At 39.0% G+C, this 72089-nt stretch overlaps 3 protein-coding genes across 5 annotated transcripts; 1 reads left to right on the top strand and 2 right to left on the bottom strand.

Moving 5' to 3' along the window:
- Positions 1 to 48534: 48534 nt before the first annotated feature.
- HNRNPH2 (heterogeneous nuclear ribonucleoprotein H2) lies at positions 48535 to 54578 on the bottom strand. Its single transcript, XM_037131014.2, has 2 exons — positions 54458 to 54578; positions 48535 to 50738 (listed from the first exon to the last, which is right to left on the bottom strand). The coding sequence occupies exon 2, from the start codon at positions 50684 to 50686 to the stop codon at positions 49337 to 49339; it is 1350 nt and encodes a 449-aa protein (XP_036986909.1). The 5' UTR covers positions 50687 to 50738; positions 54458 to 54578; the 3' UTR covers positions 48535 to 49336.
- A 147-nt stretch (positions 54579 to 54725) lies between these two features.
- GLA (galactosidase alpha) lies at positions 54726 to 65043 on the top strand. 3 transcript variants are annotated; one of them, XM_037131018.2, is made up of 7 exons: positions 54728 to 55045; positions 59549 to 59723; positions 60727 to 60904; positions 61655 to 61746; positions 63697 to 63858; positions 64020 to 64217; positions 64579 to 65043. In XM_037131018.2, exons 1-7 carry the CDS (start codon positions 54834 to 54836, stop codon positions 64861 to 64863), a joined length of 1302 nt encoding a protein of 433 aa, XP_036986913.1. In that variant the 5' UTR covers positions 54728 to 54833; the 3' UTR covers positions 64864 to 65043. The 3 variants fall into 3 exon arrangements, with proteins under 3 accessions (XP_036986914.1, XP_053513500.1, XP_036986913.1); XM_037131019.2 differs by lacking the exon at positions 61655 to 61746 and having other exon boundaries at positions 54726 to 55045; positions 60727 to 60960; XM_053657525.1 differs by lacking the exon at positions 64020 to 64217 and having other exon boundaries at positions 54727 to 55045.
- Positions 65044 to 66158: 1115 nt separating this feature from the next.
- Positions 66159 to 69556, bottom strand: RPL36A (ribosomal protein L36a). Its single transcript, XM_037131027.2, is given in 5 exon segments — positions 66159 to 66235; positions 66541 to 66663; positions 68648 to 68715; positions 68935 to 69040; positions 69446 to 69556. Coding segments are annotated over 5 exon segments (429 nt in total). The 3' UTR covers positions 66159 to 66214.
- Between the last annotated feature and the right edge of the window lie 2533 nt (positions 69557 to 72089).

The raw sequence follows: 72089 nt of genomic DNA, 5'->3' as shown, positions 1-72089 counted from the left end.
TGGTTATTATTTCTTCATATAGGTTCTTTATTCCTTGCTCATTCTCTTCTCCTTCTGATATTCCCATGATGTGGATGTTGTTATGCTTCATTTTATCTCAAATGTTTCTGAAGCACTCTTTATTCTTTTTAATTATTGTTATTTTTTTTGCTTCTATGCATGGGTGTTTTTGGCTTTTTTAACTTTGTCCTTTTTTTAAATTTAATTTTGTTCAAGTACAGTTTTCTGCCTTTTACTCCCATCCCAGCCCAACACTCCCCATGCACCCCACCTCCCTCCCATTCCCACCCCCCTTAGTTGTTGTCCATGTGTCCTTTATACTAGTTCTTGTAAATCCTTCCCTTTTTCCCCATGAAATTCCCTCCCCTCTCCGTTCTGGTCACTGTCCCTCTGTTCTCTATTTCAGCGTCTTTAGTTATATTTTGCTTGCTTGTTTGTTTTGTTGTTAACTTCCTGTTAAAGGTGAGATCATATGGTATTTGTCTTTCACTGCCTGGCTTATTTCACTCAGCATAATACTTTCCAGTTCCATCCATGCTGTTGCAAAGGGTAGGAGCTCCTTCTTTCTTTCTGCTGCATATAATTCCATTGTGTATATGTACCATAATTTTTTTGATCTATTCATTTACTGACAGGCACCTAGGTTGCTTCCAGCTCTTGGCTATTGTAAATTGTGGTGCTATGAACATTGGGGTACATAGGTTCTTTTGGATTGGTGTTTTATGGTTCTTAGGATATAATCCCAGCAGTGGAATTGCTGGATCAAAAGGCATATTCATTTTTATTTTTCTGAGAAAATTCCATACTGTTTTCCATAATGGTTGTACCAGTCTGCAATCCCACCAACAGTGAACTAGGGTCCCCTTTTCTCCACAACCTCTCCAACACTTGTTTGTTGCTTTGTTCATGATGGCCATCCTCACGGGTGTAAAGTGGTATCTCATTGTGATTTTAATTTGCATCTCTCTGATAGCTAGTGACATTGAGCATTTTTTCATGTGTCTCTGGATCTTCTATATGTTCTCCTTAGGGAAATGTCTGTTCAAGTCCTTTGCCCACTTTTTAATTGGGTTGCTTGTCTCCTTGGAGTGGAGTTGTGTAAGTTCTTTGTATATTTTGGAGATTAAACCTTTGTCTGAGGTATCGTTGGCAACTGTGTTTTTCCATCTGGTTCATTCTCTTTTCATTTTGATGCTGTTTCCTTTTTCCTTTAGCCATTCAGAAGCTTTTTATTTTGATGAGATCCCATAAGTTTATTCTTTTCTTTATGTCTCTTGCTCTAGGGGACATACTGGTAAAAATATAGCTGCATGGAATATCTGAGATTTTTCTGTCAATGTTTTCCTGTAGGCCTTTTATGGTGTCATTACTAATACTTACGTCTTTTATTCACGTTGAATTTATTTTTGTGTATGGTTTAAGTTGGTGATTGAGTTTCTTTTTTTTTTTTTTGCATGTAGCTATTCAGATCTCCCAACACCATTTGTTGAAGATGCTATCTTTACTCCATTTTACTCTTCTGCCCCCTTTGTCAAATATTAAGTGACCATATAGACTTGGGTTTACTTCTGGGATCTCTGTTCTGTTTCATTGGTCCATGTGCCCGTTTTTATGCCAGTACCAGCCTGTTTTGATTACAATGGCCTTATAATACAGTTTGGTATCAGGTATTGTGATCCCTCCTACTCTGTTCTTCTTTTTCAAAATTTCAGCAGCTATTACAGTAATTTATGGTACCGTACAAATTTTTGAAGTGTCTGTTCTATGTCTGTGAAGTATACCATTGGTACTTTAATAGATATTGCATTGAATCTGTAATTTTCTTTGGGTAGTATGGACATTTTGATGATGTTAAGTCCTCTAATCCACAAACATGGTATATGTTTCCATTTGTTTATGTCTTCCTTGATTTCTTTCTTCATTGTTGTGTAGTTTTCTGCATACAGGTCTTTTACCTCCTTGGTTAGGTTTATTCCTAGGTATTTTATTTTTCTTTTTGCTATATCAAATGGGATTTTTTTTCTTGATTTCTACTTCTGCGGTTTCATTGTTGGTATACAAAAATGCCTTTGATTTCTGGATATTGACTTTCTATCCTGCTATTTTGCCAAATTCATTTATTAGGATGAGTAGTTTTTTGGTAGAGTCTATAGGATTTTCCATGTACACTATCATGTCATCTGCAAACAGTGACAGTTTTGTTTCCTCCTTTCCTATTTGGATACCTTTTATTTCCTTTTCCTGCCTGATCACTGTGGCTAAAACTTCCAAAACTATATTGAATAGAAGTGGTGAAAGTGGATATCCTTGTCTTGTTCCTGATCTTAGTGGAAAAGATTTTAGTTTTTGCCCATTGTGTATGATGTTGGCTTAGGTCTCTCATATATGGCCTTTATTATATTGAGGAATGCTCCCTCTATTCCCACTTTGCTGAGTGTTTTTTATCATAAATAGGTGCTGTACCTTATCAGTTGCTTTTTCCGCATCTATTGATATGATCATGTGATTTTTGTCTTTGCTTTTGTTTATGTGATGTATTACATTTACTGATTTGTGAATATTGAACCATCCTTACAGCACTGGGATGAATCCCACTTGGTCATGGTGTATGATCTTTTTAATGTATTGTTGTATGAGGTTTGCCAATATTTTGTAGAGGATTTCAGAGTCTATGTTCATCAGCGATATTGGCCTGAAGTTTTCTTTCTTTGTTGTATTTTTATCTGATTTTGCAATTAGGATGATGCTGGCTTCATAAAATGAGTTTGGGAGTCTTCCTTTATTTTGGATTTTTTGGAATAGCCTGTGAAGAATAGGAGTTAGCTTTTCCTTAAATGCTTTGTAAAATTCTCCTGTGAAACCATTTGGTCCAGGGTTTTTGTGCTTTGGGAGATTTTTAATTACTGCTTCAATTTCATTTGCTGTTATTGGTCTACTCCGGCTTTCTGCTTCTTCATTGAATTTTGGAAGATTATATGTTTCTAGAAATTTGTCCATTTCACCTAAGTTTTCAAATTTTTGGCATACAGTTTTTCATAGTAATTTCTTACAATTCTTTCTATTTTTGTGGGCTCAGTTGTAATCTCTCTTCTTTCATTTCTGATTGTGCTTATTTGGGTTCCTTTTCTTGATGAGCCTGCTTAAAGGCTTGTCTATTTTGTTTATCTTTTAAAAAAAAAACAGTTCCTGGATTTATTGATTTTTAGAATTGTACTTTTAGTCTGTATGTCATTTAATTCTGCTCTGATCTTGGTTGTTTCCTTCCTTCTACTTGCTCTGGGCTGTCTTTGTTGTTGTTCCTCAAGTTCTTGCAGGCGTATGGTTAGGTTGTGTGTTTGAAATGTTTCTATCTTCTTTAGGTAGGCCTGTATTGCTATGAAATTCCCTCTCAAGACTGCCTTTACTGTGTCCCATAAGTTTTGGGTTGTTGTGAGTTTGTTTTCATTTGTTTCCAGAAACTTTTTGATTTCTCCTCTAATTTCATTCTTGACCCATTAGTTGTTTAATAGCATGCTATTCAATCTCCATGATTTTGAATGTTTTGGGTCTTTTCTCTTGGGGTTGGTTTCCAGTTTCAGTCCCTTGTGGTCAGAGAAAATGCGCAGGATGATTTCAATTTTCTTAAATTTGTTGAGGCTTGTTTTGTGTCCTATCATGTGGTCTATCTTTGAAAATGTTCCATGTGCATTTGAAAATAATGTGTATTTAGCTTCTTTGGGATGAAGCGTTCTATATATATCAGTTAAGTCCTTTTCATGTAGGACATTGTTCAATTCAACAATATCCTTGTTGATATTTTGTTTGGAAGATGTGTCCATTTTTGACAGTAGAGTATTAAAATCCCCTACTATATTTTTGTTGCTGTTAACATCTTTCTCGAAGTCCTCTAAGATTTTCTTTACATATTTGGGTGCTCCTATGTTGGGTGCATATATATTCAAAATGTTTATGACTTCTTGGTGGATTCTTCCCTTGAGTATTATGAAGTGACCTTCTGGTTCTCTTTTTATGGACCTTTTTTTGAAATCTATTTTGTCTGATACTAGTATTGCTACCCTGACTTTTTTTTTCCCTGGCCATTTGCTTGGAAAATTTGCTTCCAGCCCCTCACTTTTTGTCTGTGTAGGTTTTTTGTCCTGAGGTGAGTCTTTTGTAGGCAGCAAATGTGTGGACCATGCTTTCTTATCCATTCAGCTATTCTATGTCTTTTGATTGGAGCATTTAATCCATTTATGTTTAAGGATATTATTGATAGGTACTTATTCATTGTCATGTTTGTACCTATGTTCCTCTGTCTCTCTTCAGTCCTTTCCTTAAAGCAGTCCTTTTAGCATCTCTTGAAGAGCTGGTTTGGTGGAGGCGATTCTTTTAGACTTCTTTTGTCTTGGAAGCTCTTTTTTTGGCCTTCTATCTTGATTGAGAGCCTTGCTGGGTAAAGTAGCTTTGGTTGCAGGCCTCTGGTTCTCATTACTTGGAATATTTCTTGCCATTCTCTTCTGGCTTGGAGTGTTTCCATTGAGAAGTCAGCAGCTAACCTTATTGGGGCTCCCTTACACATTACTTCCTTTTTCTCCCTTGCTGCCTTTAAGATTCTCTCTTTGTCTTGAAATTTTGCTATTTTTACTTTTTCTTCTTAATCACTGTTTCCATACTGTGCCTCATCTAACCTACTGTTTATTTCTTCCCATGTATTATTTATTTCAAGTATTGCATTCTTTATTTTTGATTGTTCCTTTCTTATGGTTTCTATGTCTCTTTCATGCTATTGAGTATCCTTATAAGCATTACTCTAAACTCTGTATCTCATAAATTGCTTACCTCTATTTCATTTAGTTCTTCTTCTGGAGAAGTTTTTTGTTCTTTATTTTGGAGATTGTTTCTTTGTCATTCCATTTTGGCTGCCTCTTTGTGTTTTTTTGTTGTTTTTTTTTGTATGTATTGTATTAGGTAGATCCGCACAGACTCTGGTTCAGGCCTAAGTCGGACATTGCCTGTGACTGGCCCTGGGCCACCTGCTTAAAGCTATCAGTGTTCCACAGCTTGTGGCTCCCTCTGCTGGTCCTGGGTGTGTGCAGAAAGAATGAAGCTGCAGAGCAAGTCTGGCTTTTACCAGTACTGGATTTGGGGAGAGTCAGCTGACGCCTCCAAGCTTTCAGATATCCCCCTCTACCTGCAGGTTTTCTGTTTGTTATACTTAATCACTGAAAGTGCCCCATCTGTACTTGTCAGCAGCCAGCCTTAAACTTCTCAGGGTGAGGTGAGAGGGAGTGTTGTGGGTGGGGTATCGTTTCCCCTCAGGCTACTGACGCTTGGAGGGGAGTGCTCTGCCTGAGAAAGATGGCTTCTACAGTATGTGCAAAGGGATCTTGCTGGCTGAAACTTCAGCTCTCTCCCCAGTAACACATCTTAGACTCTCCTCATGTGGCTCTAGTCTGCTCTGCCTTCCCACTGTTGGAGCCCAGAATAAGTCACTACAAACAAAAGTTTATGGCATGTTCCTTTATGAGGCTCTCTGTGTCTCTGTCTGTCTGTCCATGGCAGACAGAAAACCTGCTGCTTTTCATAGCAGGTTGTTATTTGGGTTACTTTCCCAGTTTTGGTGCTTCAGCCTGGGGAGACTAACCTGGGGTTTAGACCCCACACTTCTCAGGGGGAACCCCCCAGCCCCTGAAACACCCCTCCAGATTTTCAGCTACCACCCACTGGAGCCCAGCCAGCCCTTTTGTGCCTCTTTACTCTCTAACAGTCTTGTGATGATGTGGTTTCTCCTGTAAGTCCTTAGTTAAAAGGCTCTCTTCAGCGAGTGTTCAATTGGTTATTCATAATGATTTTTCTATAATTTAGTTGTAATGTCATTTTTATCCTGGGAGATCAGTGTAGCTTCCACCTACTCCACCGCCATCTTGGATCTCTCAAGGCACCTCTCGTTATGCTTATTTTCAAAATCGACATAGCTGTTTTTGAATCTTAATACTTCCATATAAATATTAGAATATGTCAATAAAACTGATAGGATTTTTAAATATTAAGGCATTTATGTATTCCTACATCGATCATGATATATTTTTTAAAGATTTTAATTATTTATTTTTAGAGAGAGAAGAAAGGAGGGAGAAAGAGACAGAGAGAAATATCAATGTGTGGTTGGCTCTCATGTGGCTCCCACTGGGGGCCTGGCCTGCAACCCAGGCATGTGCCCTGACTGGGAATCAAACTGGTGACCTTCTGATTCACAGACAAGCCCTCAATCCACTGAGCCACACCAGCCAGGGCTCTAACATAAGATATTAAAAATAACAATTTATACATGTTCCTTGATGTCCCTTCCTCTATTTTCCCCCATTATCCCTCTCTCTCCTCCCCTCTGTTTACTGTCAGTTTGTTCTTTATTTCAATGTCTCTGGTTATATTTTGCCTGCTTATTTGTTTTTCAATTAGGTTCCACTTACAGGTGAGATCACATGGTATTTGTCTTTCATTGCCTGGCTTATTTCACTAAGAATAATGCTCTCCATGGACAAAGGCAAAGGTGGTATGTTCAAGGGTGGGAGGTGGGGATGAGTGGGGCAAGGGGTCATGGTGAGGGGCAAATGGAGACAACTATACTTGAACAACAATAAAAATCATTGTAAAAATCTAGGACAAAAAATAATAAATTCAAACCCATTGAAAAAGTCTTATTATATGGCAAATAAAGAAACAAAATGAAACAACAAAAATACCAGTTTTATTGAGAGATCATTCACATACTAAATAATTTACCTATTTAAACTGTACAATTAAAATTGTAAATTTTAGTATATTTAGAGTGTTGTGCAACCAACATGACAATTAACTTTAAAATATCTTCGTCACACTTCAATGAATCCCTGTATCCATAAGCTATCACTCTCCATCTCTCCTCCATTGCCGCTTAGCCTTTGCCAACCATGATACTACTTTCTGTCTGTAGATTTGACTATTCTGGACATATCATATAATATTAAAATTTAAGGCCATGAATTTCCCTTAAAATATCTCTTTAATGAAACCTATAAATTTTAGTCTTCAGTATTTTCATTATTATTCAGTTTTCAATATTTTAACATTTCCATTATGCGTTTTCTAACTCATGAATTATTTGGAAGCATATTTTAAAATATCCAAACACATGAGTTTTTAAAAATGTTTTCTTTGCCCTGGTTAGTGTGGCTTAGTGGATTGAGCACACACCTGCGAACCGAGGGGTTGCCGGTTCATTCCCAGTCAGAGTGCATACCTGGGTTGTGGGCCAGGTCCTCAGTGGGGGGGTATCTCAAGAGGAAACCACACATTGATGTTTCTCTCTCTCTCTTCCTCCTTCCTTTCCACTCTCTCTAAAAATAAATAAATAAAAATATTTAAAAAATAAAATAAATGTTATCTTGTCACTATTGATTTCTAATTGCATTTTGGTCAGATGAAGTGATCTCTATGATACGAATTCTAAGAAATTTGTTGAGACTTGTTTTTTGGTCAAGCACATGATCAATTATTGTAAATGTCCTATGTATGCTTGAGTAGAAAGTGTATTCTTCTATTAGTAGGTGCAGGATTCTGTTTATGCCCATTAAATCAACTTGTTGATTCTATTGTTTGCTATTTTAAATCTTTAACATTTTTTGTTCATGTCCTTTAAATACTTTAGAGAAGGGTGATGGATCCTACACGTGATTGTTGATTTGTTTATTTCATTTAATAGTTCCATAACAGTTTTCTTTATGTATTTCGAGAATACTTTATTAAGTGCCCATATATTTATTTTTGGTGAATTTAACTTTTTGTTACATTAAAACTTTCATTTTAAAATAACTGTAGCCTGTGAACCAGAGGATCGCGGTTCGATTCCCAGTCAGGGCACATGCTTGGGTTGCAGGCAGGTTCCCTGCAGGTCAGTTCCCTGCAGGGGATGCACTAGAGGCAACCATACATTGATGTTTCTCTCCCTCTCTCCTTCCCCTCTAAAGATAAATAAATAAAATCTTTAAAAAAAATAAAATAACTGTAGGTTTACAGAGATTGTAAGGATAGTTCAAAGAGATTTTCTGTACCCTTCTTCCTGTTTCCCAAAGTGACTACATCTTACAAAACTACAGGGTGGTATCAAAATTAGAAAATTGACATTTATACAATGTGTATGTATGGTTCTGTATCATTTCATCATGCCATTGAAATTAATATATGGAACTATTCCATCACTGGAAACACCTCCTTTTGCTACCTCTTTCTAGCCACACACTCTCTTCACTCCACCATTCTTAACTTTTCCCTACAGCTATTTTCCATCTCTATAATTTTTTTAAATTTATTTAGTTATTTTCAATTTTTTATTTTTATTTATTTATTTTTAGATTTTATTTAGTTATTTTTCAAGTACAGTTTTTTGTCTATTTCTCCCATCCCAGCCCCCCCACCCCGTGCTCCCAACCTCCCTCCCATTTCCTCCCCCACTAGTCCTCATCCCTGTGTCTTTCATACTTGTTCCTCAAAATCCATCCCCCTTTTCCCCCTTAAATTCCCTTCCCTCTCCCCTCTGGTCACTGTCCCCTTGTTCTCTTTTTCAGTGTCTTTGTTTTTATTCTGCTTGCTTGTTTGTTTTGTTGTTTAGCTTCCTGTTAAAGGTGAGATCATATGATACTTGTCTTTCAACGACTGGCCTATTTCACTCAGCATAATGCTTTCCAGTTCCATCCATGTTGTTGCAAAGGGTAGTAGTTCCTTCGTTCTTTCTGCTGAATAGAATTCCATTGTGTATATGTACCACAATTTTTTTTAATTTTTTTAAATTAATTTATTTTTTATTGATTGTGCCATTACAGTTGTTCTATTCCCCCCTTCATTCCCCTCCACCCTACTCCCCCGTCACCACCATCACCCCCCCTTTAGTTTATGACCATGTATCTCAAGTTCTATAGATTCTATATTTCCCATACTATTCTTGCCCCCCCATCTATTTTCCATCTACTGTCTATGCTACTTATTTTCTGTACCTTCTCCCCCGTTCTCCTTCTCCCACTCCCCTGTTGCTAACCCTCCTTGAGATATTCATTTCTATGTTTCCACTCCTGATCTAGCTGTCCTTTTAGTTTGATTTTGTTTTAGGTGTGGTTCTTAATAACTGTGAGTTTGCTGTCCTTTCACTGTTCATCTTTTTTATCTTCTTTTTCTTAGGTAAGTCCCTTTAACATTTCATATAATAAGGGCTTGGTGATGATGAACTCCTTGAATTTGATCTTATCTGAGAAGCACTTGATCTGCCCTTCCATTCTAAATGAAAGCTTTGCTGGATAGAGCAATCTTGGATGTAGGTCTTTGGATTTCATGACTTGGAATACTTATTTCCAGCCCCTTCTTGTCTGTAAGATCTCTTTTGAGAAATCCGCTGACAGTCTGATGGGAACTCCTTTGTAGGTGACTGTCTCCTTATCTCTTGCTGCTTCTAGGATTCTCTCCTTCATTTCAATCTTGGCTAATGTAATGATGATGTGCCTTGGTGTGTTCCTTCTTGGGTCCAACTTCTTTGGGACTCTCTGAGCTTCCTGGATTTCCTGGAAGTCTATTGCTTTTGCCAGATTGGGGAAATTCTCCTTTATTATTTGTTCAAATAAGTTTTCCAATTGTGGCTGTTCCTCTTCCCCTTCTGGTACCCCTATAATTCGGATGTTGGAGCGTTTAAAGATGTCCTGGATGTTCCTAAGCCTCTCCTCATTTTTTTGAATTCTTGTTTCTTCATCCTTTTCTGTTTGGTCCTTTTTTTCTTCCTCCTGGTCCACTCCCTTGATTTGAGTCCCAGTTTCCTTTCCATTACTATTGTTTTCCGGTGCATTTCCCTTCATTTCAATTAGTTTAGCCTTCATATGTTCCTCTAATTTGTGACTAAAATCAACCAGTTCTATGAGCATCCTGATCATCAGTGTTTTGAACTGTGTATCTGAAAGTTTGTCTATTTCTTCAATGCTTAGAGTTATGGGCTCTGGGGCTTTGAGTTCTTGAACCATAATGTTTTGCTTTGTTCGTGCCTGTTACATATGAGGAGCGGAGCCTTAGGTGTTCACCAGGGCAGGGCCACCCAGTTCTCTGGTTTGCAATGCTGTATGTGGGGGCAGGGTCAGAGAGGGACAATAGTGGTCCCCTCTGCTGCTTCCCACCGCTGGGACCTGTGCGGTCCATCTCACCGCTTGCTCCTTCGCTGGTTTATCTGCATACAAATGTGTGACCACAATCGGCCTGCCAACTTGCGCCCTCAGTGGGTCCACCCGCTGCTACTCCACACCTGGGATCCGCCCACTGCTTCCTGCATGCCTGGGTCACACGCCCAGGTTGGTCCAGTGGATCTTTCCTGCCTGACCACACTCTGCTGCTGGTTCTGCCCCTCTTACCTGTTTGGCTGAATGGTTCGTTGTTGTCAAACTTCCATATAGTTCAATTTTCTGTGGTTTGGCTGCGCTTTTGTTGCTAAAACTTTGTTGTTTTTAAGCTTGGTTGTGCGAGAAGGTATAGTGTTTCCACCTATGCTTCCATCTTGGTGGAAGTCCTCTCATTTTTTTAAATATATTTTATGAAAAAAAATTCCCATGCAGTTTAATTTTAATATAATTGGCTATGACCAGTCTATGCATAAACCAATAAGACTGGACACAGTTCACATTATTTACAGATCACTTAACATAGCTGTATCTGAAGTACAGCCCCCTTTGTGTGTTCCATGGCATTTTCCTATTTAGCCAAGTCACATACGTGTATGATAAATATTTGTAATAAATATAAAACAACTTTGCTGTAACTTTGAATATATATATATATATATTATGGATTATGCTGTTACAGTTGTTTCAATTTTCCCCCTTTGCCCCCCTCCACCAGATACCCTCATTCCCTCCAGCAATTCTTGCTCCTTTAGTTCATGTCCATGGGTCATGCATATAAGTTCTTTGACTACTCCATTTCCTATACTGTTCTTAACATCCCCCTGTCTATTCTGTACTGACCAATTTGTACTTCTTAATCCCTGCACCATTTCTCCCATTTTTCCCTTCCCCCTCCCAGCTGATCACCTTCCAAATGATCTCCATATCTATGGTTCTGTTTCTGTTCTGCTTGTTTTATTAGTTTGTTTTTTAGATAGTTAATATTTGTGATAGTTGATAGTTGTGAATTTGTTGCCATTTTAGTGTTCATAGTTTTGATCTTCTTCCCTTTCTTATATAATTCCCTTAAAATTTCATAAAATAATGGCTTGGTGATGATGAACTCCTTTAGTTTTTCCTTCTCTGGGAAGCGCTTTATCTGCCCTTCTATTGTAAATGATAGCCTTGTTGAATACAGTAATCTAGGTTGTAGGCCCTTGCTTTTAATAACTTGGAACATTTCTTGGCAGTTCCTTCTGGCTTGCAAAGTTTATTTTGAGAAATCAGCTGAGAATCTTATGGAAACTCCCTTGTAGGAGGAGTTCCCATAAGAATTTTACTTTTCTCTGCTTTTCTCTTGCTGCTTTTAAGATTCTCTTTTTATCTTTAACTTTTGGCATTGTAATTATGATGTGTCTTGGTATGGTCCTCTTCGGGTCTAATATGTTTGGGATTCTCTGTGCTTCATGGCCTTGTATGTCTATTTCCTTCTCCAGATTAGGGAAATTTTCTTTCAATGTTTTTTTAAATTAGTATTCTAATTCTTCTTTTTCCTCTTCTCCTTCTGGCACCCCTATGATTCAGATGTTGGTATGTTTGGGGATGTCCCAGAGGATCTTTATTCTATCCTCATTTTTTAAAATTCTTTTTCCTTCTTATTGTTCTGATTGAATGCTTTCTTCTTCCTTATGTTCCAAGTCATTGATTTGATTCTCAGCTTCATTCCCTCCACTGTTGGTTCCCTGAAGATTTTCTTTATTTCACTTAATGTAACCTTCATTTCTGCCTGGGTCTTTTTTATGCTGTTGAAGTACACAATGAGTTTCTTGAGCATTCTAACAACCAGTGTTCTGAACTCTGCATCTGATAGGTTGCTTATCTACATTTGGTTTAGTTCCTTTTCTGAAGCTTTGTTCTGTGTTGGAGACTCTTCTGTGTGGTTTCAGAGACTGTAGCCTTGTGTGAGTAGGCCTTGAAAGAGGCCAGTAAATCTTTACTGGAAAGCCAGGAAAATGAGTGGTAGGCATAACCCAATACTAACACTGAGAGTTCCTGTGGGAAATTAGGCCTGAAATATACACTGTATCCTTTGAAGCTTGCTCTGCTTTGCAATATCCCTGTGGATATAAACCAGATGATTAAGTTCAAAGCATAAGGAGTGATCTCCTTGGGTCATGAAATATACCTTTACAACCATCTGGCATCAGCATGTGTCATGGACCCTGACCCAAGATGATCTCTGGTTTCTTCAATTGTTATCTGTAGATAATATTTGTTTTCCTTTCACATACCAAGCCAAATAAAACCCATTTCAGAGAAGGGTTTGGGGCATTCTCCACTAAAGGGAATTGCTGTCTCCTTTCCCTCCAGAAAACAGACTGTGTTTGGGACATCTTATTTTCATCTGTGACTGAGAGAAACTCTGCTGGCCAGAACTCCCCTCATCTGACCAGCATCCCCTTCAGTTCTGTTCTTTCATTTGGGCCATGTTTTTTGTCTCTTCATTTTGGCAGCCTCCCTGTGTTTTTTTCTACATATTAGGCAGAGCTCCTTTGACTCCCTGTTCTAGTAGCATGGTCTACTGTAGAAAAGCACACCTGTAAGTTGTATAAAATAAAAATAAAATAAAAGATATCCATATTGGAAAAGAAGGCACATTTGGTAATTGCCAGAGTGGGGCAACTCGTGTCACTGCCCTGTGGCTCTGTGTGTGAGAGGGCTCAGAGAGGGGACAGTGTGACTGCCCAGCCTCTGGAGTTTTTCTCAGGATAAAGCTGTCTCCCAGCACTTGTCTTATTACTAGTCACTTCAATTTCTTCCCATATGCCACTGGTTCTCTTCCAGCGAATGACCTGATGCTGAATCCCAGAGGGGTGGACCCTTTACAAGGAGTCTACTGAGAATCCTGCAATTTTCTCTGCCACCCCAACCCCCACTGGTTTTTACAGCCAGAAGTTATGGGAACGTATCTTCCTGGCACTGGACCCCTGTGCTTGGTGGTCTGGTCTGGGGTCGGGATCCCTTGCTCCTGAGATATCCCTCCCAATATTCATCCACCACACATGGTTGTGGGGCCACCTGATTCATATCCCTGCAACTCTCAACCTCTCGGCATCTTTCCACTTGTCTCTGCTCCTCCTACCTGTCTGAATGAATGTGACCTCTTTAAAACCTTGGTTATTGAACTTCCATACAGTTTGATTTTCTGACAAATCCGGGTGACATTTGTTTTGTAGTCTAATTGTAATTTTTGCTATAGTTATGTGAGGAAGCAAAGAGTGTTTACTTATGTCTCCATATTAACCAAAAGTTCTCATTTCTGTTTCATTGATTTACATGTCTATTTTTTCACTAAAACCACATTCTTTTTTTTTTAGCAGGTTTTTAAAAAAGATTTATTTATTTATTTATTTTTTAGAGAGGAAGGGAAGGAGAGAAATATCAATGTATGGTTGCTTCTCATGAGTCCCCCACTGGGAACTGGCCTGCAACCCAGGCATGTTCCCTGACTGGGAGTCGAACCTCAATCATGTGGTTCGCAGGCCTGCGCTCAATCCACTGAGCTACACCAGCCAGGGCTAAAACCACATTCTTTTGATAACTACACTTTATACCAAGTCTCAAAATCAGGTAGCATGAGTCCTGCAATTTTATTTTTCTCAAAGTTGCTTCAGCTATTGCATGTTCATTGTTTTCCCATGTGAATTTTAAAATCAGCTAACATTTCTAAACCAAGAAAAGGCCAGCTGGGATTTTTCACCCAACAAATTCTGATGTCATAATTTTATTAAAGTTTAGTTAAAACTATTTTCTAATTTCCATTTTCATTCCTTCTTTAATCCATAAGTTATATATAAGTTTCTTAATTTTGAAACTATAGCAATTTTCAATTTATCTTAGTTAATTTTTAGCATAATTGCATAATAGAGAACATATCCCATATTATTTTAGTCTTTACAGTGTGTTAAGACTTGCTTTATGACCTTTGTATAATATAATTTTGTAGATATTCCATTTGTACCTAAAAAGAAAGTATATTCTGCAGTTTTAGTGTAGAGGCCTATATTTGTTGACTCTGTTAAAACTATTAATTGTAAAATACAGAAAACTGTACTTGAACAATAATTAAATAAAAATATTGTTAATCAAATATTTAATATTCTCACTCATTTTTATCTTTATTATTTTATCAATACTGAGAGAGGTCTGTAATAGTTCTTATTATACAATAAATTGCTATATAGCAATGATAATGAACAAGCTGCAACCACATGCAACCACATGGTTGAATCACACAAATGTAATATTGAGTGAAATGAGGCAGACACAAAATACCACATAGTAAATTATTCCATTGAGATAAAGTTCAAAGGCAGGCAAAACTATGTTTTTAGAAGTCCAAATAATGGCTACTCTCGGTAGAGGAAGAGGGTTTAGTGACTGGGAAGGTGAGGACACCAATGGGGTTTCTGGAGTGTTGATAATGTTCTCTTTCCTGATCTGGGTTCTGGTCACACAAATTATGTTCATTCTGTGAAAACTTATCAAGGTGTATATTTATAGTTTTTGCAACTTTCTGTCATATATCCAAAGGCTCATTACTTTAAAAAAGTCAACCTCACTAGTGACCAAGAATCTGCAAATTCAAATGACAGTGAAATATTATATTTTCTAACCAGAATTATAATTCTCCTTATTTGTTTAGAGGTAAAAAATGGATAGTCCTTTGCATGATTGTCAGGTGTGTAAACTAATATAACTTTTTGAACCACAGTATGAAGGCATGTATTGCAAAATTTTAAAAATGTATATGCCTTTGAACACGAACTTAATTTCTGGGAAAGCAACATAAGGAAACAATAAGAGAAATGCAAAAGATGTGTCTACAAGTATTCTCATTGCAGTGTTGTTTTTAATTATTTGATTCTAAACTATTTAAATATCCAATAAGGAATGAGTTAAAGAAATCTTGATACTTTTATATAATAGGCTATGGTGCAGCCTTTAAAAACTATAACAGAACTAAGTGCTTTGCATGAGTAATACATATGCTATACATTTTTAAAAATAGGTAACAAGGCTATATGTATATTATGATTTATTTTTTATTCAAATATATATAGACATACAAGGCCTGTCCAGAAGAAGTCCAGCTTTTGTTAATATAAAGAGAACAGTTTGCATGACATCAGTGTAACCTGGCAGCCAAGGAGAGTGGACTGGAATGTACATGTGTGAACTATGATTACTTCATTGTACTAGTTAGTGGGGCATGGCAGATGCCATTGAGTGAGTATGTGTACTGTGTGTCTGCCACATTCAAAAGGTCTGAGTGAGTAAAGCAATGAATCTGCATCCAATTTTGCTAATGCAAAACATTAGCAAACATTCCTCCACAGAAACTATTTGGATGATTCAGGAGGCCTCACTTATGGGCAACTGATGCGTGGCAGCTTCATCATGACAATGAGCCCATTTATGAATTACATCTCACGCAGAGTTTTTTGGTGAAACATCAAATCATCCAGGTGACTCAGTCCCCCTACAACCCAGATTTCACACCCTGCAACTTCTTTTACCAAAATTAAAATCACTTTTGAAAGGTAAGAGATTTCAAGCAGTCAATGAGATTCAGGAAAATACAACTGGGCAGCTGATAGCAATTGGGAGATCTGTGTGAGGTCCCAAGGTGTCTACTGTGAAGGAGACTGCTGTGATGTTATTGTCCTATGCACAATGTTTCCTGTATTTTCTTCAATAAATGCCTCTATTTTTCATAGTGTGTGGCTGGATACTTTCTGGAAAGACCTCCTATATACAAATATATCAGGAAAAACTCTAAATGGATATGTATATAATAAAATATCAACAGTGGCACTCTCTGAGTAGTAGGGATTAAATTGCATGGTGTTTCCTCCTACTCCCTTTTATTTTCCAATTTTATTCTGTATAAGTTTGTATAGTAAAAAAAGTCCACTATGACAGTGAACTTTTTTATTTCTCTTTGTTGTCACATTTTTCCTGTTATATTTTGAAACTGTATTATTAGATGCATACAAAATTGGAATTATTTTATCTTCCTGGTGAATTGACCCTTTTATCATTACTCAATAATGTCCCTTTTTTCTTTGCTAATGCACCTTGCTTTAAAATCTATTTTTTATTTGATATTGCTATAGCTATATCAGATTTCTTTCATTAATATTTGCATGGTATCTCTTTTCTATTCTTTTATTTTCAGCCTTGTGTGGCCTTTTATTGAAGGTGGGTCTCTTGTAAGCAGCATATAGTTATTTAATCCAGTCTGATAATTTTCTGCCTTTTAACTGGAGTGTTTAATTGTTTATCTATAATGTAATCACTAGCATATTTGGTCTTAAATCAATCATCTTACTATTTGCTTTCTATTTGTTCTGCTTATTTTGTATTGCGTTTTTCTCCTTTCTCTTGCCTTTTTCGGGTTGCTGTATAATTTTATTTTTAGAAATTTATTTTCCTCTCCATTATCTTATTAATTATATATTCTATTACTTTCTTCTTAAAATATTGTTCTGTTCATTTTTTCAGAATATTATTTATTTATTTATTAGAGAAAGAGTGGGAGAAAGAGAGGGAGAGAAACATCAGTGCGTGGCTGCCTCTTGTGTACCCCCTGTTGGGGACCTGGTCTACAACCCAGGCATGTTTCCTGACTGGGAATCAAACCAGCGATCCTTTGGTTCTCAGGCTGCAACTCAATCCACTGAGCCACACCAGCCAGGACAACTCTATTACTATTCTTATAGTGGTTATTTTCGAGGTTATAAAATACACCCTAGACATTATTAAAGTATACTTTAATATAAATAATTTTACCACCCTAGCCAACATAGAGTGCTCCTAAATAAATATTAGATCCCTTGCCCATGTTGCCCACTCCCATCTAATTCCAAAGCTTGTGATTTCTTCTACATAGCATTGCCTTGAAAACTTAGTGACATCAGCCCTGTACCTCAGCTCTTTAGCATAGGAAAGGGTTTTTATCTTTCTTTCCTCATTTCATACAGGCACGTTGATGAACTAGCATGTATGTGTGTGTCTATCAGACATTTCTGAATATATGTGCACCATTCCAAGCAAATGTAACACAGTAAGATCCTGATTACTAAAAGTCCATCATGTAAAAGAGGAAGCAGTGTGGTAAAACTGGGAAGTTATGCATATCAAAGCTAGGGTAAGAATCAAGGCTGGAACAGCATGGATGGAACTGGAAAGCATTATGCTAAGCAAAATAAGCCCGGTGGTGAAAAACAAATACCATATGATCTCACCTCTAACAGGAAGCTAAACAACAAAACAAACAAACAAGCAAAATATAACCAAAGACACTAAAAGTGAGAACAGGCTGACAGTGACCAGAGGGGAGAGGGGAGGAAATTTCAGGGGAAAGGGGGTAGGGTTTACAGGAACAAATATAAAGGACACATGGACAAAAACTGGGGGGGGGGGGGGAAATGGGAGGGAGATAGGGAGGGATGGGTGGGTGGGCTGGGATGGGAGTAAAAGACAGAAAACTGTACTTGAACAACAATCAAAATAAAATAGAAAATAAAAATAAATAAAGACACACACCCTTATCTAAAAGAAAAAAAAAGAATCAAGGCTGGAAGAAACTCAGAAACATTTTTACCTTCTCTTGACTTATCTTCATTACCATAGGTATAATTTGATATTCTTGGATCTACCACTAGATGTCAGCAAATCCTAGATAGGGATGAGCTGTTCAGGTTGTGAAAATGTGTGTGTTTATTCCCATTCTTTCTGTTTTAACGCATTTTCCAAACGTTCTGCAAAGAACATGTATTATTTAAATTCTAGGAAAAAAATTAACGTTACCCATAGCAGACACTTAGTGATGAGCAACATTCCTCTGTTATGCAAAAAAATATTACAGTTACCATTGCCAAGATATCACTGGGTCTCTTAACTTATAACCCCAGTATCCTTCCCAAACGCAAGGGTGATTCTCACTCCATGAGATTCAGTTTCCACATGTTTAAAATGAAGATAACTATTCTCCCTTAAAGAGTTGATCTAAGTATGTAATGCCACCATGTACCTGCAAGTTCTGAGCTTTGTACAAATTAATCCCCACCCAATTAAAGAGGCATACAGGGAGCACAAGAGTACCTTAAGAGATAAAACCATGGTGTAGGCTACCCAGAACACAGAGTACTTGGGAGGCAGGGCTGGAAATGTAGTCTGGATCCATAGGACAGGGAATGCAAGCTGGGGAAAGGAGTCCGCAGTTCTCTTGGTAAGGAGTGGGTTGCCCCTAAGGGTGTTTGTTCCTATGGTGATATCAGAGCCAGCTTCCAGGGAAACTGCTCTAGGAAGTTTTTGCATAAAGTGGCCTGGAGAGAACCAGGTAGAATGCTTTAGAATCCATTACAGGGAAATGATACTTGGGGGCTTCAAGCCAGATCTCTCCCTAGGAGGCACTCTCTACAGTATAAACAGGTTAGCAGACCTTGGTGAAGAGAGAGGGAGGGGAAGATAAAGTGTATGTAGAACTGAATTAATATCCTTCTGACCTTTAATATAAAAGCATTTTAAAGCACAATTTTTATCATCCTATATACACTATTTAATAAGAAAATTGGAAAAATTGTATTTCTTTTAAAAATACAGTATCTTTATTTTTTTATTTTTTAAATTTATTTAATTATTGTTCAGGTACAGTATTCTGTTTTTTACTCCCATCCCAGCCCATCTCTCCAATGCTCCCCACCTCCCTCCCATTTCCACCCTTGTTAGTTTTTGTCCATGTGTCCTTTATACTAGGTCCTATAAATCCTTCCCATTTTTCCCCTGAAATTCTCTCCCCTCTCCCCTCAGGTCACTGGCAGCCTCTTCTCTATTCCAGTGTTTTTGTTTTTATTTTGCTTGCTTGTTTGTTTTGTTGTTTAGGTTCCTGTTAAAGGTGAGATCATATGGTATTTGGCTTTTAACACCTGGCTTATTTCACTCAGCATAATACTTTCCAGTTCCATCCATGCTGTTGCAAAGGGTAGGAGCTCCTTCTTTCTGCTGCATAGAATTCCATTGTGTATATGTACCATAATTTTTTTATCCATTCATTTATTGATGGGCACCTAGGTGGGATTCATCCCAGGGATGCGAGGATGGCTCAATATTCGCAAATCAGTAAATGTAATACATCATATCAACAAAAGCAAAGACAAAAACCACACGATCATATCAATAGATGTGGAAAAAGCTTTTGATAAGGTACAGCACCCATTTATGATAAAAACACTCAGCAAAGTGGGAATAGAGGGAGCATTCCTCAACATAATAAAGGCCATATATGAGAGATCTACAGCCAACCTCATACTCAATGGGCAAAAACTAAAATCTTTTACACTAAGATCAGGAACAAGACAAGGATGTCCACTTTCACCATTTGTATTCAATATAGTATTGGAAGTTTTAGCTGCAGTGATCAGACAAGAAAAGGAAATAAAAGGCATCCAAATCGGAAAGGAGGAAACAAAACTGTCACTGTTTGCAGATGACATGATAGTGTACATGGAAAATCCTATAGACTCTACCCAAAAACTGCTCAACCTAATAAATAAACTTGGCAGAACAGCAGGTTACAAAGTCAATATTTGGAAATTGGAGGGAGGGGGGAGACAGGGCGGGGGGTGGGATGGGAGAAATAGATTAAAAAATGTACTTGAAAAGTAACTAAATAAAATTTATTATAAAAAATAACTCTCGTGCAAAAATATAAAATAAATATAATTAAAAAGATGAGCCAGTAGCAGCAATTGAAGTCATTCACATTTGTTTCACTGAGGAGACAGACTGCTAAGGATTTGATTAACTCAAAAGGCATATTTATAGTTATTCCAAAGAGAAACATTGTGGAATAAAGATAACTTTATATAAAAAAAAAGACAAGAAATCAAAGGCATTTTTGTATACCAACAATGAAACAGCAGAAGCAGAAATCAAGAAAAAAATCTCATTTGATATAGCAAAAAGAAAAATAAAATATCTAGGAATAAACCCAATAAAAATACAGTATCTTTTATTAAAAAGAGAAGAAAATGGAGACAGATGCTTCTGTTGGTCAGAATCAGAGTTGCAGTACTGAAAGTCTCAGGATAAGAGGCTTTTTGGAGAGGAAGAGGGAAGGAGGCAGGGACTTGGACTTGACTGTGGCCTGGTCTTTCTAGAATTTGCCATCAAATAGCAGCAATCTCTGTGAATGTAGGACCTTCCCTGGTCCGTAAGCTCTAAAACTCAGCCTTCTGCCTGAGCTGAGGAGAGAGCTGCATATGTGAGTATGTGATTCTTTGGAGTGAAGAAGTTTGAAACATAAGAACACACACATACAAATACACTGTCAAATTAGTTGCTTTAATCTACTCTTTTCCCAACAAACCATTATACTATGAACATATTTCTAAAAAATAATAAATGTGTACATAATTTTGTCACTTGGGTTACATTTTTCTCTTTATGAGGTTTTTCTTAACAAATATTCTGATTATAAAATTTCAAGCAAGACAAAAATATGTAAGTGTAAAGTAAAATTATTCTGTATAACCCATCTGCCTGGCCTTCACCCCCTGACCCAAAGATAGTCACTGGAAATAGATAGATGCTTGTTCTCCAGGTATGTTTCTCTCTCTGTAATTTATTAATGCATAATTACATAGAAACAAAATACATAAAATATAATAAATTACACATGTCCTTCAAAATTCTAATCATGTTATGCATATTCTTCTGCAACTTGCCTATTTCCCTTAATAATATATATCTGGTTTCCACTAGCAATTAATTAGCTAGTGTTTATTGGGCACAAATATTGCTCCTTAAGTGGTTTTTCTGTTGACATTATCAACCCATCTACCTGTCCAACATATCACAAATATGAACCTTATAGAGTTCACTTTTTTCCTGCCATACACAGAGTTTTAAATTTTAGTAGTAGTAATGAAAAGTATACAGTCTTGTAAATATTAAATCAGGTAACAAAGTTTGTATTAAAATAAATAATAAATTACACCCATTGTTATTTTAAAGACAAGCAAGAAATATCAAGTGCTGCTGAGGATGTGGAGAAATTGGAACTGTTTGCATTTGCTGATGGAACTGTAAAATGTTCCACACATTGTAGAAAAAAGTAGAGAGGATCTTCAAAATCAAACATATAATTACCATATGATTCAGCAATCCCACTTTTGAGTATATGGCCAAAAGAAGAACAACAGGGACTCAAACAGATATTTGTGCACCAAAGTTCATAGCAGTGTTATACACATAAACAAGACTCTCTCTCCCTGACCAAACTTTTTAAAAGCTTCATTGTTGTTCAAGTACAGTTGTCTCTATTTTCCCCCTACTCCAGCCAGCCCCATCTCCCTCACTTTATCCCACACCCCCTTTGTTTTTTTCCATCTGTCCTTTACAGTCGTTCCTGAAAACCCTTCCCCCTTTTCTCTCCATTATCCTCTCCCACCTTCTCCCTGATTATTCTCAGTTTGTTCTTAATTTCAATGTCTCTGGTTATATTTTTCTTGTTTGTTGTGTTAATTAGGTTCCACATATAGGTGAGATCATGTGGTATTTGTCTTTCACCACCTGGTTTATTTCACTTAGTATAATGCTCTCCAGTTCCATCCATGTTGGGAAAGGTAAAAGTTCCTTCTTTCTTTCTGCTGCATAGTATTCCATTGTGTAAATGTACCATAGTTTCTTGATCCATTCATTTACTGGTGGGCACTTAGCTTGCTTCCAGCACTTGGGTATTGCAAATTGTGTGGCTATGAACACTCAGATGCATGAGTTATTTTGGATTGGTATTTCAGGTTTCTTAGGGTATAATCCTAGAAGTGGAATTGCTGGGTCAAAAGGCAGATCCATTTTTAGTTTCCTGAGAAAATTCCATACTCTTTTCCATAGTGGTTATACCAGTCTGCAATCCCACCAACAGTGTACTAGCGTTCTTTTTTCTCTGCAAACTCTTCAACACTTGTTGTTTGTTGGTTTGCCTATGATGGCCATTCTGACCAGTGTGAAATGGTATCTCACTGAGGTTTTAATTTGCATCTCTCTGAGGGCAAGTGATGCTGAGCATCTTTTCATATGTCTCTAGGCTCTCTGTATGTCCTCCTTGAAGAAGTGTCTCTTAAACTCCTTTGCTCATTTTTTTAATTGGCTTGTTTGTCTTCCTGGAGTGGAGTCATGTGATTTCATTATATATTTTGGAGATCAAACCCTTGTCAGAGGTATCATCGACAAATATGTTTTCCCATACATTTGGTTCTTTTTTCATTTTAATGTAGTTTTCTTTAGCCATGCAGATGCTGTTTATTTTTATGAGATCCCATTTGTTTATTCTTTCCTTTATGTCCCTTCATCTAGGGGACATATTGGTAAAAATATTGCTGCATGGAATACCTGATATTTTTCTGCTTTTGTTCTCCTCTATGATTTTTATAGTGCCATGACTTATATTTAAGTCTTTTATCCACCTTGAATTTATTTTTGTGTATGGTGTAAGTTGGTGATCCAGTTTCACATTTTTGTATGGAGCTGTCCAGATCTCCCAACACCATTTGTTAAAGAGGCTATTTTTACTCTATTTTATGCTTCTGCCCCTTTGATGCATAGTAATTGACCATAGACACTTGGGTTTATTTCTGAGTTCTCTATTATGATCCATTGGTTTCTGTGTCTCTTCTTATGCCACCTCCAGGCTATTTTTATTATATTGGTTTCTTAATACATTGATACCAGGTATTGTGATCTCTCCTACTTTGTTCTTATTTCTCAAAACTGCTGCAGCTATTCAGGGTCATTTATGGTTCCATATACATTTTTGAAATGTGTGTTCTATACCTGTGAAATATGTCATTGGTACTTTAACAGGGATGCACTGAATGTATAAATTGCTTTGGGTAATATGGACACTTTGGTGATATTAATTATTCCAACTCATCAGCATGGCACATGCTTCCACTTGTTTGTGTCTTTAATTTCTTTCTTTAGTGTTGTATAGTTTTCTGAGTACAGGTCTTTTACCTCCTTGATTAGGTTTATTGCTAGGTACTTTATTTTTCTTGTTGCTATAAAAGATAGGATTTTCCCCCTGATTTCTGTTTCTGATATTTCATTGTTGGTGCACAAAAATGCCTTTGATTTCTGAATACTGACTTTGTATCCTGCTGTTTTGCCAAATTCACTTATTAGGTTGAGTAGTTTTTTTCGTGGCATCTATAGGATTTTCTATGTAGACTATCCTGTCGTCTGCAAACAATGACAGTTTTGCTTCCTCCTTTCTCGTGTGGATGCCTTTTATTTATTTTTCTTGTCTGATTGCTCTGGCTAGAACATCCAATACTATGTTGAATAGAAGTGGTGAAAGTGGACAACTTTGTCTTGTTCCTGATAGTTTTAGTTTTTGCCCATTGAGTGTGATATTGGCTATAAGTCTCTGAAATATGGCCTTTATTATGTTGAGGAATGTTCCCTCTCACTTTGCTGAGTGTTTTTATCAATGGGTGCTGTACCTTATCAAGTGCTTTTCCCCTATCTATGGATATGATCATGTCATTTTCGTCATTCCATTAGTTTATGTGATGTATTATGTTTATTGACTTGTGAATATTGTACCATCTTTGCATTCCTGAAATGAATCCTACTTGGTCATGGTGTGCAATCTTTTTAGTGTATTGCTGGATGCGGTTTGCCAGTACTTTGTTGAGGGTTTTAGCATCTATGCTCATGAGCGATATTGGCCTGAAGTTTTCTTTCTTTGTTATGTCCTTATCTGGTTTGGGGATTAGTATGATGCTGGCTTCATGAAAAGAGTTTGGGAGCCTTTCATCTTCTTGGAGTTTTTTAAACAATCTGTGAAGGATAGGGGTTAGCTCTTCCTTAAATGTTTTGTAAAATTCTTCTGTGAAACCATCTAGTTTAGGGCTTTGTGTGATGGAAGTTTTTTTTATTACTGCTTCGATTTCATCTGCTGTTATTGGTCTGTTCAGGCTTTCTTCTTCTTCATTCAGTTTTGGAAAGCTATATTTTTCTAGAGACTTGCCCATTTCACCTAGGTTTTCTAATTCTTGGCATATAGTTTTTTGTAGTGATTTCTTACAATCTTTTGCATTTCTGTGGTATCAGTAGTAATCTCTCCTCTTTCATTTCTGGTTGTGTGTATTTGGGTCCTCTCTCTTTTTTTCTTGACAAGTCTACTTAAAGGCTTCTCAATTTTGTTTACCTTTTTGAAGAACCATCTCCTGGATTTACCAATCCTTTGGATTTTTCTTTTAGTCTCTGTGTCATTTAATTCTGGTCTGATGTTGTTTCCTTTTACTCAATCTGGGCTTTGTTGTTCTTCTTCCTCGAGTTCCTGTAGGTGTAGGGTTATGTTGTTTATTTGAAATGTTTCTATCTTTTTTAGGTAAGCCTGTATCGCAATATTGAACTTCCCTCTCAGTACTACCTTCTCTGTGTCCCATAAGTTTTGGATTGTTGCGAGTTCATTTTCACTTGTTTCCAGAAACTTTTCGATTTCTTCCTTGATCTCATATTTCACCCATTCATTGTTCAACAACATGCTATTCAATCTCCATGATTTTGATTGTTTTTCAATTTTTCTTTGAGGGTGGTTTCTAGTTTCAGTCCCATGTGGTCAGAAAAAATGTTTGATATTGTTTCAATTTTCTTGAATTTGTCAAGGCTTGTTTTATACGGTTTATCTTTGAAAATGTTCCATGTGCACTTGACAAAAATGTGTATTTTGTTTTGGAGGGATGAAAGTTTCTATATATCACTTAGGTCCATTTGATCTAGGACATTGTTCAATGCCACAACATTTTTGTTGATATTTTGTTTGGAAGATCTATTCATTTTTGACAGTAGGGTGTTAAAATTCTCTACTATACTTGTGTTGCTGTCAATATCTTTCTTGAAGTACTCTAAGATTTTTCTTATCTGTTTGGGTGCTCCTATGTTGGGTGAATACATATTTATAATGTTTATGTGTTCTTGATGAATTCTTCTCTTAAGTATTATGAAGTGTCCTTCTGGGTCTCTTTTTATGGGACTTGGTTTAAAGTCTACTTTGTCTGATATGAGTATTGCTACCTTGGCTTTTTTCCTGTTCATTTATTTGGAATATTTTTTTCCCAACCCTTCATGTTCAGTCCATGTAGGTTTTTTTGTTCTCAGGTGTGTCTCCTGTACACAGTATATGTGTGGGTCATGATTTCTATCCATTCAGCTATTCTATGTCTTTTGATCAGAGCATTTAATCCACTTATGTTTAAGGTTATTATTGATAGGTACTTATTCATTGCCATTTCACTTCCTTCATACCTGTGTCCCTCTCTCTCACACTCTTTTTCTTCCTTTTCTTAAAACATTCCCTTTAGCATATCTTGCAGAGCCGGTTTGCTGGAGGTATATTCTTTGAGTCTTCTTTTGTCTAGGAATCTCCTTATTTCACCTAACATTTTAATTGAGAGCCCTGCTGGGCAGAGTAGTCTTGGTTGTAGGCCTTCGTTTTTCATTATTTGGAATAGTACATGCCGATCCCTTCTGTCTTATAGTGTTTCCACTGAAAAGTTGACTGCTAGCTTTATCAGGGCTAGCTTGTATGTTACTCCCTGTTTCTTCATTGCTGACTTTAAGATTCTCTCTTTGTCTTGGAATTTAGCCATTTTAATTATGATGTGTCTTGAAGTTGGCCTCTTTGGGTTCCTCTTAATTGGGACTCTGTGTTTTCTGGATTTGTATGACTTTTTCTCTTATCAAATTAGAAAAGTTTTCCATTATTACTTTTTCAAACAGGGTTTCTATCCCTTTTTCTACTCCTTCTGGTATATCTATTATATGAATATTATTGTGTTTCATATTGTCTTGCAGTCTCCTTAACATCTCTTGATTCTTTCTGAGTCTTTTTTTGCTTTCTTGGAGTTTTTTCCTATCTTGTCATCTAGCTGGCTATTTCAATCCTCTGCTTCATCTAGCCTGCTTTTGATGCCTTCTATTGTATTCTTTAATCAGAAATTGTATTATTCATTTCCTCTTGGTTCTTGTTGATAGTTTATATTTCCTTTTTCTTGTTGATATAGTTTTCAGTGAGTTCATCATAGTTTCCATGTAGTTTTTGGTAACTCTTAGTGAACTCATTGAGCTCCCTGATAACCATTGCTTCAAACTCAATATCTGATAGTAGACTTGCCTCTATTTTCTTTAGCATTCTTTCTGAGGCGTCTCCCTTTCCTTTTGTTCAGAGTTTGTTTCTTTTTCTTGACATTGTTTGTGAGACTCTTCTTGTTAACCTCTACTTTTTAAATTCATCTGTTCTGACTCTTTGAGTTTGTGGTGTGAACTTCTATGGTAGGAGACCTGTGAGATTCAGTGTTGCAGTCTCCTTGATATCCTGACCTTGGTGCTTTTGGGATGCTATTTATCTTGGCACTCTGGATGTCTTTGGGTTTTTATTGTTGTTGGGTCTTTCTGTGGTGGGGCCCTCCCTCCAGCTGGTTGACTGAGGGCCACTCCACTCACCACATCTTGTATGCTCTTGTCCAGGTACAGACAGGTTGTGCCAAATCTGGTTCTTATGTGTGTCTGAAGTTATAGGGCTTCCCTCTCTCATTATTGTTCAGTTGTTTGCTCTGGGCAATATTGCCACAGTTCAATTGTAATTCCAGATTGGTCCTGGGAGGAGGTTAGTGTGGCTTCCACTCACTCCTCCACCAGCTTCTTTTATTATCTGTTGGTGGTTCCTTTTTTGGTGGGTTCTGTCTTCCAGCAGGTATATTGTTGTTAACAGCTCCCACCTACATTTGTATGTGGTCAGCTGCAAGGGGAAGGCAAAATGGACTCAGACAGTAGGAGAGTATTCTATGGGACTTAAAGTACCAACATGTAGAGAAGAGATAGGAGAACCTTTGGATAAGTAGAGTGTTAACTGTGATATTTCACCTACCTAGCCACTTTTTATAAAAGGTGGAAAAGAGATAAGACTCTTATTAGAGGGGGAAAGCATTGTGAGCTGAATCTAGAAAACAGAGTGCTTGTGGGAGGTCAGATTATGAAATGCAGTGAGAGTAAAGGATAGAAAATAGACATAGTGTCTGAGAGAATAGAGTTAACCACAATAGTAATAAAGCTCTGGAAGATGGTGAAATGGGCTAAGATTCAGGAGGGGTGCTGTGTAGTATGTACAATTATATGGAACAACAATTATTTATAATAATACTGGAGCAGCAATAATATGACAAGAACTATATTATCTGAACAAGAAGAATAGGAAGTACACAACCTAGAGTAGTGTGCTATTGGAACAGAAGTAGAGTGAAAGAAGACTTAAAATACACTATGAAACAGAGAACAAGGAAAACAAGTCAAACAATGCAATTAAGCAAATAAAGAAAAATAAATAGAAAGAAGAGAAATAAAAAACTAATAAAATAAAAGAAGTAAAATAATGACAAATAATAATAATACAAATAAACAATAATATACAAGTTCTCTGGAATAGCAAAGTGAAATTTGTCTCAATTTCTCGGTTGTTGAGGTTAGCCTTGTGTTCCCTCTTTTGGTCTGTCTCTGGACTTTTCACAGCTCCAGATCTTATTATCTCACTTAGGGGAGGAAAAATAGGTGGGGAATAGCCTCCTGCTGATTTTAAACCTGCCAAGTGAGTTCTGTTGGTCTTCTCGTATGCAACAGGCTGAGGAAGGTTGGGCTTCACTTCTCTCCCTTTCTGTGTTTTTTCAAGCATGGGGGCCAAGTCTGGGCCACTATCTTCACAGTTGCCCAGCCTCCAGCCAAGGTCCTCTGCGTGCTGCCAGGCCCCCACTGTCCATCTGCACCAGCCAGTACCTTTAATCTACCAGTTGTTCCACCCATAAGCTTCACTAATTAGGGGCAACTCACACACTTCCTTCTCCCTTTTTGCTGTCCTAGGTGCTGGGCACTCTGAAATTCTCATCAGGGTAGTTCAGCTCCCCCACTGAGTTAAATCTTTCTGGGAGCTGCTAACTCCCTGAGCCCTGTTGCTCTCCTCTTCGGGGCACCTCCTCCTTCCTCTTAGCATGCCAGCTGAGCCATGGTAGCGGGTGGTGGCCACTGTGTCAGAGTTCCTAAAATAGCGACTGAGCGCCTTTTAAAAAAAATTAAAAAGACAACCAACTGTATGGGAAAACATATTTGCCAATGATACCTCAGACAAAGGTTTAATCTCCAAAATATACAAAGAACTTACACGACTCCACTCTAGGAAGACATCGAACCCAATTAAAAAATGGGAAAAGGACTTGAACAGACACTTCTCTAAAGAGGACATACAGAATATCCAGAGACACATGAAGAGATGCTCAATATCGTTAGCTATCAGAGAGATGCAAATTAAAACCACAATGAGATACCACTTTACACCAGTCAGGATGGCTATAATAGACAAAGCAACAAACAACAAATGTTGGAGAAAGTGTGGGGAAAAGGGGACCTTAGTTCACTGTTGGTGGGATTGCAGACTGGTACAACCATTATGGAAAACAGTATGGAATTTTCTCAGAAAAATAAAAATTGACCTGCCTTTTGACCCAGCAATTCCACTGCTAGGATTACACCCCAAGAATCCTAAAACATCAATTTCAAAGAACCTATGCACCACAATGTTCATAGCAGCACAATTTACAATAGCCAAGAGTTGGAAGCAACCTAGGTGCCCATCAGTAAATGAATGGATCAAAAAATTGTGGTACATATACACCATGGAATTCTATGCAGCAGAGAGAAAGAAGGAGCTACTACCTTTTGCAACAACATGGATGGAACTGGAAAGCATTATGCTGAGTGAAATAGGCCAGGCATTGAAGGACAAATACCATATGATCTCACCTTTGACAGGAAGCTAAAGAATAAAACAAACAAGCAAACAGAATAAAAACAAAGACACTGAAATAGAGAACAAGTGGGCAGCGACCAGAGGGGAGAGGGAAGGGAACTTAAGGGGAAAAAGGGGGAGGGATTTTGAGGAACAAGTATGAAAGACACAGAGATGAGGACTGGGGGGGGGGGGTAATGGGAGGGAGGGGGGAGACCGGGCGGGGGGGGGTGGGGTGGGATGGGAGAAATAGATTAAAAAAATGTACTTGAAAAGTAACTAAATAAAATAAAAAATAAAATAAAAATTAAATCCTCCTGTTTAAGCCTGCCACTCTTAACAATCTCCTGGCTTCTCACACAGCAAAACTTTTCAACCAGACCAGAGTGTATCCAGGTCAGGGTCTATCATGACCCAACTCTTCTCCCTTCTCCAGGCTTCATCCAGCTCCCTAATTTTTCTGGTAATGACCCAGCCAGCATCCACAGTCCCAGCGGCTGAGCACTGCCCCTGTGTATCTCCCACTTCGTCTTTATTCCCCCCAGGAACATCAAGCATCCAGGTTCATCCTGGTGCCTCTCTGTCCTCCCTGTTTGATGGGGAGGAAAGTGTTGATTTGGCTCTTATCCATGGATCCTGTGGCAGGCACCAGGCCAGGGGCCACAGCAGCCCTGGTCCCCGTGCTGGTCCCAGGGACCTCACTGTCCCAACACAATCTCCTTACCATCTGTTTTTCAATGTCTTTTACAGTTTGACCTCCAACCTTCATATAAGCTGGGATTCTGTTGTCTGTTCACTCTATTTCTGAGAAGATCGGCTTGGTGTTCCATCTGTGTGTGTGCAGGGGGAAGTGGGTTCCATTCCCACCTACCTCGCCACCATCTTGTACCTATCTCCTCCTCAACCAAACTTTATTCAAGCACCTCTAAACCCCATTCTCAACTAGGCCTTGAACTTTGGACTATTGTGTTCATATTTGTATAGAGCAGTTTTAGAAAAAAAATGTGCTAAGTCAATTTAGCAAAAATCCCCACCTCAATGTTTGTCTAATCAACCCAGCCTGCCTTTAGCAAGGATCCTAGTCTGCGTAGTTTAACCAAAATGCCCCCTCCATTACCTCTGATGTTTCTTTTCCCCATTTTTCATCCACTGTCTTCTACCCTGTGCCCTGGCTATAAATCCCCAAAGAGAATTTATGGTTGTGTTCATAACTGACTCCAGTTCTGTACCAAGGTCTCATCTCCTATCACAAAAGATTATGAATAAAATGTGTTTTTTTTTAAATATTGGTCTATTTCAGTTGTCCCAATTTTCCTCCATTGCTCTCTTATGCCCTGCCCACCCACCCCCTAATATGTTTTTAATACTTAAACTACTCTATAGCACTATTTTTTAAACAATAGCCCAAAGATTGAAACAACCCAAATGCCCATCAATAGATGAATGGGTAAGCAAAATATGGAATATTTGTACAATAGGATATTATTCAGCCTTAAAAAGAAATTCTGATATATGCTACAATAGGATGAACCTTGAAAACATTATGCCAAGTGAAGAAAGCCAGACAAAAAGGGACAAATACTGAATGATTTCACTTATATGAGGTACCTCAAGTAATGAAATTCATAGAGACAGAAAGTAGCATAGTGGCTGTCAGGCTGGGAGGCAGGTGGAACAGGAAATAATTGGTTAATGGGTGAGGAGCACTATGAAAGGAGTTCTGGAGATGGTTGTATAACAATATGAAAGTACTTAACACCACTAAATTACACACTTTAAAAAGATTTAAATGATCAATGTTATGTTATATATATTTTAGAAACAAAAAAAGGGGGAGGAAGGGAAGGAGACTGAGAGGTTGAGAGAGAGAGAGACCCATTGTAACAGAAATTGAGCAGTACCCTGAGGAACATCAAGTGCCAGCCCCTAAGGAGATTAGAGCACTCAAAGCCCTGAAGGCTTAAGAACTCAAAGATCAAAGCTTTAGGGTAATTACAGCTTTCACCATTTATGTCTTTGAACTACTGTTATGTTCCCAAGTGCTAGAACACCAGGAAGCATGGCTCCTCAGGGGCATTTTGGAGATTCCCTATCACAACATAATTTGGCCAGCTCTCTATATCGCTTTCTGGGGATGTTTTCATATATCATGAGACTTAACCTCAGATAATTTGCAAATATTTACTCTTGCCATTTCAGACAAGATTTGCTTATTTTTTTTTTGGCCTTGCAGCATTTTAAGTTTTTCAGTAATATTATAATTTAAAAGTAATACAACTCATCATTTAAAAAACAATACCTTGGTCAGCATTGATTACCCAAGAAGATTAAAGCATTCAGAGCCCTGGTGGCTTTAGGACACAATGGTAAAACTCTAGAGTAATACCAGTTTTCACTACAGAGCAGGCATTTCCGGATTTACTTAACCATCTCCAAACTTCCTATAGCCTAGTCTGAATTAACAATTTTATGAAATAAGTAAATTGAATAGCTGTTAAGACCATGAGAGATCTTAGTAGTCTGGTGCTTAATTCCTCACTCACAGGGCTTCCCAGGGTGGGAGACACAACAAAATCACAATGCCACATGGACCAGTGAGTGGTTCCCTCACATTTTAGGGAAGTGACATATGTCACTCACTGCCTGAGTCTATGGGCCAGATCATGGGTCTGGATATAATGTCCACTGTGTCGCCTTTGTATTGACCCAAGGTCATGTACATCCACCAACCCTCTTAGTACAGTGTGATTCACTGGGTAGTCTGTAAAATATAAATGCTGCCTTTGTTTGTTTTTATTATCAACATTGGTAGTTCGCAAACTGTGGTCAACAGCATCAGCATTACCTGGGAACTTGTGAGAAGTGCATATCCCTGGGTCTCACCCAAATGCAGCCAAGCAATTAGTGTTTACATGCCCTACATATGATACAGGATAAAGTTTGAAACCTTCTGCTCTAATCCAGAAATAATTGATGGACTTGTGTATATTATCACTTCTGTGATCCTCAGTCTGCTCAGTGGATATGACAAATTCCCCCACTTCCCCACAGTTGGTGTAAGGAATAAATGGGATTTTTTTGCAAGTGGTATTTCTTAATAGCTCTGTGTAGCAAGATGAATCATTTCCTGGAGCTGGGAAAAGAATAGAAAATCCTTATGCCATTTCCTTTTTTTTTTTTAGTAATATGCTAAAACTGTTCTAAAAATAAAGTCTTTTACAAATGCACTTTCTTATCCTTATTTTATCTTCTAGGTGACTGTAATAGAAAATATTGTGAGAATCTATTTTAAAATGCCTGGCACACAATAAGAATTCAACAAATGTTAGTCTTGACCTACCTTGATTTATCTCTCACATAAAAGTAATGACTTTGACACAAACTATATGAAACATAGGTATCATACACAGCACCTGGAAATGTAAGCAAGAAATAAAATATACATATATTTGCCTAATCTATGAAACTTTGGTGCTGTGTCTTTATTGCATTGATGAATCCTGAAAAAACAAATACCCTCACCATTTCCTTTTGTTCCAGGAGCTTATTTTGTCCTATTAGTTCAGCTCAATTTTGACACGTAGAAGGAATCATTCCTGCCTGATTGTTATGGTAGAGAGTTACCAATGTTCAGTCAAGACATTGGTCAGGGAGAGTAGCAATAACCTGAGCCTCAGGGTTAATGCAAACTTTGCCCTATTGCCTGAACCACTGTCTGTAACGTACCAACCAATCAGTACGTGGGAATGAATGAATGAACAAATGAATGAGTGAGTGAATGAAGAATTTTATAAGTGCTTTATAAATTTTATACATTAACTCCTCATCAGATATATCAGCAAATATGTTCTCCCATTCCATGTATTGTCTGTTTACTTTGCTGATGTTTTCTTTTGCTGTGCAAAAACTTTTTAGTTTGATGTAAACCCATTTGTTTATTTTTTCTTTTGTTTCCCTCACCTGAGGAGATATATCAGATAAAATGTTACTACAAGAAATGTCTGAGATTTTACTGCCTATGTTTTCGTTCAGGATTTTTATGGTTTCAACTCTAATATTCAGGTCTCTATTCCAGAGGTCCCCGATCTCCAGGTTGCAGATCAGTATGAGTCTGGGTGTATTAAGAACTGAGCCACACAGCAGGATGTGAGTTTGAATGTAATGCCCTTGAATCATCCTGAAACCATCAGCCCCACCCCAGTTTGTGGAAAAATTGTCTTCCATGAAACAGGTCCCTGGTGCCAAAAAGGTTGGGGACCTCTGCTCTACTCCATTTTGAGTTAAAAAAAATTGTCAAGACAGTTCTCAGTAAAAGACATACAAATAACACTTCATTATATGAAAAAATATTCAACCTTGCTCATAATATGAGGGATATAAATTAAAACAAAAATAAAATAAGCCAGGTGTTGAAAGACAAATACCATATGATCTCACCTTTAACAGGAAGCTAAACAACAAAACAAACAAGCAAGCAAAATAAAAATAAAGACACTGAAATAGAGAACAGGGGGACAGCGACCAGAGGGGAGAGGGGAGGGAATTTAAAGGGAAAAAAGGGGAGGAATTTAGAGGAACTAGTATAAAGGACACAGGGACAATAACTAAGGGGGGTGGAAATGGGAGGGAGGTGGGGAGCACGGGGCGGGGTGGGCTGGGATGGGAGAAATAGACAGAAAACTGTACTTGAAAAATAATTAAATTTAAAAAACTAAAATAAGATACAATTTCTTACTTATCAGTTGCAAAAATTCAAAGGTTTAACCACATATTCTTTTGAGGAGGCTGTAAATAGGCACTATCATGATTTGATGGTGGAAATAGTACCACCCCAATGGAATTGAATTGGTCAAATCTGGCAAAATTACATAAGTATTTACTCTTTGACCCAATAATCTCACTTCTAGGAATCTATCCCAAGCATACACTGGCAAAAATACAATAAGACACGTGCACTAGAGTAATCATTGCAGTTCTATGTGTAATAGCTGAAGGTTAACAAAAAATCCACATGTCCATCAATAAAGGACTGGTTGAATCAACTGCAATACATTCACATAATGTAATATCATGCAGCTAAATAATAGTAAGGAATATATATTCTATATTATTACTTTGGAGTGTTCTTCTGGTATATTGTTAAGATGAAAAAAGCAAGGTGGAGGAAAGTATGTATAATATACTACCATTTATCTAAAAAGGGAGAGAGGGACAGATTAGTATGTAGATGATAGACAGATATAGATAGATTCCTTATATTAAATCAAAGTAATGGGCAGACTCCCTATCCACTTCCACTTTTCATTGCTCCCAACTGGGACCCCAGAAGTTCAGGCTGTGAAATCAGCAGTAGTCAGCCCAACTTTGTAAAGACCCACATGTAACCCAGCCATCTACCTTCTCCACTGAAGCCACTACTAACGATTTTAAGAAGAGTGTCAATTCAGCTGAAGAGGCAGTAAAGAAAGAACCTAAGAGGAGATTCACAAATTGTAGCCAAACTTATTCCTGCAAAAGGCGAAACTAAACAAAAACAAAAGACAACAAGAAAGGATAAACTTTCATGAAAAAAATGTGCAAACATAAGGGAAAGGAGGGACAAAAAGGAAATCCACTGGAGTGGCTAATCAAGATACTAAAGACTGTAGGAGAGGAGAGATTCTGATGTAGCAGGACAGAAAGAAGTCAAGTCTGACCAGCATAAGTATACAGTTATTATCAGCATAACCAGTATTTTCCTCCTACTACAGTAAGAGTGGTTTTATCAGATATTTAAAAAATACAAATTTTTAGTAGTTTTGAGAACAAGTTTTTAAAAAATAGCTTAAGTATAAATGCTTTGTTTAGGAGGTGAAATCATGTATTGACTGTTTATTTTTCTGTAAAGTCAGAAATTAGTGGAATGATGAATTAAAGGAAGCTTTGACCACTGCCTTGTATTACCATCTTAGCCATCCACAGACAAGAGACAAAGGTAATTTTTCAATCATATTATATGAAGCACAATTAAAGGGTAATTTAGAGTCACAATCACACAGTTTACATGTCATAAATATTTCAAATTACTTATTCATTGTTTATTATTTGTTTTATTAATCATACCAGAAAGAAAGAAAGTTATCAAAGACCATTGGGATGGTACCCAAAACACTCAGTAACCAACTTGAAAAGTGTCACAAAAACAACTTGAATAGCATTAAGAATAATAACTGCAATGTACTAATGAATTGAAACATACCAAATATGTTTAAAATCTATGAGTCCATAATGACACAAAAATACTTCATTGGTTACCTTTGGAGGATGATTCTAAGGGAATCCAAACTGCCCCTCAGAGTGATGAAATAGTTTTTGAGAGAAATTTTCCCTTTATAGAAATATTACAACTAATAAATTAAGAAAAAATTACAGAATTAGAATATCACCATCTTATAAACCCTTGATAAAATAACGAAGTACTGATTATCAATGGACACTAATGTAACAAAAAAAAAGAGAGATTCAGGCAGATATTCTGTACCTCTTGATGGAAATATGCACCACACTTATTAAATATTCCTGCCAAAAAATAAATCCTGAGTCAGATCAAGGCCCTAGATCTACCAGTTTGCAGGAAATAGGGAGCACAAAAGAATATATTAACTGACAATACAAGCATTAGACCAGCAAAACCCAGAATATGAGAAACTTCACAGGATAAACAAATTGTTTTCTTGAAAAAATTAATTGAAATAATAGTTTTAAAACAAAATAGAGGGACAGGGAATCAATGAATTGATACTTAAGAGACATCAGTGAAATACAATGTATGGATGGTATTTTAATGCTGTTTCAAACAAACTAAAAGAAAAACTAGGCAATCAGGAACATTGGAACATGAAATGGAAATCTTATAATGAGCTGACAGTCTGATGGGAACTCCTTTGTAGATGACTATCCCCTTATCTCTTGCTGCTTCTAGGATTCTCTCCTTCATTTTAAACTTGGCTAATGTAATTATGATGTGCCTTGGTGTGTTCCTTCTTGGGTTCAACTTCTTTGGTACTCTCTGAGCTTCCTGGATTTCCTGGAAGTCTATGTCCTTTGCCAGATTGGGGAAATTCTCCTTTATTATTTGTTCAAATAAGTTTTCCAATTGTGGCTGTTCCTCTTCCCCTTCTGGTACCCCTATAATTTGGATGTTGGAGTGTTCAAAGATGTCCTGGAGGTTCCTAAGTCTCTCCTCATTTTTTTGAATTCTTGCTTCTTGACTCTTTTCTGTTTGGCCATTATTTGCTTTCTTCTGGTCCACTCCATTGATTTGAGTCCCAGTCTCCTTTCCATTACTATTGCTTTCCTGTGCATTACCATTCATTTCAATTAGTTTAGCCTTCATATGTTCCTCTAATTTGTGGCTAAAATCAACCAGTTCTGTGAGCATCCTGATCACCAGTGTTTTGAACTGTGCATCTGAAAGTTTTGCTATTTCTTCATCACTTAGAGTTATGGGCTCTGGGGCTTTGAGATCTTCTTGAGTCATTTTTGGTCTGTTCTTGCCCATTGAGTATGAGGAGCGGAGCCTTAGGAGCGGGGCGGGGCCACCAGGGTGGGGTTGCTGGGTTGTGACGCTGTATGTGGGGGTGGGGTCAGAGTGAGGAAATGGCGGCCCTCTCTGCTGTCTCCTGCTGCTGGGGCCCACTGGGACCCATCTCACTGCCCACTCCCTCGCTGGTCTATCTGCTCAGGAATGAGCCACCACAGTCAACGTGCAGCCCTGAGCCCTCGCCAGATCCACGGGTCACTCACTGTGTTGCTCACTGGGTCTGCCCTTTACAACCCCATGCCTGGGATCTGCATGCCTGAGTCTGTCTGACCGAGTTTTCCTGTGCAACCCCGCTCCGCCAGCTGCTGGTTTCGCCCCTCTTACTGGTCCGGCTAAAGCATTCGTTTTTATCAGACTTCCGAAAAGTTCAATTTTCTGTGTTCTGTTTGTATTTTCTGTTGCTAATATTTTGTTGTCTCTAAACTTGGTTGTGTGAGAAAGCACGTCGTCTCCACCTATGCCTCCATCTTGGCAGAAGTCCCTGCCATGTCTTATTATGCCCCCAAAAGGCAAGATACAGGATATTTGTCTGTGCTAAACCTATCACTATAGAATCTGGGCAAAGTCAAGATGTCTTTTCTGTCTTAATTATATAACAGGAAGGTAACAACTAGCTGTCTCAAAAAGACCAGCTTGAAATGTTGTGAAAGTCAATGAAAAAGCCCTCTCCATTATTATTTGTTAAGAAAGAGACTGTAAGGCCAAGGATGGGTTTAAGAGTGATACTGCAAGTATAAGTCTTCCTTTTAGTTGTACTACTACTAATAAGATGGGTTATTTACTGCCCCATGCATCAGGGACAGAATGTCACCTGAGATTCATAGGTCTCAGGTCTGCAACCCTATAGGGAAATAAGAGAGCCATCCAAAATTAAGTGGTTTCTCTGTGGAAGGCAAAGTGCTTTACCTGTATTCTTTCATTAAATTCTTAAAACAAGTCTAGGAAGTGGGGATTTATACACCCATGTTCTGAATAAGAAAACTGAGGATTACAGCAGTTAAGTCACTTCCATAGGGTCAAACAGCTAGTAAGTGGTATAGCAGGGATTCAAAGGCAAGTCTGTCTGCTCCAAAGATACCAGCTCTTAGAGAAATACCTACAACAAAAGTGAAGGCCCAAGTATTACATGTCTAATGCAAGTGCAAGGGTTAAGGAAGAAATGTTTACTCCTCAGAGCCATCCTTTAACAACAGACTTGAAAAAATCGTCTTCTGCACTTTCCATTTTAGGGGAATGAGAACATTTGATTGGAGAGATTTAGGGTAGAGTCAGCATCAGTGCCTGGACATTCCATCAACTCTCTCCCAAAAGAACACAAGAAATAAAAAGAGAGGGATGGGGAGAAGGAGAAAAGATAGGAAAAGGTGAAATGAAGGACAAAAGAGACTGATAAACTAGTTGCACCTTCTTTTAACCTTTTAATTGAGGTGTAACATTTATGCAGTAAGTGCACAGATCTGGAATGTATAGACCAATGAACTTTACATACTGGCGATGGTTTAATTAGCTGTAAGAGTGAGTAGGTTGACCAGAGTAAAATAGAATGACTACAAAACAATCATGATGGGCCATTTGAGGTTATTAATAGTTAATTTATCGTGAACCAAGTTTTACTTCTTCTAAGCGCTTTTCTAAGTATTCAAGTATTTTATATTAATCCTCAAAGTAGCCCCAAAGGTAGGTACTATATGCCTCCCTTTTCACAGATTATGAAATCGAGGGACTGCAAAACAATGTCACATGTTTAAGGTTAAAGAGCCAGGGTTGGAATCAGGTATCAAACCCAGATACTCTGTCTCCAAGGCCCATGATCTTAACCACTACACTGAGATATGTCACCAAAATAGGTCCTGATCACACTTTAGCATTACTCATATAGATCTACACACACTTAACAGTGCACTGTATTATACAGATGTGCACATGTCAAGATACAACTAAGCAATTTGTTAATGATTTTATGTATTTATTTTTAGACAGAGGGGAAGGGAGGGAGAAAGAGAGGGAGAGGCACATCAATGTGTGTTTGCCTCTCATGCACCCCCTACTTGAGACTTGGCCTGTAACCCAGGAATGTGCCTTGACTGGGAATCAAACCAGTGACCCTTTATTTGGTTCATAGGACAGCACTCAATCCACTGAGACACACCAGTCAGGGCCAATTTTTTTCTGATAGACACAAGCTCAGTTACCAGGACATAAGGACAGTGAACTGTGTATTCCTTTGCCCCCGTGCCATCTTGTAAGAAGCTCAAGAAGGCTGGCAAAGACCATGGAACTGTTGGCCTTTCTGGGCCTGACTAGGGAGGCTCTGTCCAAACAGGCTTGCAGCATACTGAGCCATGAATCTTTCATAGAGAGAATCTCCATGGACTTGTGAATGGATTTTATTCTCGACTGTCTCCTCAGTTAATTTTCCAGAAATTCTGTAGCTGTGATTCAGCATTCTCAAGTCAGCCACTAGACAACAGTGATTTCCAGAAAGGAGAGAGTTTTTTTGAGACTTGGTTACACTTAGGAATATGGAGGTTATCTTGGCCTAATTACCCCTTTTTTCTGCTTTGCTGTATTTTCCAGTTTTCTACAGAGAGTATATGTAACTTTTATTTTTGTGGAGGAAAATAATTTACTTTCCCTAAATAAAAAGCCAGGATAGGCAGAGGACAGGGAGCTAAGATTCAGTGCTTTTGAATCTATTATAGTTAAATATGTGTTTACTCTGTGATCCAACAATTCCATTTTTAGGTATATACCCAAGAGAAATAAAAGCCTATATGTGTACAAAGACTTGTACATAAATATTCATAGCAACTGTATTCATAGGTGCCCCAAATTATAGATAACATTAATGTGTATAAACAAATGAGTGGATAAGCAAACTGTGATATATCATACAATGAAATATGATTTAGCAATAAAAATAAGATGCAAAATAATTATGCTGACTGAATGAAGCCAAAGCAAAAAAATAGTACATACTATATTCTTTCATTTGTATAACAATCTAGGAAATGCAAATTAATGCATATTTATAGTAATCATATTAGTGGTTACCTTGGGGGGTGGGGATTAAGTAATAAGGGGCCTGAGGTAAAGTTTTGAGGTGAGAGAAATGCTCTATATCTTGATCTGGCTATGCAGGTGGATGTTTTTTAAAATGTCTCTCTGAGTGGAGGTAGAAGAAGGTATAGGAGGAATACATGGTGATAGAAGGAGACTTAACTTGGGATAGTAAACACACAATACAATATAAAGCTGATGTATTATAGAACTGTACACCTGAAACCTATATAATTTTATTAACCAATGTCACCCCCAATAAATTCAATTAATAATTAAAATATATAAATAAATACCTGTCTGGACCACTAATGACACTCCTGCTATAATGCTGGCATTTTTGTGCCCTTCTCAGACAAACTGCTTCAAATAGGTGCCTATACTCTATTTCTACCATTTTAACTTCCCCTCTCCCAACTAACCACACTGCAATTCAGATTTGGGCTCTGTCACTCCATGAAAATAGATCTAGCTAAGGTCACCAATGACCCCCATATTTGTAGGTACAACACATATTTTTCCAGTCTACAGTTATTTGACACTCAACACCAATGGACACTGTTGACAGTCCACTCTCTACTTCTTGAAACAATCTCTTCCTTTGCCTTCGATGACATGAGTCATTCTAACATTCTTTTAAACCTCCCAGGCTGCTCTTCCCCTGCCTCCTTTTCAGGCTGGTCCTCTTCTACATCACATTAAATCCTGAAGTTTCTTAAGGTTACTTCCTGTGTTCTCCTACATTCTCCCTCTGATACTTTTCTGACCTGGACAACATCATCCCCATACATGGCTTCAATAACCACCTATGGGCATAGAGCTAACAATTCATATATCCAAGCTAGAATCCTCTTCCACGCTGCAGATCCATCCATTGAACTGTCTATATGGTTTCCCTGGTGTTCTCAAAGGCATCTCCAATACAACATGTCTAAGACCATCTCACAATTTTCATCCTTAAACTTGGTATTTCATGTCTCTGACTGACACCCCCAAACATCCAGTTGTAAGGCCAGAAAATGAGAAGTCATCCTTGAACACTCATTCTTCCTCACTCCCAATTCTAATCCATTTCTAATTCTTGTGGATTTTACTTCCTATGTAACTCTGAAATACACCAATTCTCTCCATATAAAACACCACTAGCCTAGTCCAATCTGCCACCACTTCTACTGTAGGTTGTTGCAAAGATTCATAATAGGGCTCCCCAATACAGTCTGACCCCTTCCTAGTTCTATGTCCACACTGTAGCCAGGGTGGTATTTTCAAAAAACAAATCCAATCCCTTACCACCACTACCACTACCCACACATACACACATGGCCGCCAGTGGCTCTTAGAATATAGACAAAACAGCTTAAGCTGGCTTCTGTTGACAGTCACTGTCATGACAGTCTACATATCCTTACCCCAATATAACAGCACACCCTCAACTCCCACCACATTGCTCTCTCACTGCCTTTTGAACTCCAGCAGTACTGGCATTCTCTCAGCCCTTTTTACTCACTATGCTATCTCTGAACACATAGCCTTAAGCCTTTTCCCCCAGGCTCCATCTCCTACCTAACAAGCCTAATTTTTCTTACCTCTCAGCTTAATAATCACCTTCTCAGAGCAGAATTCCTGACCACCTTGACTAGTCAAATCCCCCATTTTCATAGGTTTTTATAGAACTGTGAACCTCTTCTTCCTAGTACTTGTTCTTATTGCAAGTGCACACTTGTATGGCTATTTGCTTGCTATTTGGCTCCCCCACTAGAGTATGAGCTCCATGAAGACTGAGACCTTATAGATGGTTTTTCCTCACATCTATTTCCTCAGCACCCAGGGCAGTGCTTGGCAATAAGTAGGCCCTCAGTAAGCATTGTGTAAACGAATGAATGAATGAGTAGTCATTTTTCAGTGATCTCGTAAAAAAAGAATTGCCACCCCCAGCAGGCCAGCCTAACGTGAACTACCATAAGCACTGTCTGAAAGTGCCTTCTGTCAAGGAGAAATAGAGACAGACAATAGTTAAAAGCAGTTAAGACAGATGCTATTCAGTACTATTACTATAGGGGAAAAGATACTTCAGCGTAAAACTGGGCTCAACTTGAAATACAAAAGAGACAAGTTAGGTTTTATAACCAAGGAACAGTGTGAGGGGGTCAGTGGAAGGAAAATTACTAAGAGGACACATCAAGAATGGGGTATTCTTAACAGGATTCTTGGTAAAGGCAGGCCAAGGTGATCAACCATCAAGTGTAGGAGATGACTCAGAAAAATGATTGCTAAAGTTGGGCTGGGCACATGGACAACAGGGCCTAAGGATGAGGCCTAATTGAAAAGGGATCTTACCAATGGAACAGAACAGAGAGCCCAGAAATCAACCCAACTCTCTACAGTCAATTAATATTTGACAAAGGGGGCAGTAACATAAAATGGAGTAAAGACAGCCTCTTCAACAAATGGTGTTGGGAGAACTGGACAGCTACGTGCAAAAAAATGAAACTTGAGCACCAACTTACACCATACACCAAAATAAATTCAAGGTGGATAAAAGACTTTAATACAAGCCGTGACACCATTAAAGTCCCAGAGGAGAACATTGGCAGGAAAATCTCAGATATTTCACGAAGCAACGTTTTTACAGATATGTCCCCTAGAGCAAGGAATACGAAGGAAAGAATAAACAAATGGGATCTCATCAAAATAAAAAGCTTCTGTGTGGCTAAAGAAAACAGTATTAAAATAAAAAGACAACCAACTGTATGGGAAAACATATTTGCCAATGATACCTCAGAGAAAGATTTAATCTTCAAAATATACAAAGAACTCACACGACTTCAATCTAAAAAGACAACTAACCCAATTAAAAAATGGGAAAAGGACTTGAACAGACAATTCTCCAAGGAGGACATACAGAGGATCCAGAGACACATGAAGAGATGATCAATATCAGATGCAAATTAAAACCACAAGGAGATACCACTTTACACCGGTCAGGATGGCTATCATAAACAAAGCAATGAACAACAAATGTTGGAGAGGGTATGGGGAAAAAGGGTCCCTAGTTCACTGTTGATGGGATTGCAGTCTGGTACAACCATTATGGAAAACAGTATGGAATTTTTCTAAGAAAACTAAAAATGGACCTGCCTTTTGACCCAGCAATTCCACTGCTAGGATTATATCCTAAGAACCCTAAACACCAATCCAAAAGAACCTATGCACCGCAATATTCATAGTAGAACAATTTACAATAGCCAAGAGTTTGAAGCAACCTAGGTGCCCATCGGTAAATGAATGGATCAAAAAATTATGGTACGTATACACAATGAAATTCTATGCAGCAGAAAGAAAGAAAGAGCTCCTACCGTTTGTAACAGAATGGATGGAACTGGAAAGCATTATGATGAGTGAAATAAGCCAGGTGTTGAAAGACAAATACCATATGATCTCACCTTTAACAGGAAGCTAAACAACAAGACAAACAAGCAAGCAAAATAAAAACAAAGACACTGAAATAGAGAACGGGGGACAGTGACCAGAGGGGAGAGAGGAGGGAATTTCAGGGGAAAAAGGGGTGGGATTTAGAGGAACTAGTATAAAGGACACATGGACAAACAGCTAAGGGGGTTGGAAATGGGAGGTGGGGAGCACAGGGTGGGTGGGCCGGGATGGGTGTAAAAGACAGAAAACTGTACTTGAAAAATAATTAAATAAAAAAAGGAAAAGGGATCTTAGAAGAACCTGTCTATAGTTTGGTCAAGGAGAGAGTTTTTTATTATTTCCTTAGGACACTTATCTGCCTAGTCTCCCAAAAAATTATATTGTATACCTCTATTATACTTTATTTATTACTCCATAGGCATTTGTAAGTGCGTCTTTAATATATAATTTACATTTATAAAGTTCACCCATTTTTAACTGCATAGTTCAATGTTTTTTAGTAAATTTATAGACTTGTGTAGACCATCACAACAATATAAGTTTAGGACACTTTCATTATCTTAAAAAAAGAAAACACCTTATGGCTCTGACTGGTGTGGCTCAGTTTGTTGAAGAGTTATTCTGTAACCAAAATGTTGCAGGTTCAATTCCCCATCAGGGCACATACCTAGGTTGTGGGTTAGATCCCCAGTCAAGAACCTGTCTGGGTGCTGGATCCCTCAGCCAGGGAAGGCAACCGATCAATGCTTTTCTCTCGCATCAATGTTTCTCTCTTGCCCTTCTTCTCTAAAACTTGTTGAAAGAAGGTGAAGGGATTAGTCAAAGAACATATATACATGATCCATGCACATGGAAAATGGTGTGGGAATTGTCTGTGATGGACACACATGAACTTCTGTGCTGCTGTCCCAATAGGTACCACAGTCCCTTTGCACACTTCCAGTGCTGACCACTGATCCTCCCTAGGGTCTCTCTTTTATGACCACCTCCTTAAGGTTTTTTTAATTTTTATTTATTTTTTATTTTTTTATTGACTATGTTGTTACAGTTGTTCTATTCCCCCCTTCATTCTCCTCCACCCTACCCCCACGTCCCCACCATTACCCCCCCCTTTAGTTTATGACCATGTGTCTCGAGTTCTTTAGATTCTATATTTCCCATACTATTCTTGCCCCCCCCATCTATTTTCTATCTACTGTCTATGCTACTTATTTTCTGTACCTTCTCTCCCCTTCTCCTCCTCCCACTCCCCTGTTGCTAACCCTCCTTGAGATCTTCATTTCTATGTTTCTACTCTTGATCTAGCTGTCCTTTTAGTTTGCTTTCGTTTTAGGTATGGTTGTTAATAACCGTGAGTTTGCTGTCCTTTCGCTGTTCATGTTTTTTTAACTTCTTTTTCTTAGATAAGTCCCTTTAACATTTCATATAATAAGGGCTTGGTGATGATGAACTCCTTGAATTTGATCTTATCTGAGAAGCACTTGATCTGTCCTTCCATTCTAAATGAAAGTTTTGCTGGATAGAGCAATCTTGGTTGTAGGTCTTTGGATTTCATGACTTGGAATACCTCTTTCCAGCCCCTTCTTGCCTGGAAGGTCTCTTTTGAGAAATCCACTGACAGTCTGATGGGAACTCCTTTGTAGGTGACTGTCCCCTTATCTCTTGCTGCTTCTAGTATTCTCTCCTTCCTTTGAATCTTGGCTAATGTAATTATGATGTGCCTTGGTGTGTTCCTTCTTGGGTCCAACTTCTTTGGGACTCTCTGAGCTTATGGATTTTCTGGAAGTCTATTTCCTTTGCCAGATTGGGGAAATTCTCCTTTATTATTTGTTCAAATAAGTTTTTCACTGGTGGCTGTTCCTTTCCCCCTTCTGGTACCCCTATAATTCGGATGTTGGAGCGTTTAAAGATGTCCTGGAGGTTCCTAAGACTCTCCTCATTTTTTTGAATTCTTGCTTCTTGACTCTTTTCTGTTTGGCCATTATTTGCTTTCTTCTGGTCCACTCCATTGATTTGAGTCCCAGTTTCCTTTTCATCACTATTGGTTTCCTGTGCAATTCCACTCATTTCAATTAGTTTTGCCTTCATATATTTGTCTAATTTGTGGCTATAATCAACCAGTTCTGTGAGGATCCTGATCACCAGTGTTTTAAACCGTGCGTCTGAGAGTTTTGCTATTTCTTCATTGCTTAGATTTATAGGCTCTGGGTCTTTGAGATCTTCTTGAGCAATTTTTGGTCTGTTCGCGCCCTTTTAAGTGTGAGGAACAGAGCCTTGGACTCCCAGGTCGCTGGGTTATGACTCTATATGTGGAGGCGGGGTAAGAGCGGGAAATGGCGACGCCCTCTGCTGTTTTGCACCGCTGGGTGAGGAGCAGAGCCTTTGGTTCACCAGGGCAGGGCCACTCAGAGTCGCTGGGTTATAACCCTATATGTGGAGGTGGGGTCAGAGCCGGGAAATGGCGGCGCCCTCCCTGCCGCTTGCTGCTGGGACTTGCTGGCTCCCGTCCAATTGCCCACTCCCTCGCTTGTCTATCCGCGCACAAATGCGCGACCACAGTCAACCCGCAGCCCTGCTCCCTTGCTGTTTCCCCGTGGTAGCTCGCTTGGTCACTCATTTGGTCGCTCACTAGGTCCAACCCTGCGCCTGGATTCCCCGTGCCTGAGTCCGTCTGACCGAGTTTTCCTGTGCAACCCCGCTCCACCAGTTGCTGGTTTAGCCCCTTACAGGTCAGACTGAAGAATTTGTTAACAGACTTCCGAAAAGTTCAATTTTCTGTGTTCTGGCTGTGTTTTCTGTTGCTAATATTTAGTTGTCTCTAAACTTGGTTGTGTGAGAAGGCACGGATATCCACCTATGCCTCCATCTTGGCGGAAGTCCTTTTTTACTTTTTATTGAATTTATTCAGGTAACATTGTAACATAACATAAAATTATTTTGGTTTCAGATGTACAATTCTACAACACATTATTTGTATATTATGTTGCATGTTTGCCAGCCCAAGTTGTCCTTCATCGCTATGTATCCGGCTTTTACCCTCTTCTACCTCCCCCACCCTCCTTTCCCTCTGGTAATCAGCACACTCATCTGTTTAAGAGGGTTTTGTTGTTTTGTCTCGATGTGGCTTCATCCATTCACCTTTTTCACCCAGTTCTGCCACTTCTAAGTTTTCTTATCCTACACAGGAAGCAAACACCTTAAACTGTCAGGCTCAGACAATCCTATCCTGAGATTTGGTGACATCTAGTGTCCAACTAAAGAATCTTTGCTCATGTAGAACAGAGTAAGTTCTGGAAATTTAACTAAGCAGCCTGGGAAGCAAAAACATCTACTTGTGAACCTTCTGAGAAAGGCTTCCCAAAGGGCTTAAAAGGTGAAGGTAATGACTGGCTCATTATGGTATGAGTCAAAATGGATTTCTTACTCTTTTGCAGCTGTTGACAGAAATAAGAAGTCATAAGAATCTTGCCCTGGCTGGTGTAGCTCAGTGGATTGAGCGCAGGTCTGCGAACTAGAGGATCGCGGTTCAATTCCCAGTCAGGGCACATGCCTGGGTTGCAAGCCAGTTCCCTGCAGGCCAGTTCCCAGCAGGGGATGCACTAGAGGCAACCATACATTGATGTTTCTCTCCCTCTCTCCTTCCCCTCTAAAGATAAATAAACAAACATAAATAAATAAATAAAAGAATCTTAAATCATCTCCAGCTTGTATCCTCAGTGTGAATGATTTTCTAGAAATGGTGCTAAATAAAAAAATGTCCTTGAATAAAATGGAATCAGATAATACCAACTTGGTATTTGTTTCCCATCTGCACGTTTTTCTCTGAGTCCATAGCTCTAAATATACCATGGATAACCACCCATTTCCAGTCTGGTCAGATCTACAAAGAGATCCGTAGAAGTTCAGGTACAGCTGATGGTACAGGTACTGACCTGGTGCAGGTACTGACATGACAGTATCCAGACCTTAAGATCATCAAAAAGTGTGTGTGTGTGTGTGTGTGTGTGTGTGTGTGTGTGTGTGTGTGTGTGTAAACATACATATATATGGCGATGGTGGGTGTGGCTCAGTGGATTGAGTGCTGGCCTGAAAACTAAGGGGTCACTAGTTCCATCTCCAATCAGGGCACATGTCCATTTGGGGGAGTGTGACAGACAACTACACATTGATGTTTTTCTCCCTCTCCTTTTCCCTCTTTCTAAAACTGAAATCTTTTTAAAAAGGTGTAAGTTTTACTGGCTACTATGATGTGGGCAAAAATTTAAGATAACCCAGATATCACAGGTGTTGTTAATAAACATATGCAAAGTATACTTTAACAGAAAGGGCAGGCAACCAGGGATCATGAAGGAAGCTGCTTCTTAAACTTGCTGTATTAGGGTTCAAATAAGCCTTTTATAGAGCTACCATAGGTTGCAAAACATGGTTGTGAAAATTGCATCAGCAAAATCTCAGGAATTACAACTACAGAATTCCAGAAACTCTAGAAATGGGGCCCTGAAGTCAATTTAACAGGTCCTGCAGAGGATTCTGGCACATGCTTAAGTTCAAGAACCACTGGTTTAAGGTTTAAATGCTCTGAAAAACCTTAAAGGGTGTTTAGACTATTAATTTATGGAAGAGATAATTATTTCTATAACACAGGCCTACTTTTTCAAAACATATAAAGGTGCTTAAAACTTCCCATTTATGGTTAGATGAAAGGAAGAGCATTATTTGCTTTTGCTTCTTTGGATTTTGGAGGATGCTGTCTTGAAAGTAGTCTCCAGAGTAGCCCAATAGTCCTGTGGACATGATGGTTAAGTTTAGAAACAAACAGAAAGTTGCTACACCTCAGTATTTATCAAAGAAATACAAATTAAAATAACAATGGGATACCATTTTTCAACAAGTTGGCCAAGATCAAGAATGTGCATGATTGAAAAGGCTATGGGGATAAAAGTTAAAAACACATACTTTTAAAAAGATTTTGAGAAAGGAAGGAGGGAGAAAAATATCAATGTGTGGTGGCCTCTTCTACACCCCCACTGGAGATTTGGCCTATAACACAGGCATGTGCCCTAACCAGGAATCAAACTGGTGACCCTGTGGTTCACAGGCTGGTGCTCAATCCACTGAGCCACACTAGCCAGAGCAAAAATTGCACACTTCTGATGGCAACACAAAGTACCATAATCTTCCCAGTAATACAAATCAAAAACTTCTAAAATATGTGTACCTTTGACTCAGCACACTTTTAGGAATATTATCTTAAAAATAATTGATATATGTAAGAATTATGATGATGTTAATGTATGTTTATAATAATTAAAAACTCAAAACAATTTAAAACTTCAACAGCAGAGGACTGTGGGAAAAATGGCTCATATGACAGAACATAATAAAAATCAAGCTGTGGAAGATTTTTTTCCAGTTTTTAAAAGGAAGATTTATTTAACAAGTTTCACTTAGTACAATACATCTAATGGAAATCACAATACAAGAAAAGATTTAAATCAAAGCTTCAAAAATTTATACAAATGACATGACCCAACTCCTAAAGTACTGATTGGTGTGGTGTTACATCTCAAAATTTTCCCAGATCTTAAAAAAAAAAAGTTAAGTATACACTCACGTGCCCTACAAGATAATAAACCAAAAAACTAGAATTAACAAACATGCCAAATGTTTTCACTTTGAATCATAGACAGAGTGCCTATATTTGAGTTTTACAGAAAAGCATGTTTCTCAACATGCATCCAAGTTTTCAATGTATTGTGGTATAACAGCAACATTTAACATAAGTGAAACTGCTTTAACCTAAATATGCTTACTGCTTAGGTACACTCCTATAACATAACTAACTTGAGGAAAGATGGAAATTGTTTTAACAGTTATGGTCAATACTGAACTGTTATTACATCCTAGATGAATGTTTCAGTGTTCAAAATTACTGAGCTTATTTTGAAAATAACCTTGCCTTCCATTTTACAGTAAGCATAAGTCACAAGCCTATAATGCAAGTGTTAATGTTTGTTTTCTTAAAAAATAGAGAAAGAAAAAGAGAAAGAAAAGGAAAAGAAAAGAAAAGAGCTGACCAAGAGTGATCAGAATCAGTATTTCCCATTTACCAGTCATATTGGATATGCTAGACAGCCCTCCCATTCTACTCAACTCTCATAAATGAACAGCTTTTATTTCTATAGTAGCTGTTTAGTGCTTCGTCTCTACCTATGCAAGGTTTGACTGATAGTCACTGGAGTTTTCCTGCAGAACTTGGTCATATCCACTCATACTACTCTGACCACCATAACCACCCCCGTAACCACCACTCAGCTGCTGGCTAGCAGGACCTCCATAACTAGACTGGTTGGATAAGCCCATCCCTCCCATCATTTGGCTACCATAAGCACCACCACTTGCTCCTGCTGTAGAATTCAAAAAGAGTTCTACATAGCTGTGATCATAAGCTCCACCACTTGTTCCTGCAGTAGAATTTAAAAAGAGCTCCACATATCTGTGCTGCATATTAGCCTTATCTTTTGCCATAGCTGCCACAGCATCTTCATGAGTAGCAAACTCAACATCTGCCTCACCAGTAACTCTGCCATCAGGTCCAATTTCAATGTGTACTCTCATGGGGTTAAGAGGTGAGAAAAAATTGTAAATATCATTTTCGGTAGCTCTGTAAGGTAATCCCCTCATGTGTACACAGTGCCCTGTGGTGCTTTGGAAACTGGACCCACCATCTCCGTATCTATGATCAGACATTCCTGAAAAACAGTAATTGAGATCTCTTCCAAATCTATCAGACCCAAAGCCATAGCCATCATTATAACCACCATAATCATCATACCCTCCATACCCTCCACCATACGCACCCCGCCTCATCCTTTCAAACCCAGTCCCTCTTCCAATACTATTATACCCTCTGCCAGCCCCTGGCCTATCATAGGGACCTGGTCGTTGCATAGCCATGAGCTTTCGAGGGGGGTCATAGTGGGTTCGGACTTCAGCTCGGCTACTCTTAAAGATTTCAATGTACCTGTGCCCTATTCTTTCCTTGTGTTTCTTTAAGGCCTTTTCAGCTATCTCCTGTGAAGCAAACTGCACAAAGGCCTCCCCTGTGCTCCGCCCCTGAAAGTCCACTGGTAGTGTCATACCATTTGGCACAATTTCCAGCCCTGAAAAAAACTGAACAATCTCCTCCTTGCTACAGCCAAACGGGAGTCCTCGAAGACGGACGAAGCCATCATTGGCAGTATCAGGACTATTCGGACCTGTATGCTTCAATACCCAATCCATTTCAACACTATTGGACTTGAATACTTCAACATATCTGTGTCCCATGGTTTCTCTGTCCTTCTTCAAAGCCAATTTCACTTCATCTTCTGATTCAAGTTCGACAAATGCTTCACCACTTGGTCTGCCTTCTCTGGTGTAGATGAAACGGATACCTGATGTGCCATTCTGGATTTTGCAATCAGAGAAGAAGCGCATCACTTCATCAGCAGAGCAGGACCAGGGTAGGCCCCTGACCTTCACCACGAAACCCTCCCTGCCTTCTGTGCCCAGCATCATGGTGACTGTAGGCTCTTGGTGGCAAGCTCGGCTCAAAGCAAATACAGTGTAGCTGAAAAAAAAATGAGAACACTATTATCATGGAACAATGTTCACAATATAGTAAGAGGAAAAAAAGCAAACTGTTAATACAAAATTCAAATACACTAATAGCTTTTTTTTTGGTAAGGCATTCATATAAACAAAAAGACTGCAAAAATTTCTAATTCATTAACAATTATTTACTTGGTACCTATTATGTGTTGGATATCATTAACAGTGGTTATTTCTGGGTGGTAGAATTATGGAAGCTTTTTGTTTCAGGGAATGTTTTCTTTGGAAATTCCAATATGTTCTAAGATTTCTACATTGACCATATATTATTATAACACCATAGTCAAAAGATAAAACAGTAAAAATTAACATCAACACACTCAGTAGAAGATGGCAACAAAATAAAAAATGGCTATGTATGATTACATAAAAATGTCATTACATCAAAATACTAAACAGAAGACAAATAACACACTTGAGAAGATACCTGTAACAAATGCATTAATACCCTTACATAAAGAACTCATGTAAGTTATTAAAATCAGGGGAACATTAAGACCTAAGAATAAAAAAAAAGACATTGTGGGGAATTCATGCATTCATTTTACATTTTTCAGTTGCCAGGTCCAGTATTTGGCTCTGGCATACAAGGATCAATAAACCCACAAAGGACTTATGGTCCTATGGGAATACTATATTTCTTTACTAAAAACAAAAGGGCAAGTAAACATTGTCTCTGCTATGACAGAACTCTGTGTAGGTTGAAAGGGTGGTATTAAAGCAGGGCATGGCTGGTCAATTCTATCAGCTGGCACAGAATGGTTAAATGAAACAGACTAACTGGTTCAAGGGTCCACAATATTTTAAAAGTATGATAGAATACAAAATAGCAAGAGGCAAGGCAGGAGATAAGGCTAGCAAGATAAAGATCAGATCCCAAAGGCCTGATCTGATAGACAAACCCTAAGGGCCTTTAACAAGGGAGCTACCTGGAGTGAAGGGAGGAAACTGACATCTTCAGAAGCCTTTCAGATACATCACCGTGGCAACAGTGTGGCACTCAAATAGAGGGGGTAGAGGTGACCCTAGCAGGATCATTTAGAACCCTGATCCCCTAGAGATATGTTAAGGATTCACCTAAGGCACAAGTGGCAAACACTAAGCCCGAAGGCCAAATCCAGCCTTCTACCTCGTTTTATCTGGCTGCACCTTGTTTCTACCCTGCAGCTTTGTGGAGCTCTCGCTTAACTGTTAAGGAGTATTTACATTTGTATAGTCCTAAACTTGCATTTGGCCCTTTGAAGGCAAACACAAGGCTGATGTGGCCCCTGGTGAAAATGAGTCTGATACCCCTTACCTAAGGCAACAACAGTTTTTTAAAAGGAGGAAAGATGTTATCTAGGCATTCTAAACAGTGGACTGTGGGACTTGGTAACATACAGGGGAATAGATATATGCAGATACAGGAGAGGAGTCTGGGAAACGTTCAAACCTCATCAACCACCAGAAATGCATGTTAAAACCAGAACTGCCACTTTTCACCTGTCAAGACAGTGAAAAATAAACAGTGAGGATAAATAAATGCTTATATTCAGGGTTCACAAACTAACACAAACCCAGATGAAAGTTGGTACAGTATTTCTGAAAAGCAATTTGGAAATATGTATCATGCCTTTTGATACAGTAAATCAACTTCAGTTTATGTGCCCTAAGGAAATGATATGAAATTCAGACAAAGATTTATGGAGCTATATACTCATTGAAAGGTATTTTATTAAAGACAAAACCCTGGCCGGTATAGCTCAGTTACTTGGAGCACTGTCCCATACACCCAAAAGTTGCAGGTTTGATTTCTGGTCAGTGTACATACCTACGTTGTGGGTTCAGTCTCTGGTCCAGGCTCGTATGATCCCTGGTCCCAGAGCATACAGGAGGCAACCAATCAATGTTTCTCTCTCACATCGATGTTTCTCTTTCTCTATCTCTCTAACTCTCTCTCTCTCTTTCTCTCTCTCTCACTTCCTCTCTCTCTAAAAGCATTGAAAAAAATGTCCTTGGGTGGGGATAAAAAAATTAAAAATATTACCCACTTAATTTTTTTAAGTTATAAAAATATTTAATAACATGAGAAATTACTTATGCCTATAACCTTAAGTGATCCAAGATCACAGCTACTTTATAATCTCAACTATGTGAGAAACATATATTCTTTAACCCTGCTGGAAGTCCTTCCAGAACCTGGTCAACTGAAACACTCACAAATGTTCACTGCAGCACTGTTAGCAATTGTAAAAAACTAGAAACCTAACTATCCATCAATAGGGGGATAGCTGAACGAATTATACTTTACCCTTAAAATGGAGAACTACAAAGCTTTTTAAAAAGATATACACTAACCTAGGATTTCCATAACATATTAAATGAAAAAATATGTATAGTATGATCCTACTTATACACCAGCATCCATGTACACATGTTTGCAAATGCGTATAGTAAGATCTGGTAGCATATAATACAATTTTTTTTTTGAGAAAACAACCGGAAAATCCAAAGAGTGAAGTGGATTTTCACTTTTTACCCTATATACTACTATATAGGTTTAATTTTTAAAAATCACTGCAACTGGAATTTAAAATACAATGTTAGGAAAAATATAGGCATGGGGAATGTGTCAAATGTTAATAGTGGTTTCGCACTAGTAGGTTTATGCTTTTTCAATTTTTAAAAAAACTTTTGGAGCATTCTTAATTTTGTACGGAGTAATTTGTACAGAGTAATTAATTTTACTTCAGCAAAAATAACACACAAATTAAAATGTTTGCTTTCTTAGGGTTTGCTATAGCAAATTTTATAAAGGTTTCTAATTTGGTAGGTGGGTGGCTTATTTGACCCTTAGAAAGCACAAAGTGTACTAACTGCCATAAAACGACAGAGGACTCAATTCCCACCTCATTTAATGTCCCTGCAGCACTCTGGGCCTTAACATCCTCTCTGTAGTGGCAGGGAAGTTCTGCTTCATTACTGTATCTCCTGAGAAGGCCACTTCTCTCTGCTGGCTGAAGTAGGAACCAGGATTCCATTTGCGTATTAAGTATTTGTCTACTTATATGCGTATTATACAGATACTTTTTATACACCATAATGCTGAGTAGTTACTTCTGGGTGACTAATTATGGCTATATTTTTTTAAAACACAGAATGCTGTTATTTTTTGAATGTTCCAAACTGAACCAATAAACTGCTGTTATAAGTAGAAAAATGCTATTTAAATATTCATCTCAGTAAAAATATTTATCGGGCACCTCCGACAGGCATGTAACATTTACCTACATGTGATTTTACATATAAAATTGACTTGGTGCCTCTCCCTACAGGCAGACAATCAGGCAGTGGAGACAGTACCTGAAAGGATGGACCAGCACTCAAGACCACTGGTCTCAACATGTTTTTCCTAATCCACGGACGTGGTTTTTAAACGTTTTTCGCCTTAGGCTGTCTCTTAAGGGTCTCCTGAGGCCCACCCAGACAGAGATACACGAAAACCATACACAGTCACGAACGTCCACCATTTCCCCACCAGGCGCAGCAAACGCGGCTTCCCGGCACTGAGATGGGGGAGTGGGGGGGGCGGGGAAGGGGAAAAAGCGAGGAGCGAGAAAAGCGAAAGCGGCCCACGGACCCCACTTTCATCTTCATCATCACCACCCCTAGGTCCCCAGTTCCCACCTACACACCAACCTCTAACGGTGCCGGATGATGTCCCTCCTTCTTCCCACAAACGGCTAAAGCAAGACGGTAAACGACGACCAGAACTACTTCTGCTCACGTAAGCGAGTGGTCACGTGAGCAGCTACGTCATGTGAGATGTCAGTCACGTGAACAACTCTTGGCTTAAACTCGGGAACACCGAAGTATCACACCTCCTTCCGGTATGGAAAATAGGGCAGGCCCTGTCAAGAAAGAAAGAGTGTGATTGGCTGAGGTGCGTCTTACGTGACTGATCATTGGTCTGCCTCTGGGGATAACCGTCCCAGTTACCTGAGAAAGAACGTCATTACGTAACTCCAGTAATTAAGGTTAAATTTAAAAACCCTGTTTACCAGGGAAATTTGTTATGTATGGTTACTTGACAATGAGGCTGACAAGCAGCGTGCAGCGTCTAGGCTGCGTGCTGGCACTTTGTTTCCTGGCCCTGGTTCTCTGGGACATTCCTGGGGCCTGGGCCCTGGACAATGGCTTGGCAATGACCCCTACCATGGGCTGGCTTCACTGGGAGCGTTTCATGTGCAACACTGACTGCAAAGAAGAGCCGGATTCCTGTATCAGGTATCGGAGACATTGGGTACCCCTTCCATTCACCTTTCCCTGTGTTTGGAGGGGTAGAGGGTCTCAGCGGGAACATTTGAGGCTGAGGGAGATCTTCCTACTACTGCTGCTTTTTAATTCCCAGCATACTTTCCCCAATGGGGACTAGCCCTAAATTTTCTCTGTATGACACCTTCTGGGATGGAAGTCCATCCAGCGGGCCCTGCTTCCGGCTTCTCGGTCTCCACTGGATTACCTAGCTAGGGACTTTCTCCACTTACTATCCAGTCCAGGTCAGAACCGTCTCGTCAGCTGCTCCTCTGCCTCTGCTTGTTCTAGCAGCGAGCACAGCTGCAGTGAGTAGGAGAGACAAGACTATTCTTTTGGGTCACAGGGTTCCTTGACTAATGTGAGGGAGTTTAGTAGACCATGGAGTCTCTGCGATTTCCTCACCCTCTTGCTCTTGAGTGTGGCGTCTGCCTAAAGGGTTGACCTAGAGGAACTTTATACAGGCATACCTCTCCTTATTGTGCTTCACAGATTTTTTTTTTTTTTTTTTACCAAATTGAAGGGCAGACCCTCCACCAGCAAAAAGATTAGGACTTGCTTTATTTGCTGTGTTCTGGAACCAAACACGCAATATCTCCGAGGTATGCCTGTATATGGAAGTCAAGGCTTAAGGCTTGTTGGTTTGCAAACTGGCCAGAACCATCCTTAAGTGTAATCTGAAACCACCCCAGTAGAGGAGGGCAGGGAGAAACCTAAGGAAGTGGCAGAGCACTCCAAATTAGTAGGTAGCAGGGTTTTTTTTTTTAAGATTTTATTTCTTTATTTTAGAGAGGGGAAGGGAGAGAGAAAGAGAGGGGGAGAAACATCAGTGCATGGTTGCCTCTTGTGTGCCCACTACTGGGGACCTGGCCGGTCACAGGCTGGCTCTCAATCCACTAAACCACACCATCCAGGGCAGTTGGTAGCAGTTTTAATCAGGAAGGGAATTTACTTAGGCAGATTGTCTTGTGAGGCTGCAAGAGGTATAAGTTTTCCACACCTGCCAGCCAAATAAAAGTTTGTACAGAGGCCTTAGCTGGGTTCAGTCACATACAGGCATACCTCAGATATAGAAAGTTTGGATCCAGACCACCACAATCAAGTGAGTCACTCTTTTTGTTGGTCGAAAGTCTTGCCTCTGATTTGTTTAAAAAAAAAAAAGAAGAAGAAGAACGCAACATCTGTGACTCACAATAAAGTGAAGTGTAACAGTGCAAGGTCTGCATGTGTACTGCCCTTATAGTATCAACACATTCCTACCTGTAGGCTGCATCCTAGGGGCAGCTTTTTGGAAGAGGAAGGCATGCAGAATGCACATTCCAAGGACAGGGGTAGGGGTGAGGAGCTTCCAGTTTTCCATATCCACTGGGAGGGTCAATGTCTTATCGATGACCTTCCCCAACTAGGCTGAATAAGGCAGGTATTGAAATTATCTGATCCACACATTCTGTGTCTGTAAATTGGGAATAACACTCTGTTTAATTTCTTGATTTTTAGTGAGAGAAAGAAAAAGAGAAACATTGATCCACTGCTTTACTCATTCATGCATTCATTGGTTAACTCCTATACGTGCCCTGACCAGGAATTGAACCTGCAACCTTGGCATATGGGGAAATGCTCCAACCAACTGAGCTACCTGCCCAGGACTGGCAGTAACAACTCTTACCTCAGGGAATTGACTCAAAAGGATCTGTAAAAAAATGTTTGTAATTTTTTTAAACTTTCAATTATAGTTAACATACAATATTATATTAGTTTCAAATGTAAAACATAGTGATTAGACATTTATATAACTTACAAAGCGATCACTCTGATAAGTCTAGTACCCATCCGTCATATTGAGTTCTTTTTTCTTTTTTTTTTTTTATCGTTTCTTGGTGTGACACTGGTTAATAACAAAATAGTTCTTAAACATAATAAAGACACATATGGTACAGAGGCCCTTCTAAAAGCAGTGGTTATAGTATATGCCAGTGCCCATAGTTATTCCTATGAATGTCTACAGCTTTACAGATAAAGTCAGGATGTTGATCAAACACCACAGAATTAATTGCCCTTCTAAGTTTCAGTGTAAGTCCATAGTGACCTGGGGTAAACTTTGTGGCAATTGTGCCCATCACATATATTTTTTCACCTTTTAATTTTTTTCTAAGTGGTAGTTGTCTTAATTTTTATAACTGATTTTAAAACTAATACATGATCAGTGCAAAAAATGTAGATAGTAAAGAAGAATATAATGAAAATAATGATTCCCCTCATTCTACCACTCAGAAATAATCATGGTTAAAATGTTAATATACAGCCTTGGAATAGTTTTCTAGTAAATAACACAAATTTCTTCTTTCATTATATTCAATAAAAATGAGATCATGTTTATGTTGTGAATTGTTAACAAAGGTGAACTTTGCCTGCCTGTGTTCAAATTGTAGCTCATAGTTACTTAGGCCTGTGACCTTAGGCAAATTAATTACCCTTCCTAAATGTAAGCAGAGTACCTGGCACAGAATAAGAGCTTCATAAATGCAAATTGTATGTATATACCATAATTTTTTGAGATTTTATTTATTTATCTTTAGAGAGTAAGGGAAGGAGAGAGGGAGAGAAACATCAATGTATGTTTGCCTCTCGTGCATCCCGTGCTGGGAACTGACCTGCAACCCAGGCATGTGCCCTGACTGGGAATCGAACTGCGACCCTCTGGCTCATAGGCCCTCACTCAATCCACTGAGCCATACCAGCCAGGGCATGTATATACCATAATTTATGTATTTATTTTTATTTATTTATTTTTAGAGAGAGGGGAAGGGAAGGAGAAAGAGTGGGAGAGAAACATCAATGTGTGGTTGCCTCCCATGTGTCCCATACTAGGGACCTGGCCTGCAACCCAGGCATGTGCCCTGACTGGGAATCAAACCAGTGACCCTTTGCTTCACAGGCCCTTGCTCAGTCCACTGAGCTACAGCAGCCAGGGCATATATACCATAATTTTTAAAGCAAATTCCTGTTGCTAGCTATTAAGGCTCTTCAACTTTTCATTGTTATGAACAAAACTATACATCACTCTACATCACCTGATTCTGTCCTTAAAAGTCTAATTACTGGGTCCAAATGCTCATTTTGTGACATATTCAACTGTCCTCCCAAAAAGTTTTACAAATGCACATTCCCAAATACAGTATATGAGAATGCCTGTTTCCCCACACCCTGGCCAACACTGCATTTTGATCATTCTTTTAAAACTTTGCCAGTCTGTGGGGGTGGCTGGGGTGGTAAGGAGTGTGGGGAGGAAATGGAGACAACTGTCCTTGAACAACAATAAAAAAAATTTGCCAGTCTGGTAGGTGTTTTGTTTTTTTTCCCCCCACCACCCCTGCCCAATCTGGTAGGTGTTTTTATTTCCATTTGTTAAATTGGCTCTTTACATGGTTTCTTTTATGGGTTGCCTGTTTGTGTTATTTCCCTATTTTTCAATGGGAATTTTTTTTTGTTTGTTTTGGGGGTTGCTTGCTTTTTGGGTAGTATTTTTTCTTGTCTACCATATGTTGTGAATATGGTGGTTCTTGCTATGTGTTGGTTTTGATATTTATATATCAAATATCATTTTTTCCTTTATCTGAAAAAGTCCTTTCCTGCCTGAAGATAATATAGTCACCTATATTTTCTACTAGTATGTTTATGGATTTTTTAAATGTTTAAATCTTTAATTCATCTGGCCATTATTCTCCTATAAAGAATGCCACATTTAATATTAAGTAAATTCCATGGTACCAAATGGCTGGAAGGATCTCTTTCTGAACTTTCTCTTTAATTCCATTGATCTATGTATTCTAATGCTACTGGTACTACAGCAGCTTCATTTATCTTTTGGAGAATGATCACATGTTTTAGGTGAACCTTTCCAATCATGTTGCCAAGTTCCATAAAAAGTCCTTTTGGGATTTGTTCAGGGTTTTATTAAATGCATAAAGGTGTGTAGGGAGAATTAGCTTCTTTTTAACATTGAGTTTTCTTAACCAGGAGCAAAATAATATCTTAAATTTATCTCTAGGTATTTTAGGTTTTTCCTGTTGCTTTTTTTTTGGTTGCTCTTGTTAATGGTATCTTTTTCTCCAACTAGGTTATTGTTGATATAACCTAAGGAGAAAGGAAGTTGATATAAACTAAGGAAGCTGTTGATTATGTTAACTGTGTAGTTTCTAACTTAACTGAACTTTCTTCATAGTTCTAATAGCCTTTTCAATTTCATGCATTTCTTATTTCTGTTATAATTGTTCAGGCATCTTAGGGTAGAAATATCAAGAGTGGAGGGGAAGGAGAACAAAAAGGGCCCAGTCCATTTTAACTCGAGTTGGTTGTGATTACTACCCGACTATTACTGGGTTGAAAGAAATTGGAAATCCTAAGGTGCCTAACAAATAGGAGGTACTCAATCACTTGTTTAATGAATTGTAATGATTCTTGGGATTTGTCTTTCAGTGAGAAACTCTTCATGCAAATGGCAGATCTCATGGACTCAGATGGCTGGAAGGAAGTAGGGTATGAGTACCTCTGCATTGATGACTGTTGGATGGCTGCCCAAAGAGACTCAAAAGGCAGACTTCAGGCAGACCCTATACGCTTTCCTAGTGGGATCCACCACCTAGCTAACTATGTGAGTTTATGGATAATTTTCCTTTTCATTCAGGAGACTAAACACTTCTGTATGGAAGCTTGCTCAAGGTGCCATTATCTGAATATTGAATTATAAGGCTTATCAGATGGAATTTTCATCCCATCAGCAGATACCTGTTTTGCATTAGTTCTTCAGGTCCATCTTAGATAAGTTCTCCTTTTGCTGAAACAACTGAATTCTCTGGGAATAAAAAGGAGCTTGTTTTTTGACATGTGTGCATATGTTCCCATATAAGCTTTGAACAGTATTACAATTGTACTATAAACTAGAATTTTAGAAGATAGGAGGGATTCTTGCTGGAGATTGTTAGAAAGTAATAGAGCCAAACATTAATTAAAGGCAATGAAGTAATTTTATTTAGTATTGCTGCAATAAGAGGAACCAAGCTCAATTCTGAAAATAACAAAGAGTGGGGATTTATAGTGAATGAGCAGATTGGGAGGGTCAGTGAATGGAAAATTACTAAGGGGAGACATCAAGGGAAGGAGTATTCTTGCCAAAGATAGGCTAAGGACTTAGACATCACAGGTGGGAGATAAGGAATTTGATCAAGTATGGAGAATGGGAGGAAGACTCAGTAGGATTCTTGCTAAGTGGACACTGAAGGCCAAGGTTGAGGCCTACTTAACAAGAGGACTCAGAGGAGCCTAACTAATGTTTGGTCAAGGAGAGTATGTCCAGATAAATCTATCATTGCCCTAGAAAGGTAACTTTTAGGTAGCCAGCAGAGGAAGATTAGAGTGGCTGATAGCTTTCTCTTCAGTTCTGTGCTATAGCTTGTATGCGTAGTTTGAACTCAGGAGAATTGGAGAATTTACTCTTTGTCTCCTAGCAAACTCATCTGGATAATTTGGGAAGCTTGTGAAAAAAAAAATGCCCCTGATACCTGGTGAAGTGTATGTGTCTCTTCTTACAGACTGGAGTGGTTCTCTCTGTTTCATGATTGCCCTTCTATTGTGGTAACTCTTTCCTCTCTTTTCAGGTCCATAGCAAAGGACTGAAACTGGGGATTTACGCAGATGTTGGGAAAAAAACCTGTGCAGGCTTCCCTGGGAGTTTTGGATACTATGACATTGATGCCGAGACCTTTGCTGACTGGGGAGTAGATCTGCTAAAATTTGATGGTTGTTACTGTGACAGTGTGGAACAGTTGGCAGATGGTATGTTTCATTCAAGAGATTTAGCCATGAGCAAAGAGAAGAACTTGGAGGCCAAGGTAACTGGGCATCCACAGAACTAATCTTCCCATTTTAAGTACCCAGTCACAATACTGGAAATAATTATTCTCAATGTGCCAGAGCTTCTACCTCTTCTCTTCTTTCAGTTTGTCCATGCATTCATTCATTCATGCAGTGTAAAATCCATGCTTGCCTAACTATGGCTGATATTGTACACTTTTAATTTGAGGGCTCTGAGTTCATTACAAATAGGAATTCTAACTCTCCATAACATCATTTGGGAAAGCATCAGAATGTCATGCAGTATCAGAAAAGGGGCATCTTCATGCCTGCCTTTTCTCAATATATGCATCATCCCATACTGCATCCTCAGAACAATCCCAGCAGTCTCGGATGTTTTAGACACAACTTCAGCATAGAGCAGCCACCTGTCTCTGCTGCTGGTTTAAAATATAATCATGGCCCTTCTAGATAGCCTCTTTTGTTTGATTGATTCTAAAGACAGGATGGGAGAGAGAAAAATCAATTTCTTGTTTCACTTATCTGTGTATTCATTGGTTGATTTTTGAATGTGCCTTGAATGAGGATGGAATTCATAACCTTCACATATGGGGACTACATTCTAACCAACTGAGCTACCCAGCCAGGGCCAGGCAGCTTCTTTTTAAACTATATAGCCACCACTGGAAATTCTTTTCCTCCCCTTATTTTACCCATTGTTTTCTTATACAGGTTATAAACACATGTCCTTGGCCTTGAACAAGACTGGCAGAAGCATTGTGTACTCCTGTGAGTGGCCCCTTTATATGTGGCCCTTTCATAAGGTGAGGTAGTGAGTCCAGAATCTGATAGAACCTTGATGATAGATTTTTAGGACTTGAGAACAAAGGTCTCCTTCAAAGTCCCACTTCACTTAACAGTCTCATCCTACCATCACTCCCTGGATCCAACCACTTCTTACCATCCCCACTGCTATCACCACTTGGGAAGTCAGTCATCTTTGATTCTTCCCTTTGTCTCAAGGTTCACAATGTATCTATCAGCAGTCCTATCAGAACTATCTACAAAATAAATCCTGAATCAGCTCATTTCTCTCTGCATCCATCTTGGTCTTTCTAGCTACCATAATCTCACACCCAAACTGCTCCCTACAGCCTGACCTCTCTATTTCCATTCTCTCCCTACCCCCATCCATTTCCCAACCAGTACCCAGGTGTTCTTGTTAAAATGTAACTGGAATCATATCACACTCCTGCTTAAAACATTTAACTGGCTTCCCCTTGCACTTGGAATATAGTCAAACTCTTCTGTTCTCGCCCTAGCCTACCTCTCCAACCTCATTTCTGGTCACTTGCCCTCACCGCACTCTTCTTGTTTTGTCCCTCCAACACTCCAAGCCTATTTTTGCCCCAGGGCCTAGTCTTTGTTTTCTGCCTGATACAGTCTTCCCCCAAATTTCTCAGCTCCTTAACATTGAGGTCTCAGACCAGGTACCTCATACTTAGACTGGTGTTCTCTAACTACTCTAAAGTAGTACTCTTATCCATTCATTCTTGACTACATTAACCTGTTCAGTTTCCATCTAAGCCCTTAGCACTATATAGAATTATGTGTTGACTGTCTCCTGTACTAGAATGTAAGGTCCAGGAGGGCAGGGACTGTCTGACTTTATCAGTATATCCCTAGTATATGGTAAGTATTGAATAATTATCGAATGAATTCCTGTTATTTCCTTCTGTAATAAACTCTGTAATATACTTTTCACCTGTTTGTCAACATCTTAAACCACATGTGGCAAACACAAGTTCCGCAGGCTGAATCTGGCCCTCCATCTTGTTTTATCCAGCCCCGCACCTTGTTTCTACCCAGCAGCAGCACTGAACTCCTTGCCCCTAGTTAAGCAGTAGTTACATCTATACAGTCTTGAAATTACATTCAGCCCTTCAAAGGCAACCGTGAGGCTAATGTGGCCCCTGGTGAAAATGAGTTTGATACCCGTCTTAAACCTTGGATATCCTTTGTGCCGATTTACAAACTTTAATTTGTTCCATTAACAAATTATATGCCTGGGATTCAGATTGCCTTTTTAAATGATTATTCATGAAAGTCTTTATTGAATTGTGGATTGCCACAGGTTTGGAGGAAACTGACTTCTCTACTTTTGTATCTGACAGGAATCCATGAGTCCTTGTCAAATATGCACAATTAGTTTAAACTAGTGCCAATATTAGTGTTGCTTTTTAAAAAACTGTTCAAGTACAGTTGTCTCCATTTTCACTCCACCATGCCACCCCTACCCATCCCTACCTTTCCCCTACCCCCTTTGACTTTGTCCATGTGTCCTTTATACATGTTCCCTGATGGCCCTTACCATGTTTGATGAGTTCTATGTAATTTTGCGGCTGTTTTTACTTATTAAGATTGTTTTTTCTAAGTATAAAAGCAATAGATGTTCATTTTAGTTTGAAAATACAGTGAGTTGTGAAAAAATTTTAAATAGTCGATAATCCCAGTACCTACTTACCATTTGGTAAATTTCCAGCATAAACATTGTTTAAGCCATTTTAAGTAGGGGTTTTAAGTTACATTGCCTACTTCTGAAGCAAACTTCTTACAGTGAAATTCCATTCCAGTAAGGATTTAGCTCTCTTCCTAGAGATCTTTAAGCTGTAAATTGAAGAGAAGGTTACAAGTGCTTCCTTTAAACTTGACTGTTTTCCTCTTGCAAGAATGTTAGTAGAAAATAAATGGAAGAGTGAACTCTGTTTTCACAGCCCAATTATACAGAAATCCGACAGTACTGTAATCACTGGAGAAATTCTGGAGACGTTTATGACTCTTGGCAGAGTGTAAAGAATATTTTGGAGTGGACATCTTCTAACCAAAAGACAATTGTTAGTGCTGCAGGACCAGGAGGTTGGAATGACCCAGATATGGTAAGAATCTGAGCCCTCCGTGTTCATACCCCTGCAGTGGGTCTGTTTCCTACTTGACATTCAAGATAAATCGGAAAGTTCCTTTGAGCAGGCATGTCAGGGTGCCCTGGAAGGTGGCTTCTGTTTTCTCATTTGAATTCTGTCATCATTCTTTGTCCCAGTTAGTGATTGGCAACTTTGGCCTCAGCTGGGATCAGCAAATAACTCAGATGGCTCTCTGGGCTATCATGGCAGCTCCATTACTCATGTCCAATGACCTCCGACACATCAGCCTTCAAGCCAAAATGCTCCTTCAGAATAAGGATGTAATTGCCATCAACCAGGACCCCTTGGGCAAACAGGGATACCTACTTAGAAAGGTATAGTAAATAATGTTGTATGGGTGAAAAGTGGACTTGGCCAGGAACATGTTCCCCTGCTTTCTATTTATAATTCATCCAAATATTTATTTTGGTGTTTAAGATGGCTTTATACCCAAGTTCCAAGTCTGTCTTGGGCCTAAAGCTGTTACATATGAAGATATGCACTAGTCTTTTGAGAATGTCTTTTTAAGGTTAATATAATCAGTAATGAAGGTTTTTGCTAGAATCATTACCCAAACATGCTACAGGACAACTAATTTTTCCTGTAAGGGTGTGTTAGTTCTGACAAGACTAAATGCCACAGGGAGCTTAGTGCTACTTACCAAGCTATCACCTATTTTCTTGACTTACCTTTCAGGAAGACAACTTTGAGGTGTGGGAACGCCCTCTCTCTAGCTTAGCCTGGGCTGTGGCTATGGTAAACCTGCAGGAGATTGGTGGACCTCGTTCTTATACTGTCAACATTGCATCCCTGGGTCAAGGAGTGGCCTGCAATCCTGCCTGTTTTATCACAGAGCTCCTCCCTACGAAGACAAAGCTTGGGTTTTATGAATGGACTTCTTGTTTAAAAACTCGAATAAATCCCACAGGTACTGTTTTGCTTCTGCTAGATAGAAGCCAGACATTTAAAAAACCTCCTTAGTAGCCCTTGGTTGGGTGACTCAGTTGGAGCGAGCATCATCCCACACATCAAAAGGCTGCAGGTTTAATCCCCAGTTGGGGCACTTATAGGAGCAATTGATCTATCTCTTTTCCTCTAAAATCAATAAATATTGCCCCCCCATTGAGGTTTAAAAAAAATAAAAGCTTCCTTAAAAATGTTTATTTTGTTGCCAGAGTGACTACCCCACTTCAGCTGTTATTTCATGTAAAATTTCCCTAAAAAAAAAAAAGGGGGGCACAAAAGGCCCACTCAAAATACAAAGTATGTTTTAATAATTCCTTTGTTATGAGTACGTTATTTTCAACAAAATTGAAAGACTAATTATTGTCAGTTGATAAAAAATTGCAAAGAAATTGCAATTCAATTGAAGTCTGCAATTGAACCCAGACTTAGTCACTCAGACACATAAATTTGGAAGCAGACTTCTCCATCTGAGACATTTTCACTCACCAAATATAGCAGTTGCTTCACCATCCAGTCTTGCTGCATAAGTAAGAAGAGCTGAGTGTATATAATAGTATACAAAAACAAGCCCTCACTGGTCTGGGTCAATAGATTGGCCTGTGAACCAAAGAGTTGCTGGTTTGGTTCCTAGTGAGGGCACATGCCTGGGTTGTGGGCCAGGTTCCATGGTAGGGGGTGCATGAGAAGCAAGCACATATTGATGTCTCTTTCCCTCTCTAGAGACATTTTAAATCTTAAAAAAATAGTATATGAAGACAAAAGGGATGTGAACTTGAAACTGTTAGGCTTTTAAACAAATGTATTAGCACTGCCAGATTCCATTAATTTTAATTCACTAGAAATTAAATTCTTTTCATAAAACAAATTTCTATCTACTAAACTCGAGGGGGTGGGTCAAAATGTTCAGGTGGTATGAGAAGTCTGAAGACATGTAATACATAGTATGATGGTGCCTAGAGAACAGGGCCGAAATTCCTCATTAAATGACTGAAGTTGCAGAGGTATGTGAGACAAATTATTTCACTCTTCGCAAAGTTTACATTCACTATGGATGTAATTGTTACTTAACTCACCCTGTAAGAGTTTCAGGTCTCTACTTACATCCCAAGATAAGCAATAACACTGACTTTGTAACAGGTATCCCATGAAGCGCTGAGTGAGTAAAGTGCCAAACTAAACAAACCATCACATGTGAGTCCATTCAGATTCAATTCAAAAGGAGTAAAGCACCCAAGAAGAACCACTAAGCATAAATTTCCCCTTGTATGACACTAATTTATCTCCACCCAAATACACCAACGCCAACCACATGAAGTGAAGATATCCTCATGATTTTATTGTCACATAATAAAACAAAAAATGAAGCTTAGAACTGGATCACTTGGCCCTGTAACAGAAAAGAAAAAAAGGTTTTTTCACTTTGCAAAGAACCTCTAACTCCATCAGTGTCTATGCCTACAGGGATCACCATTCTTTATTAAGGTAAGTCTCACTCTCTCTTTCCCACTCGTGCTGAATACCACCAAAACCTTACACCTCAGCTATGGATCAAGTACTTTGGTTTGCAGGCTAACTAAGTCCACTGAGCCACAGCAGTCAAGAATCAAGTACTTTAAAAGGACTAGCCCTGATCTTGATGCCAGAATAAATGAGTGGGCAGAAATGTTCAACCTTCCACCCTAAATTGTATACCTTTCTCTTCTTGTCTCCTCCCAGTTCAAAATGCTTGCATCTCTTAATAGCCAGCATTCTCTTAGATCTGCAGTTGGGCTCAACACATTCAAGCCTCAGCACAATCTTCTTCGTAGTTTTAGCCTGGAAAAAAATGATACCTTTAATAAATCACTGCAGAAAAATCTTTCTTCAAAAATACAACTACATTGGCTCGTGTACTACCTTCAAGCAAAGTGTTGCAAATGATAAGAGTCGTGACAATGTGTCATTAGCTACAGAGAGAAAACAGAAATGTGAAAACGCCAGTGGCTTTAAAGAGAATATATTGAGTTGGCAAAAAAGTTCATTTGGTTTTTTCCCATAAGATAGCTCTAGTGACACTTAGTTGCCTTTAACTGCATTTGAAATAATTTTGCTTGATTGCATTTTCACAGCTGTTGTATCAGCATGCATTTAAAAAAGCAAAATTAGTGAATCTTTGTGTAGCCATTTTAAAAATGAAGATGTAAGAAAATAGGTCACATTTTAGAATGTTATGCTTTATTATTTCAAGAAAGGTAAAAACACAACTGAAATGCAAAAAAAAGATCTGAGCAGCTGTGACCAAACATATCAAATGGTTTGCAAAGTTTTGTGCTGGAGATTTCTCACTGATGATGCTCTTTGGTCAGGTAAACCATCTGAAGTTGATAGCAATCAAATTGAGACACAGAACAATCAACTTTATACCACATGGGATATAGCCCACATACTCAAAATATCCAAGTCAATAGTTATTAGTGAAAATGAAAAACATGTATTATATTTTATGGAAAAAAATAAATGAACTTTTTGGCCAACACAGTAACAGCAAAGGTGTCAGGTTATCTAATTGCCATCAAGTTCTCCACTCACATCAAACATCGTAGAGGGATTCTTATGACATGTACTCATCATACCACTTGAACTTGTGGCTGTATAACAGCTTTACATAGTTAAAAATGGGTCATCCAAGTCCATGCACTATGAAGTAAACACAACTTTCACAATTCATTAAATAGGTTTAACAAGTGTTACTTAAGATCTATCAATTCTCTGGAGTCTACCTACACTTACATCTAGAAGTGTATTTAAGTACATTTTGGGGTATCCAACCCACAGCCCAGGATGGCTATGATTGTGGCCCAATGCAAAAGTGTAAATTTACCCAAAACCTTTTTTTTTTGCTCAACTTTTCATGTTTGTGTATTTAATGTGTGCCCCAGAGATGCCAAAAGGTTGGACACCCCTGCTTTAACTCAAGGTACACTCCCCATGAATACAACTTTAAGCCTGTTCTTAGGAGAATTCTACTGCTGTTAGTTTGCAGTTCTCAAAAAAAACCAAAACCTAGCTGGAAACTCCCCATTTTCTGAACAAGTTATTTGAATGTGATTTAAGGCAAGCACTCCTTTCATAAGTTTGAGATTAAATCATTTATTGCACCTGAATGATAAGTGAACACTCAAGCCACTCCTTAAGACTTGCTAGTACCAAGCTAGATGAAGAGTGAAGTGCCAAAAGAAACAGTTTTCATGGGAATGCTGTTGCAGGCACTGTGTACGTTAAGGTAAGTAGCCAAATCACCTGGGATAGAAACAAATACACATTCAGTCTGAAAATGACAGAATTCAGGAGGGTGCTGGAAGGCCTAAATGGTTACTTTAAAGAGCTTTGACTTCATGAGATAGGTAGCAGACTCACTGCCAGCTTCTGAGAGGATACGCAAAAATTAAGAGAATTCTTACTGCAAGGAAGAGCTGAGGATTCCCTAGGACATGACAGAAACGGCAGAGAATATACTTGTGCACTCAAACTTCAATCCTCAGAAAGGCTGGGCACATGCCTTAACTTGATGTTTGCCTTTTCACAAAGGGGAAGATAAAAAATATAAACATTGCAATGGTGCAGTATTGTAGACTAGAGTCAGACCTAGGTTGATGTACTCCCAGCTCCACTGTCTACTAGGTATGTCACTGCAGATGACTGAGACAACTTCGCTGCAACTATGAAAACATTCCTATATTGTACAGGTGTGTGGGCTAACAGCAAAGGCAAGATCTTTACTAGTCATTGGGACACATGTCAAATATTAATTACTACCCACCTTTTTCCGGAAAATCGGCTTAGTCTGCCCACCATAGCCACTCTGCTTCCTGTCATAACGCCGCTTCCCTGGGAGAAGTAAAGTTATTTAGTACAGTACACCAAAGATGACAAATCACAACCACCACCAGAAAAACTTTCTTACAGTTTTTATCTTGGGGTTTCCAGCAGAAATGGCTATCAATACCCAAGCAAGAAGATGGCAGGGGCAGGACAGGGGTCTGGGCTCGGGTATTATACTATTACCACAAATGCCAACTTCAAATCCCATACAACGGACCATCTTACCCTGTGCATACAGAGAATCCTTGCCCTTCTTGTACTGTGTTACTTTGTGGGGCTGATGCTTGCCACACTTCTTACAGAAAGTCCGGCGGGTTTTAGGAACGTTCACCTAGTAAATAAACCGTTCAGAAAGTGCAGTGTTTATCAGATGCCAGTAACACAGCGCCAACCCAGTTCACACTAAGGCAGCCCACAAGGGCTCGACTCTCAAATTCCTCGCTAACTCTCTGACTAGAAGGTGGTCCAGCCCCATGTGCTTCACGCACTGCAGCCTCTGACGAGTCCCAAAGTGGAAAAGGAGCGTATTTGCTCCACTCCCGGTTATGTCTACGCCTGATCCCACCACCTCAATTCCTGGCCCCGAAGCCAGGTCCCTTCTGGGTCAAACCCGGCAACACCGGGTTTCTTTACTACAACGAGTCCACGGAGGGGCCTGGATCCATCCCGGATGGCACCATCTACGGTGGAGAGAAGATTACACTGGATACTAAGTGTCCCAACCCCAAAGTCCTACCATGTTTGCTAGAGCGCTAATGGCACGGAAAGGAAGAACCTAGGCCGGAAACGAAAGTATATAGGCGGTTCCTAGTCGCACTTCCTCATGGGAGTGCATGAGAGAGACCATAGAGTCTAAGACTCTGTGCACAGCACCCTCTAGCGGTTGAGAGGACTCTACTTGGTGCCGCGGACCGGGGCTTAAGGAAGGGTTCTGCCTAAGACTTCTCCCACCCTCTAGCAAGACTTTTCCTCACTTAATCACTTTCCTCAAACGCTGATTTGGTGCAGCATTAAGTGAAGGAAGCAGTGCATTTTCAGCTACTCTGGCTTCCGTCTCCCTATTCGCGATGGAAGCCAGGACTAGGGTCAGGTGGAGGGGCCTTTCACCTCACGTTCCATTCCTGTTCCACCTCAAGGACACTGGGACCATCTTTTCAGCCAACTTTTGGTTCACTGAAGGCTTAGAGGGATCCAATGCTCTAGTTCATCTGTCACATGGTCAGTTCGTCCATTCAACAAATGTGTTGAGCACAGTAATCAAATAATCATGCTAGTAAATGTTTAATTACTGACAAAGTACCTTGCAAAACAGGAACAATGATCAACATTAAAGCAGCTCATTTTTGTTGAGGGGCAAGTTGGCTGTCCTAGGCTCTGAAAAGTGAGGATGAAATTGTTCAGCTCCTGCATTAGCAATAATCAGATCAAGAGATAGAAAGTATCCAGCAACTCTTCTCCTCCCTGTATACCTGTATGAACAAAAAAGGGGCCACATACTAAACCTGACAAGCTCAGGGGGAGACCTGCATGGCAGGGCTAACAAACTCAATGACAAAAAGTAATCACAGGAAGGTCCAATCATTAAAATTCTTAACTGAACTAATTAAAGTAGAGAATAATGTTCAAAGCAGCATTACCTGGTTTCTCTGCAGACTTTCTTCTTCCCCAGTGGCCCATCAACAATGGTTCTCCAAATCTCAATGGTCTGGCTGTGTTAGACTCTGTCCCTTCTTTTAAAAAAAACAGTACATGCAGAACTATTCATGGTTTTATTTTAGTCTCAGGTAGAGTTAACTGTAATCAGACTGTAGTAAGATTTATATGAATAACAGTTGCTAATTTTAGGATTGGGTAAATGCTATGCCACGGGCTATATCTGGCTGAATTCGAATGACATTTCCTGAGAATGTCTGCAGTCTATTTTGGGTCTTCGCTAAACTCCCTAAAGGGCTTCCAGGGTCTCCTTTCAATGCATTCCTTTAAGTGGTACCAGGAAACATTGCTACCCATTTTCAGTTTCTCTGCCCCTTATCAGAGGGACAGAAGAATTGGGCAGATGTTCACATTTAGGGCCACAACTATAACTAAGTTTATGCAAGTCAGATTGTCTAAAAGTGAATGAATAATCTCAGATACTAAAGTCATCCTCTAGGAGGAACAGGGTGAAAAGCTATTCATGGTGTCTAGCATCTGCCTCTGGCTGTGCTCACCTAGCCATTAGAATTCCCAGGACAAAGAGAGTAGGGAACTCAGGGAAGGCAAAGCCAAGAGATGGAAGTTTTTATGGAGTGTGAAAAGTTACTTTTCTTACCTTTCTAGCAAAACCAAGTTTCAGGAAAATAACTCTTTTTAAAGAGATATATGATTTATTTTTAGAGAGAGGGGAAGGGAGGGAGAAAGAGAGGGAGAGAAACATCAATTGGTTGCCTCTCCCATGCACCCCAACCAGGGACCAAATTCATAACCCAGACATGTGTACACTCAGAATTGACCCAGCAACCCTTCGCTTTGTGGAATGTACAATCTATGTACATTCCACAATCTATGTACGGCGGAATGTACATTCCGCTTTGTGGAATGTACAATCTATGCTACTTATTTTCTGTACCTTCTCCCCCCTTCTTTTTCTCCACCTCCCCTGTTGCTAACCCTCCATGTGATCTTCATTTTTGTGGTTCTGCTCCTGATCTAGCTGTCCTCTTAGTTTGCTTTTGTTTTAGGTGTGGTTGTTAACCCTTCACCTAACTAATGGAGCCACACTGGTCAGGGCATGGAATAAAACTCTTTACTGCTTGTTTTTAGTGACACTTTCTTTTGTAAGGTCTTGTGAGTTGTATCTATCTTTTATCTGGCACTATTAAGCTTTCCCAGGTATCTTTCCGGACCTGTTGGTATTCACAGTGAAGTGTCAGTGTGAACCAGTGTGAAGCCAAGAGGGGGTCCCCAAATAGGGATTTGAAATGGGGTCCAAAACTCAAGGTGTCCAGGAAATATTAGAAAGATATATAGGATGTCCTCACCCCTTCCCCCAACAGGCGCAAGTTGGGGGAAGGGACACATGGAGCAGGAACATGCAGAGCTGTTTTGTACAGCAACAGCTTTGCAGCTAACCTCTGGCATGGTCATTTAACATATCTATAATCTTTAACCGGTTGCATAGATATGTTAAATAGTTGTGGCCATGCCTTGAACCAGGGGGATGGAAGGGACTTCCACTCAAGATATAACTGAGGGGGCAGCTACCCCTGGTTACAGTGCCTGCATGAGAACTTGGAGATGATTGGCTCCATGACATGGGGCCACACCTGCTCAGACTCACTCACGGTCGCAGGTGAAACTGATTGTAGAAGGAGTCTGAAATGGGAGTCCAGAGAAACGTT

The sequence above is a fragment of the Artibeus jamaicensis genome, unplaced genomic scaffold (assembly GCF_021234435.1).
Source record: "Artibeus jamaicensis isolate MK-2021 breed Jamaican fruit bat unplaced genomic scaffold, CSHL_Jam_final scaffold_461, whole genome shotgun sequence".
Classification (NCBI taxonomy): domain Eukaryota; kingdom Metazoa; phylum Chordata; class Mammalia; order Chiroptera; family Phyllostomidae; genus Artibeus; species Artibeus jamaicensis.
This window is presented reverse-complemented; position numbering and strand designations above follow the sequence as displayed.

Bases quoted from the DNA above. Each gene is read 5' to 3' on its own strand.
- HNRNPH2 (XM_037131014.2), bottom strand. From the start codon at position 50,686: ATGATGCTGGGCACAGAAGGCAGGGAGGGTTTCGTGGTGAAGGTCAGG.
- GLA (XM_037131018.2), top strand. From the start codon at position 54,834: ATGTATGGTTACTTGACAATGAGGCTGACAAGCAGCGTGCAGCGTCTA. The intron at 55,046-59,548 runs GTATCGGAGACA...TTTGTCTTTCAG, and splicing joins GAGCCGGATTCCTGTATCAG to TGAGAAACTCTTCATGCAAA. The intron at 64,218-64,578 runs GTATAGTAAATA...CTTACCTTTCAG, and splicing joins AGGGATACCTACTTAGAAAG to GAAGACAACTTTGAGGTGTG.